At 38.2% G+C, this 72,089-nt stretch overlaps 1 protein-coding gene and 1 pseudogene across 1 annotated transcript; one reads left to right on the top strand and one right to left on the bottom strand.

The window, feature by feature from the left end:
• Positions 1-39,066: 39,066 nt before the first annotated feature.
• Agtr2 (angiotensin II receptor type 2) lies at positions 39,067-43,355 on the bottom strand. The gene is made up of 3 exons (XM_036174971.1): positions 43,196-43,355; positions 42,981-43,040; positions 39,067-41,790 (listed from the first exon to the last, which is right to left on the bottom strand). Exon 3 carries the CDS (start codon positions 41,751-41,753, stop codon positions 40,662-40,664), a length of 1,092 nt encoding a protein of 363 aa, XP_036030864.1. The 5' UTR covers positions 41,754-41,790; positions 42,981-43,040; positions 43,196-43,355; the 3' UTR covers positions 39,067-40,661.
• Positions 43,356-51,129: 7,774 nt separating this feature from the next.
• LOC118574007 lies at positions 51,130-58,450 on the top strand (annotated as a pseudogene).
• The last annotated feature ends 13,639 nt before the right edge of the window (positions 58,451-72,089 follow it).

Here is a 72,089-nt window from a genome sequence, read left to right as displayed (position 1 = left end):
GAGAGAGAGAGGCAGAGACAGAGACAGAGAGACAGAAAATATGGAGATAGTGGCTACATATACAAACCACAATATGCTCAAGTTTGATTCTGCCACCTTCTATTTATTTACTGTCTTTTACTCTTCATGCTGTGTTCATACCATGTCTGAGTGTTGTCTCAAAGAGACTGAGAAATAATTGGAGGTTTTTACTCACTTGCCTGGAAAACATGGATCCAAGAAAGATAAATGAAAAATTACAAATATTACCCCTGGAGAAAGGAACATTTTCACAATGGTATAGGAAGAAGATATCTAGACCCCCTGGTTTTGTCCCTTTACTCTGTTTCTACTTTCCTAGTGCCTTGCATGCTCAACATTCATACAATGCCTGAACAAGAGATCCAGAAATTCTACCTGCCCAGTGGATACACAGTCACTGTGTGCATATATTATAGTTGTGTAGCTAGTTATTCTAGTGGGAATCCTAAACAGTGGGAAGAGGGGCTGTCTCTGACTCTGTTACCTGTTTTTTGGACCCTTTTGTCCTACTGGGGTGCCTCATTCAGTCTTAATAAGAAAGGAGGTACTTAGTCTCACTGCAACTGGATATGCCATGTTTGGTTGAAAACCATGGGAGACCTGCCCTTTTCTGAAGAGAAAGGAGTAAGAGTGGATAAGGTGCAAGTTGGTGAAGGGACTGGAAGGAGAGGAGTAAGAGAGGGGAAACTGTGATTGGGATGGGAATTAATCAATTCATTCATTCATTCACTTTAAAAACTTGAAAGTTGCAATGTGAAAAAAAATACTGCATGCAATATTCAACTGTGTAATACATTCCTTGTCTCTCCAAGAAACATAATTGCATGTAGCAGAGGAAGTACTATAAACAAAATTGCATTTTCTGTTTAATACTCATAATCATGTAAAATATTTTAATTAACTGTAATGTGTATCACAAACGTAGTATGTTAACAAATATACATTGAAAATTATGACCAGTTTGTGTCTATTCTGTCTGCAGTGTGCATTTTAACATGATATCATATACTGTAAGTCTCCAATATACATATGAACTACTGAAGTTATGACCACATAGATCATTCATATACCCAGTAGTGTATTATACAGAAATTAGGTGGCCAGTCGGTATTTCGTTCATCCTTCTTCTACACGTGAGTGGGCACTGGTGTTTTGGAAACTGTCTCTTACTTCTTTATATTGTACTTGTTTATATCCTCTGGGACAGACTAGAAAATATTTGTGACCAGAAATAAATAGAAAGTGTATTATAGATAAAATCATTTCCTTTGAAATAAATACTTTTTCTTTAATGTTTTCTCCAATTGGTAGTAAGGATGGGGGTATGACTCTATAAATATCAGAGCTATAGAATATTATAATTATAGCTTCGAAGTTGTTTAGGTGACTTTTCTTATTCTCCCCTGAAGAATGGCTATTACATTAGTGGTTTTGAACTGGAGTTCTTAGTTTTGTTAAGAGTCGCATGAATGCAAAATGCTATACAGATTAGCTAGGTTTATCTTGAGTAAAACACAGTAAGATCCACAGAGAAACACAACTCTAGGTCCTCAGTAGGGCAGCTATTTAAGGTAATTTCTATTTAAGATACATTACATCAATGGAAGTATAAATTGATTTCATAATTATTGGTCAAAGTTTCTCAAGTATAATTACAATTTTGAAGGTAAAAAGAACTTCTATTTCTAAAGTTACTTTCTATTTTCTGTTTTAGAAACAATTTTAGCAGCAGCCATATGATTTAGGAAAAGGCCATTTTTAGAAGCATGTAGATGGATAAAATATGAATTTTATCATTTATTTAACTCAATTTATTTGCCACAGCTGGAATTTCATGGGCAAAAGCAAACAAGGAAGAAATTCTCTTGGATTTATTTTTCATATTTCAGTTAGTCTGGACTCCTCTTGAGACAGGGAGAATGGGGCTGTAACAGAAAGTATTCCTTTCCTTTCAACATTATCTATGTACTAGTGACTGGGGATTTCAAGTTTAAATGAGGAGACTACAATGGGAGGAAGTAAGAAAAAGAAGAGCAGAAAAACACATTATGATGAAACTCAAATTTTAAAGACATGAACTGTGAACCAATGGCTAAGGAGCCCCCATGGAACTGAACCAGGCCCTCTGGATAAGTGAGACAGTTGATTAGCTTGAACTGTGTGGGATGCCCCCAGCCAGTGGAGCCAGGATCTGTCCTTGATGCATGGGCTGGCTTTTTGTAGCCTGGGGACTATGCTGGGACACTTTGCTCAGCCTTGGTGTAGGGAAGAGACTGGACCTGCCTAGGCTGAGTCTACCAGGATGGGCTGACTCCTCAGGGGAGACCTTGCCTTGGAGGAGGTGGAAATGGGGGGTTGTATTGGGGTGGTGGGATGGGGGTGGAAGGAGGGAGGATGGGAAAACCTGTGGCTCATATGTGAAATTAAGTTAATTATAAAATAAAAAAGAGCGAGATTCCTAGTAAAGTATAAATTTCACCTGAATAATGAACACTCATGTGAGTGAGTTGCCATGCATGATTTGGGGCACATATGTATTTTTATTTACTTTATCTGGTAATCCTAAGATAGAAAAATTCAAAGAGAACAGTAAGAAATGAATAGCAACTTCCTATGCATGGACTAACGTGTTGTTTGTTGGTGGTGATTTATCTATTTTCTTACAAATAGGACCACAAGAACAGAGGAAAGTCATTGAGAAGGTTAAATACAATCCACATGTAATGTGTGTACCAGCCTAGAGGCAATAAAATAAGAACTCCAGAAAGAAAACTGGTGTAACTAAGAAGCCAGTAAAATAGCTCCAGAAATAAAAAATCAAAAAGAGATAGACATCTGAGAACAGATACACACTTTCTTACTATTGTGTCTATATTTGTAATGGTACTGATGTGATGAATTTATCACAAACTGGCAAGGTTAGCCTGCAAGAAGCATTTCCTTAATATGTACATTGTTATTAAGTAAAATCAGAATTGTTGGCATCATTTTGTAGATAAGGGTGGAACAGCTAATCTTTGCTAAGTTAATGTATAAGGTATTGCTATAGTTTGGATAGGTAGTGTCCTCAAAAGGATGCATTAAAACCCTGGTCACCATTTTTATTGTTACTTGGAGGTGGTTTGTTGCGGTTGCTCCCACGCTACCACCACCCATGTCCAAGCAAGTGGCTGTGGATTGAAAACCAGAGACAAAAGACAGAGAGTCATTTGTGCCTGAGGATGTCGAATGCTGTTTATTGAAGAAGGGAGGGAACCTTAAATACAGGCTTATAGCACAATGGAGGAATCCCAGAGGGCAGAAGTTTGCTACTGAATGTTCTACATTCTTGCATCTAACCTGTTTATACCAAATGCAGGATACACAAACAAAGAACCTCCAGTGAGCATTCAGGAGGGTGGAGACCAGCAGGGAATCAGCATAGGGAGGACATCAAGGTCAAGGTCAGACAAGCAGGGCTGCAGTTACCCAACTTGGGAGTTCCAGGGCACTACAGGTCCCCCCTTTTTACTAAAAAATGAGCTTCTGACTTAGGTTGCGTGGGACGTCAGTAGGTTGCCTTACCCATCATGGAGACACTTGCCCAGCCCACACAAGCGCTCTGTCTTAGGTTGGCAACTGCCCCCCAAAAATTACCCATCTCTGAATACTCATTATCATACAGGCTCAACCAAGTGAGCTGTAGAGTTAACTGCTGCCAAAGATCTCAAAGTGGCACTGGGCTTGCAATCTGTGTGACACAGAAAAGACCAACAGAAGTCCTAACCCACCTGTAGCCAGTAGGCTAAAGGCAACTGAGCCATTCCCTTCCTTAGTAAGCCTTACTGCAAATTGGAGACCTTGTAAGATGGTATTGAAAGACCATTGTAAGAGAAATAAGGAGACCCCCCCACCAGCTCTGCTAATTGTAGATTCAGTGGAAAAGTACTGCATTCTGCTCCCACGCCCCATACCAGAAAAGTTAGCCCATCATGCTGTGCTAACAGGATGCTTGCAGGATGACCGCCTGCAGTTGTGCTTGCAAGATAAATTGCTTGAGAAGAATGCTTGCAAAATAACCCCTTGCTAGATGAGCTTGGAATTCGTTTACCTACCCAGACTCTGAGAAAGACTGCGGAGACATCTGGTCTCCAGATGTCTGCACTCTGGATGACCCCGCTCACCTGCCCTGATAGAACCGCCTCTTAAAAGGCCTGCGAGCCTTAGACTCGGGGTCACCAGCTACTTCTCGTGCTGGTGGCCCACGAGCTCGTGCTAATAAAGCTTCTTTTATGACCCGATATCGGAGTGAAGCTCTCTGTTTTGGACGCCGACCCTAACAGTATACCAAAAGCAAATGGAACTTGAGTTTATTGAATTTATAACATTCAAAGCCAATTGAAATGTATATAACTACTGAATTAAATTTATCATGCCCAATAGAATGAAAGAGTAAATAACTATGGTAGCTACTTTTGCTGCCAGGGTCTCCATTGTGCTAGCTGTAGTGAAATGGCAATTCCAGAAACAGTAGCAGCAGTGGCTGCCTCAGCAACAATGGCAATAGCAGTGTCAAATTCTCTTCTGGATTGTGTGAGCATCATCGGTGTCTAACTGCCACAGTCCACTGGCATGGACACAGCTCCAGGAACACGAACCACCAAGGCCCATTTTTCTTGATCCCAGCAGGACTTAAGCTTGCAGCTCTATAAAAGAACAACTAAGAACCACAAAGAAAAATAAAAGACAGACAGAAGACAAGGAGCAGAACTAATGGTCTCATAATGGCTACATTCAGGCTCACAGGTTTTAAGGTATCTTCAAAAGGGGTTAGATGAATTTCAGGAGGCCAATAAATGTTGCACCAAGCCACTCCTGAAAAATAGGTACTACACCAGCATGAAGAGGGTTGCAAAAAATGAAAATGCTTAGCTGGTATGCTACTATAAACAAATGGAAGTCAGTGACCTTCAGGGTTATCCTTAATCTCCACCGTGTTTGGGTGACACGTTCTCAAACATACTTGAAAGAGCAGTTACCATACATTACCTTCTGAAGAATCCAACCACATGGCTACAGTTCTTAGGCTTATGTTAATGCTTGCCAAGGTTGGCTATATTGGGCTCTCAATCCCCATTGGCATCAGAAGGGGAGAGTTTTTCACGAAGGCCCAATAGGTCTCTGCCATGCTGGAATTCAGCAGCAGCCACAGGGTGCACACAGCGCTCAGGAACCCAAAGAGAAACCTCATTGTCCTGAGGAAAGACACAAACAGAACCCTGAGCCCACACCAACACCAGATCGGGTCCCTTCCAAGTGCCAGTAGAAAGATTCTTCCATCGCACCAGAGGGTGATTTGCAACAGGAGCCCTCCAGAGCTTATCTGCAGTGGATATTCCAGCAGAATCCATCAATGAAAAATTTAAAATGTAATGTGGAGAGGAGAGATGAGCCCCTAACTCCCCCCTTTTTACTTTAGCAATATGTTTTAAGGTATGATGGCAGCATCCTACTACAGCCTGTCCTTGACGGTTATAAGGAATACCTGATAGGAAATCACAACATGTCCACACGGTTGGGCTTGCCCAGCAGACCACCTAGTTATTTCCTGTTAAAAATAGCCATTTCAAGGTCAGAACATCTCTTGTGACTAGGGCTCCGTGGCTTTACATGGTTGTGTAAACCGCGCGTGGCCATGTAATCTACATGCATGTGTGAGTAGCCAAATGCGGTCCTGTACGCATGTGCAGCTCACTCTTTAAAAAGCCAGCGCCATGTTGCACAGGTCTCTCCTCTCTCTTCTCTCTCTCCTCCTCTTCTCTCTACTCTCCTCTCTTCTCTCCTCTCCTCTCTCCTCTCTTCTCTTCTCTCTCCTCTCCTCCTCTCTCCTCTCCTCACTCACGTGTGTGCTTCACACAGGCCTGTCACCTCTATCCTCTATTCTCTTTTAATAAAAACTCTTCTGTGGTCTTGTGTTCGGGACGTGTTCCTCACGGGCAGGAGTGCCATAATAACTAACAATACTAGTCTCATTAGCAATAGAAAAATCTTGGCAGAATTTTGAAAATCCCATACTGCTGTAGACAGGACCATTAATCTTTATGCATTTCAGCACTCCCATATATGAAGACAATGATTCTTTACATCCTTAACCTTTTCCCCTGAATGGGCAGAGGCAAAAATTAGAGAGGAATATGTATCAATAGATACATGGATGTACATGATTAGGTAAAAGTCCTTGGGGATTAACTCCCAAATGAGGAACAGGTAAAAATTCAACACAAAGAAGACATGATTTACACACTCATCAGAAAACATCTGTAAATCAAGCAACAGTGCCTGTACCTCCGCCATCTGGGCGGAAGTGCCTTGGACTTTCATTCTTTTCACTATGTTACCAGAAACTACCACAGCAAACCACGTGATGTGCCATCAGTAAATACTACACAGGCCTGAGGAATAGGAATCATCTGTACTATATTGGGAAACATAACAGGATGCAATTTAAAAAACTGACAAACATCATTGGAGGGGTAGTGAGTATCAAACCAACCCTGCATGGAGCATGTCAGTATGGTCCAATCATTAGCTTGCAACCATGCTATTTGAGACTGGGTGTACGGGGTCACCGCAATATCTGGCTCCTTATCAAAAGTTTGAACACTGATCTTGATGCCCTTAAATATAATCTGAGCAACAGCCTGAGGATAAGGAGTAATGGTTTTCACTGGAATAGCTGGGGAATGTATCCATAGAATAGGACCTGTTTGCCAAAACACTCCAGTAGGTGAATGAGAAAAACAAAATATTCATGACCTAAATAAGGATAGGGAAAGGATACCTATACCTTTTCTGGGGTTATCTGTAAATTATCCAGGCTAAGAACCTCTTGTAATTTAGAAAAGGCATCAGAAACAAGTTTTTTATCTTTAACAGCCAATAAATTATCCATATAAATCAATCACAATTAAATGCCAATGTTTAGGAATTGCCCCAGGTGAAGGCAAACCAGGCTGTGTTGCTCCCATGAGAAGCTAGGTTTTATTTACAGCTCTAAGATCCTGTAACAGTCTCCATTTTCCTGACTTCTTGTTAAAGGCCAGTTGGGATCTCAGGATTCTTGTGAAATTTTAGATATATCCAGCACCAGAATCCAATAATCTTGTAATTTCAATCTCATAGTTTTATTTTTAATTTAGGCCGTTTATCATTGATAACTGTTTAACAAAACACCTTTTCTCCTGCACTTCCAAAGCCTCCAGTTCTACATATAGGTGCCATTTTGCATTTAAAATATGAAAGCAATTCTATTGCAATTCTAATTGAGTGATTCTATCACCAGCTTCTATTTCTATGGTCCTTTTCACATATGCCAATTATAAAAGCATTAAATAAAATCTCTAGAGGTAACTTTAGGTAATACTCTTCTAGAGTATTTTTATAAAATCATTGAAAGAGGATCCTTCTTTATAGATCCCAAATAACACATTAATGCAAAAAGCCAATTATTAACAAAGTAGACCAAACAATTTACCTGTATTTTATTTACTGGAGAAATAATTTTGTAACCTCTTTATTAGTAAGAGGTTATTTTTTATGGGTTTATCTTAGCAACATTATTTAAAAGGCTAACAACCCAATCCATTTCAGGTGTTATATTTCTATAGCATTAAACCAATAATTTCTAGAAAGCAACTTAAAGAGCAGAGCCAAATTTTCAGTAATGATCAACAGACCTAATATATAGTTCAAAATTATGAATCCTGTTCCTTTAGCTTATCTACCATGAGAATCAACCATTCATCCAAACATTTATTAAGATAATCAAAAGAACAAAACATTCTTTATGCAATGAATGACTAATATCCCTGGAAATTCAAACAGCATTGACTTAGCATTTCATGTCCTGACTGAAACCTTTTTCAGCAGAAGTTGGGCCCCTTTAAACTTTTAGCGCCTGTCCCTCTCAAGGCCTCTGCTCGCTTGGCACGTGCTTCGGCTTTGACTCCACAGGTGCTTGGGCTCTAGTGCCAGTGCCTGCCTGGGTCGCACTCCACTGTAGCTCTACCTCCCATGGTGTGTACCTGCCTGCCTGGCCATCTCACAGGCCATCACAAGCGCCTTTGTCTGCCACACGCACATGCACTCCCATTTATACTTCCTCTTACTCCCATGAAGGGACTATCTAATAATGAGTTATTCCCACCATAAGGGAAAAAACAGACAACCTAAATATTGAATTATTCCCACTCGGAGGGAAAAATAGACAACAAAACTTGAACCTCTGGGCTTGCTTGCTTGTTCAGCCAGCAGCAGTGATGCCTACCTGCCGACTTCCTGCAATTCAGATGCAGCCGTTCTGCCTGGCAGGCAGAAAGAGCTCAGAGTTGTAGTTATCCTGAAACTTCTACATTGGAAAGGGCCCTTTCTTCCTCCATTGCCACTGGGAAGAGGCTTTTCTCTTTCTTTCATCCTTCCTCTACAGGGCCCCAAAATCTTTAGGCCTAGTTTCAAAAATTTTTCCCCTTTTTACCGGGAAAATCCTTTTTACCTGATTAAAATTTTCTCCCTTTTCTAACGGGAAATTTCCTTTCCTTCCCTCTTCTCTATTGGGAAGATTTCCTTTTTTATTTTAAATCTTTAGCTGTCTTGCCCTTTCTTAACTTCGGTGCCTTCCTGCTTCAGCAGTCCAATTAACTGACTGTGAGCTAGCTGCACCCATTTCAATTCACCCTTCCTTCTCTTTTCTTTTTAAATTGCTGGCGCCAGACTTACCCGGGTGTCCATCAGCTGTTCCCTTCTTTCTCGGATCCTGGTAGAACCTCCATTTGTTGAAGTAGCGCCCACGCTAACACCACCCATTCACCATGTCTGAGCGAGGGGCTGTGGATCAAAAAACAGAGACAAAAGACAGCAAGTCATTCATGCCAGAGGATGTCCAATGCAGTTTATTGAAAAAGGGAGGGAACCCTAAATAGAGGCTTACAGCACAATGGAGGAACCCCAGAGGGCAGAAGTCTGCTACTGCTACTGAAAGTTCTACATTCTTGCATCTAAGCTGTTTACACAAAATGCAGGATACACAAAGAACCTCCAGTGAGCATTCAGGAGGGTGGAGACCAGCAGGGAATCAGCATAGGGAGGACATCAAGGTCAAGGTCAGACAAGCAGGGCTGCAGTTACCCAACTTAGGAGTTCCAGGGCACTACAGTGGTTGAACTTTAAAAATATGGGACCTAGAAAGAGAACATTAGGCACCTGGGGAAATGTCCTTGAAGAAGGCGTTGCAACCCTGGCCCTTTCTAGTCTCTCCTTGTCTCCTGACCACCATAATGTGAACAGGCTCCTGCTGTTCACTCACCACCCACTCCCTCCATGATGTATTATGTTTCCACAAATCCAAAGCAATGAGGCCAGGTGAGCCATGGAATGAAATAACAATCCAAAAGTAACCCCATCCTGATATAAGTAGATTTCTCTCAGGTGCTTATTACAACAGCAACCTTACTAATACAGGTATTTGAGAAGAATTGCATATCTTAGCGAAAGATTTGGATTAAAATCCTAATTCCCTTATCATAAAATATACATTATGAGATGATATTATATTATAAAACAACTTTTAAGGAAATTATATACCTCTTAAATCCTAGATTCCTTGGTAGTCACATTTTATTAGTAATCATGGTGATTATATATGACACTATACATAAAAGTACCTTCCATAAAGCTTAACCCATAATGAATTTCAATGAGTGTTAATCATTCCCAATGCCACTTAAGGGATGAGAGGAATCCCCTCTTTGTATGTAGGCTTTTTGCCTAGATCTAGAACCCCAACTCACAAACAAGCTGGTTAACATGAGAAAAGGAGAAAATATTAAATGTGCATGTACACAGAGACATTTATTGAAAATAAAACCCATTAAAGCATAGAATACTGATTTTTTTTAGGCAAGTAATGCATTTGTGAGGAAATGGAAGGACATATAGATATATGGACTAGGGTAGGAATTCTAGGGATGTTACTAAGAGTTATTGTACTGGGAGGGAAGTGAAAGCCTCTGGTAGGTAAGAGTTCTTTCTGAGTTTGTTTATTCAGGTTTATTGCAGGCCCAATTACCAGTATCTGGTGCTCCAAGGCTATTTTCTGCCCTTGGTGTGTGAAGGACATCCCTCCCAAGAGAGGCTTCATGGGTTTCTGCATGTTAGAAATCACAAATTGCCAAATAGTTTTTCCTGAGCTTGCATTTCCTCAAGTGATTCTGGTTGAAATAAACAATATACTGATCTGACACATCTTGAGATGCCTGCTCTTAACTCCTTCCCTAGCACATCCTCCCTTTCCCCATCAAATGACTGCAATAAAACATAGCAGAGCAACAATGCCCAGCAGAACTGACTATATCATATCACATCTCACATTTGGACAGCCAAGTTCTCGATACCAGGACATGATAAGACACCACACTTATAAATCCCAGCATGAAAAAAAACTCTGCCAAGAAGTATGACAACAGAAACTGGTCCTTGTCGAACAGGCTGTAGGATTTCCAGGTACTTAAAACTAAACTTCTTCTTATACTTAAGGAAATATTATTCATTAAATTGATATCTTGTGGCCACAAGGCTTACTAGTGAAGTTGACTCCTCAGCACTTGGTGAACTCTTTCTACCAAGAGGAAGCCCAGAAGATGGTATAGGAATCAGACTGGGTCCCTGGTATTAGAGATTCTTCTAACTCATGAGTCATTGATAAACCAAGACTGACTCACTCCAGATACTGTTTCAAGTGTTTCCTTACACTAAGTATTAATCACCATATTTCAGGAAAGTGGGGCTCAAAGAATTTTTTTTCCTTTTTTATTTATTGTATTTGTGTTTTACACATCAGCCATGGGTTCCCCTGTTCTCCCCCTCCCACACTCACCCCCACCTTCACCTCAGCCCCTCCCCTCCATTCCCATCTCCTCCAGGGCCAAGACTCCCATGAGGATTCATTTAAACATGGTGGATTCAGTACAAGCAGGTCTAGTCCCCTCCTTCCAGACTGAGCAAAGTGTCCCTATGTAAGCTCAAGGTTCCAAACAGCCAGCTCATGCACTAAGGACAGGTCTGGGTCCCACTGCCTGGGTGCCTCCCAAACAGTTCAAGCTACTCAATTGTATCACTTATCCAGAGGGCCTGATCCAGCTGAGGTCTCCTCAGCTTTTGGTTCACAATTCATGTGTTTCCATTTGTTCGCCTATTTGTCCCTGTGCTTTTCCAATCTTGATCTCAAAGATTCATACTCTTACAGTCCCTCCTCTTTCTTGACAATTGGACTCCTGGAGCTCCACCTGGGACCTGGCTGAGGATCTCTGCATCCACTTCCATCTGTTATGGGATGAGAGTTCTAGCATGACTATTAGGGTGTTTGGCCATCTAATCACCAGACTAGGTCAGATCAGGCTTTCTCTCGACCATTGCCAGCAGTCTACAGAGGATGTATCATTATGGATTTCTGGGGACCTCTCTAGCACTTTGCTTCTTCCTGTTCTCATGTGGTCATCATTTACCATGGTCTGTTATTCCTTGTTCTCCCTTTCTCTTCTTGATCCAGCTGGGATCTCCTGCTCCCCTGAGCTTTCTTTCCCTCAAAACTTGCCCTTTATTACTCCTACTGTCATCCAGGTTGTTCATGTAAATCTCATCCATTTCTCTGTCATTGGGTGATCGCTGTGACTTTCCTAGGGTCCCGTTTTCTAGGTAGCTTCCCTGGAGTTGTGTAGCAGTCTAGTCATCTTTGTTTTACATCTAGTATCCTACTATGAGTGAGTACATACCATGTTTGTCTTTCTGAGTCTGGGTTACCTCACTCAGGATGATTTTTTTCTAGAACCATCCATTTGCCTGCAAACCTCATGATGTCATTGTTTTTCTCTGCTGAGTAGTACTCCATTGTGTATATGTACCATATTTTCTTTATCCATTCTTCCATTGAAGGGCATCTAGGTTGTTTCCAGGTTCTGGCTATTACAAACAATGCTGATATGAACATAGCTGAACAAATGCCCTTGTGGTATATTGAGCATTCCTTGGGCATATGCCCAAGAGTGCTACAGCTGGGTCTTGGGGGAGATGGATTCCCAATTTTCTAAGGAAGTTCCATATTGATTTCCAAAGTGGCCGTGCAAGCTTGCATTCCCACCAGGAGTGGAGGAGAGTTCCCCTTGCTCCACATCCTGTCCAGCATAAGCTGTCTTCTGTGTTTTTGATCTTAGCTACTCTGACAGGTGTAAGGTCATATCACAGAGTTGTTTTGATTTGCATTTCCCAGATAATTAGGGATGTTGAGCAATTCCTTAAATGTCTTTCAGACATTTGAAATTTTTCTGTTGAGAATTCTCTGTTTAGTTCTATAGCCCATTTCTTAATTGGACTGTTGGGCATTTTGATGTCTAATTTCTTGAGTTCTTTATATATTCTGGATATCAGCCCTCTTTCAGATGTGGGGTTGGTGAAGATCTTTTCCCATTCTGTAGGCTGTTGCTTTGTCTTGTTGACCATGTCCTTTGCTCTACAAAAGCTTCTCAGTTTTGACAGGTCCCATTGATTGATTGTTTCTCTCAGTGTCTGTGCTACTGGTGTTATATTTAGAAAGTGATCTCCGGTGCCAATGCATTCAAGACTACTTTCTACTTTCTCTTCTATCAGGTTCAGAGTAACTGGATTTATGTTGAGGTCTTTGATCCACTTGGATCTTTATCAAGTAAGAGAGATATGATATAAATCAACATTGAGTGTCTAGTGCACCCACCATTAATTACTGTCATATATTATTCATGTTATTATACACATGCCATGAAAGCTGCACGATTAGCAGAGGGGGAAGGAAGGGATAGAGGCAGAAGAAGATGGAGGAGGAGAAAGAAAAAGAGTAGGTGGAAGGAAGGAAGGGAGGAAGGGAGGAAGGGAGGAAGGGAGGAAGGAAGGAAGGAAGGAAGGAAGGAAGGAAGGAAGGAAGGGGGAAATATAGTTTTAAATCATGCTCTATTTTTAAAATAAATGGCAAAATTTACACCATTAGTCCAGGTACTAAATCTAGTAGGAATTCAGGACAGAAAGGACTTCTCATAGGAACCTGAGCCTAAAATGTAAAGATTTTGTGCCTGATATTTCAAAAATGGCTTTTCTCTAATAATTTGACTCTCTTAATGATTGATGCAGTTTCTGATTTGACAATCAGATGGAACATCATTGCTGAGATGATTAACTAGCTATAATATAGCATGCTGCCCTCATCCATCCAAACTACGCATTTTCATTTTTCTTCAACATACTGACATATTTTTATGTAACTTGTAATTTAATTGGTTGACTCTGCTTTAATAAACCTTACCCGGGACTTTTTCTTGGCTCATAATCAATATCATCCTCCCAATATTGCTAAAGTTAAAAATCTAGTCAATGTATATCTTTGGTAGCAAGGTCATGTATCATTAATTTTATAAAGTTCTATATTATTTGAAGCACATTTTAAATTTCAATTTCCACTTCATTTAAGAAAGATGGGATTTCTGCACAACACCTTTGCCATACTGAAATGCCAGTTGCTTAACTGCCATCTTGTGGCAAATGACACACACTGTTAAAAAAAAAAAAAGGAAAGAAAGGATTCAGCATTTCATCATATGATTCAAGATTTTCATTTTATCTTACTCTTGAGGGATGATTCTGTATGCTTTTCACAGGTTAGGTGAATGTTATAATTGTAAGAATTTAATATTACAGTATTTTGAGGCAAACGATAAAGAAATGGTTCAGTGTGATTCTCTTCAGGACTAAAGTCTCAGCATAAATTAAAGACCATAAAATGAAGCCTATCTTCACATTTCTCCCCATATGCTCATTTATTATTTCTAAAGTTGGTGAAAGCCATACTGGAGTCTTACTTATCTTTCTACAGAACAGCTTGTCTCTCACTTCTCGTGCACTTCCACTTTCCCTTGGTTATGTTTACTTAGTCCAACCTTAAGATTAGGACTCATGTAGGGTTAACTCTTGCTGGGGACTGTGTAAAGGGAAATTTCCCTTTGAAAATCAAGTATGTTTCCCTGTGTTACCATGCAGCCAGTGAAGGCAGTTGTTGTAAGTGTGCTATGTGCATATTTTGACTATGTGGATCCATATCTCTAATCCTGCTTTTCCCTTTTGCCAGCTGTTAGGACTTCAACAAACCACTTAAGATTTTCATGCCATGTCTCATATGAGTTGAAAATAATGAATTTAAAACATATACTTTGTAGTGTTCATGAGGATACTAAGTAATGTGTAAACAGGACTTTTTGGTGATGCTAAAAAATGAGCTAATATGACTTACTGTTATTCTTTTCTTCTCTGTGAAGTCTGATGTTTGGCTCTTAATGCTCAATTATATTGCCCTTTTCAAAGTGACTTAGCAAATGTTTATTAAGTCCTTAGAATGTGATGAACATCATCCTGGGTTCTGAAATTACAAGAATAAAAACACAGTCTGTTTTGGATATCATGTAGTTCATGCCAAGAAGGAATTAGACAATAAAAAGATACATTTGTGAAAAGCATAATTTTAAAATGTCTAAGGTGTTTTGTGATAGTGTTCCTGGAGAGACATGAACAAATGTCTGTCTTTCACTCCAGATAGGGAAGTGAGGACACATTAAAATAATGATAGTATCAAAGTCCAACTTGGCAAAGCAATGGACTTTATTGGAGTTACTTACAGAAGCAGAAATGACTCAAAGACACTTAGCTATATCACCATGAGTGGGTGACTGCTCACAGAAGCTAGAGACCTGGAGCCCACTGCAGAATTGGCCAACAGTAAAAAGGTTAGAGTGCCACTTCCAGGAAGCTTGACTTGTCTGAAATTGTATCTCTTCAGTCCTTACTGCTTCTGTATGCTTGGGGAGGGGGGGATCTAGTGAATCTGATCTGTTTCACGGACTTCCTTAAGCTAATTTCCAGAGTGTAATGAACTTTCTGCAAGATAAAATCTTTCACCTCCCATTAGAATACCCTGTGTCTTAAGGAGATTCCCCCCAAGAAGAACAATTTATCTCAGATAAAGCAAACAAAAAAAAGAGCCTAGAGGCAGGATTTGAATTCATAAAGGTAGAAGTATTAAAAAAGAGGTAGGAGGGCATGAGATGAGAAACATTAGGAAATAATATGATTAAATGTCTATTTTCTTTTCAATGATCCCATTTTGTTTCATCTTAAGAACTAAAAAAAAAAAAAAGATCCTGTCCAGAGAAGGAATTAAATGTGCAAACAGAAACAAATGAAACTGCTGCAATAAACCTAAAGGAAAATACAATATACTGGTATAACTAACAATGTTTTAGATAGGAACCCGCAAACACTGGCTACAAACATAAATAATGACAACTATGACTACCTCAGACTAAAGTATTTCTACACAGCAAAAGAAGCAACCAAGATGATAAAGTGCACATTCTACAATGAAAGAAAATACTTGCAACTGCTACATCTGACAAAGAATTGAAATTCTGAATGTAAAAGAAAGTTGACAAGATGAGCACCAAGAAAACAATCAGTTTAAAAACAGGTAAAAGAACTAAGAAGACACGACTCAAATGGTAAACAAAACAAACAAACCAACCTTGATTTCTCTATTATTGGGTAAATGCAAATAAAAATCACAATTACCAGAAGTAAAAATGATGGCAAGGATACAGAAATTGTGTATGTGTGTGCCTGTGCATGTGCAAGAGGAAGTGTGTCTGGGTGTACATGTTTACAAGCATAAAAGTTCAATAGGATCCAGATGTACATGTAGTGCATAAGCTTGTATGTCCGAGTATATATAGAAATCAGAGAAAAAACTTAGTTGGCATTCCACCAGTGCCATCTAGTCTGGTTTGCCAATAGTCCCCAACTTGCCCCCAACTCTATGACTACATTCATACATTACCACACTAGGCTTTTTTCACATGGGTTCTGGGACTTGAACACAGGTCTTCATGCTAACAAGAAAACCAGTTTAGCAACTGAAAAACATTAACTTTTGTGTACTTCTGCTGATAAGATAAATTAGTACCACCATTATGAAAAATGATATGGAGATTTCTCAGAAATTTGAAGAAAGAATTACTATATGATCCAGTAATTACACTACTGTGTATTTATCCAAAGGAGATGAAATCTTTATATAAAAGAGATACATGCACACCCAAGTTCAATACAACACTCTTCACAACAGTGATTCAAACCAGATTTCCTTCATCTAAAGAATAACTAAAGAAAATGTGATGTATTTCTATACTGAAATATTATTCAGTCATTAAAAAGATGAAAATCTGTCATTTTCCGCAACATGGATGAAAATGTTGTGTTGAATAAACCAAGCCAGAGACAAGAAGACAAATGTTACATATTCATTCATGAAAACCAATGATACAATATTGTAGAAATAGTGGCTAGTAGAGATGGGGAAGGGTGAAAGGAAGAAGAAATAATGAAATTAGGAAGAAGTGGAAAAGATGATGTGGGGAGGGGATACAAAGGAAGAGAGTTGAGAGTAGATGGGTTTATACTATTTTCAAATTAAAATTATTTTTCCTTTTATTATAATAGATTCTTACTCTGCATCCTCTCCAACATAAGCTGTCTTCAGTGTTTTTTATCTTAGTCTTTCTAACAGATGTAAGGTGGTATCTCAGAGTCGTTTTGATATGCATTTCCCTGAAGACTAAGGACATTGAGCAATTCCTCAAATGTCTTTGGTCATTTGAGATTCTTCTGTTGAGAATTCTCTGTTTAGATATGTACCCTAATTTTTAATTGGATTATTTGGTATTTTGATGTCTAGTTCTTGAATTCTTTATATAGTTTGGAGATCAGCCCTCTGTCAGATGTGGGGTTGGTGAAAATTTTTCCCATTCTGTAGGCTGCTGTTTCATCTTATTGACTGTGTCCTTTGCCTCATAGAAGTTTCTCAGTTGCAGGAGGTCCCATTGATTGAATGTTGCTCTCAGTGTCTGTGCTACTGGTGTTATATTTAGGAAGTGGTTTCCCGTGCCAATGCATTCAAGGCTACTTCCTACTTTCTCTTCTATCAAGTTCAGTGTAACATACCTCCACTGCTGTTAGGAATGCAAACTTGTACAGCCACTCTGGAAATCAGTGTGGCACTTTATCAGAAATTTGGGAATCAACCTACCTCAAGACTCAGCAATACCACTTTGGGGCATATACCCAAAAGATGCTCAGTCATATGAGAGGAACACTTTACTCAACTACATTCATAGCAGCATTATTCATAATAGCCAGAACCTGGAAACAATCTAAATGCCCTTCAACCAAAGAATGGATATAGAAAATGTGGTGCATTTACACAATGGAGTATTATGCAGCGGCAAAAAATAATGACATTATAAAATTTGTACACAAGTGGATGGAACTAGAAAAAAAATCATCCTAAGTGAGATAACCCAGACCCGGAAAGACAAACACAGTATTTACTCACTCATATGTGAGTATTAGATGCAAAGCAAAGGATAACTAGGATACAATCTACAGCCCCAATGAAGCTAGGTAAAGAGGAGGACACTAAGAGGGACATGAATAGAGAGCCCCAGGAAGGGGAAATAGTTAAGATCTCCTGGGTAAACTGGGGGAAAGGTGATAAGGGAGGGGTTGGGGGAGGGGAACATAAAGGATCGGATCGAGATGGCCCACTTGGGGGAAGAAAGGAGAGGGAAAGCAATGAAAGAGATATCTTGACAGAGGAGCCACTATGGGGTAAAGGAGAAACCTGGTGCTAGAGAAATTCCCAAGAACCACAAGGATGACCTCAGCTAAGACTCCTAACAATAGTGGAGAGGGTGCTTGAACTGGCCTTCCCTGTATTCAGATTAGTGACTATCCTAATTGTCATCATAGAACCTTCATCCAAAGAGATCCACAGTCAAGCACTGGGCTGAGCTCCTGGAGTCCAATTGAAGACAGGAAGGAGAGATTATATGAGCGGGGAGGAGGGGCAGTTAATACTATGATGGGAAAAACCACAGAGACAGCTGACCTGAACCAGTGGGACCTCAGGGACCCTGGAATGAAATCTGGAGAACCTGTGTGGGACCAAACTAGGCCTAATGAATGTGAGTGACGGTTGTATGGCTTCATCTGTTTGTGGAGCTCCTGGCAGTGGGACCCGGACTTATCCCAGGTGCATGAACTGACTTTTTGGAGTCCATTGCCTATGGTGGGATGCCTTCCTCAGCTTGGTATGGCAGACTTAGTTGACTATTCAAGGGAGGCCTTCCTCCCTCTGAGGAGTGGATGGGGGGGTGTGGTGGGATGGAGAGGAAATGGGGAGACAGGGGAAGAGGAGAGAGGGGGAATTGGGCTTGGTATGTAAAATTTAAAAAAAATCAATTAAAATATAAAAAATAAAAGATTCTTTTCTCAAATAATATATCTAATTACAGTTTTCCTCCCGATACTACTACCATTTTCTCTCCATCTCCTCTCCTATCCAAATCCACTCCCTTTTTGTCTTTCATTGGAAAAGAACAGACTTCTAAGAGATAATATTAAATATAATACAATAAAAATTATGCATCAAAGTTGGATAAGACAAACAGAAGCAAAAGAGCCCAAGAGGAGGCACAAGAATCAGAAAATATAGGCTGGGCATGGTGGCACATGAAATTATTCCCAGCATTTGAGTTCTAGGCTGGTCTGGTCTACAGAGTGAGTTCTAGGACACTCAGAGCTACACAGAAGCGAAAAAAGAATCAGAGACTCACTCACTCACACATTCATGAATCCCATAAAAACAATGAACTAGAGACCATACATGGAGGACCTGATAAAGACCTGTAAAGGCCCTCCTGTGCATGCTGCTTCAGTCTTGGTGAGTTCATATGAGCTTTGCTCTTGTTGATTTAGAAAGCCTTGTTTTCCTGATGTCCTCTATTCCTTCTGGCTCTTAAACTCTTTCCACCTCCTCTTTCATGGGGTTCCCTGAGCTCTGAGGGGGAGGGATTTGATTTAAGGAGTTTGGTTTAAGGAGTATTTGATTTAGGGCTGAGTATTCTAAGGTGTCTTACTCTCTGCATAATGTCTGACTTTGGGTGTCTATATTTGTTCCCTTCTGCTGTAGGAAGAAGCTTCTTTGATGATGGATGAACAAGACACTGATCTATAAGTATGGCAGAACATTGTTAGGAGTCATTTTATCCCTATATATATTTTTAGACCAGTAGATTTTGCTTTTACCCTAAGTCCCTGAGCTATCTAGTCTCTGATTCTTCATCACCTAAGCAGTGTTGGGTATAGGTTTCATCTTATAGAGTGGGCCTTTAGGTAAAACCAGTTATTGGTTGGTTACTGTCACAAGCTTTGTGCCACCATTGCCCTAGTATAACTTGCAGGAAGGACACCATTGTAGATCAAAGGTTTTGTGGCTGGGTTGGTGATACCGTTCTCTTTTGCTAATATGCAGAGTACCATCCTCTAACAAAGACACTAGAACATAGGAGTGGAGGCTGTGTATAGGCACAAGCTTGACATCTCTGTGTTCAGTGAGTTGTGTAGATTTTGCCTTCAGCAAGATGGCCTTACTGTCACTTTATGGAGAGCAAACTTTTGCCTTGGCAACAGCATGTGTTATTTGGGACTCCTTTGACCAACAACTCAATTACATGTAACCTTATCTGGATACTAGAAGGTGTTTTAGGTGACAATAGATGGAGAGCTGGGACCCAGGTGCACCCACTATTGGACAATTTCATTTAGGTTACCTTCATAGACATATGAAATTTCTGCTGTATTCTTTCCATGCTATCATCCTGAGTAAGGTAACTCAGACTCAGAAATACAAACATGGTATGTAATCACTCATAGGAGGATACTAGATGTAAAACAAAGATGACTAGACTGCTACACAACTCCAGGGAGGCTACCTAGAAAACGGGAACCTAGGAAAGACACAGGAATCACCCAATGACAGAGAAATGGATGAGATCTACAGGAACAACCTGGATGACAGTGGAAGTAATGGAGGACAAGGTTTGAGGGAAAGAAAGCTTAGGAGAACATGGATCCCAGCTGGATCAAGAAGAGAAAGGGAGAACAAGGAATAACAGACCATGATAAATGAAGACCACATGAGATCAGGAAGAAGCAAAGTGCTAGAGAGGTCCCCAGAAATCCACAATGATACATCCTCTGTAGACTACTGGCAATGGTCGAGAGAAAGCCTGATCTGACCTAGTCTGGTGATTAGATGGCCAAACAGACTAACAGTCATGCTAGAACTCTCATCCAATAGCTGATGGAAGTGGAAGCATATATCCTCAGCCAGGACCCAGGTGGAGCCCCAGGAGTCCAATTGTCAAGAAAGAGGAGGGACTGTAAGAGTGTGAATTGTTGAGACCAAGATTGGAAAAGCACAGGGACAAATAGCCAAACGAATGGAAGCACATGAATTATGAACCAAAGGCTGTGGAGCCCTCAGCTGGATCAGGCCCTCTGGATAAGTGAGACAATTGAATAGCTTGAACTGTTTGGGAGGCACCCAGGCAGTGGGACCCGGACCTGTCCTTGGTGCATGAACTGGCTCTTTGGAACCTTGGGCTTACAGAACGACACATGCTCAGCCTGGAAGGAGGGGACTGGACCTGCCTGTACTGAATCCACCAGGTTTAAATGAATCCCCAGGGAAGTCTTGGCCCTGGAGGAGATGGGAATGCAGGGGAGGGGATGGAGGGAAAGGTGGAGGCAGGAGGGGGGAGGAAAGGGGAACCCATGGCTGATGTGTAAGATTAAAACACAAATATAATAAAGAAAAAAAAAAGAAAAGAAAAGATGACAGAGTTATGTATGTACCCTTGAGCTCAATGACATTTCTATGCATAATAAAATTTTGCCTAAAATATTAACAAATCACATACATGAATAAATTGGATTTATTGTTAATATATTCAAATGATGTGTGTTGATAGTCTACTCATCAAATACAGAACATACGTTTATATGAAAATATCACATTGAATCCACTTAATTTGTACATTTAATATGATATCTTAATCTTACCACAAAAGAGATCAGGAGAAATGGCTAGAGTCCTTCACAAATAAGAGCTGTATTCACACCCTAGAGTTCTGTAAGATTACTATTCATAACAAATTCAAAAATTCTCTACCTCACCCCCATTTTTTAACCTAATTTTGTTTTCTATTTTTCTCCAACTGAATAAACATTTTCCAATGAGTTCACCCTTCTACCTGTAAACTTGCAAAATGGCTTCACCTTCATCTTTGACTCTCATCTTGGTTTTCCTTATAAACTTCTGTACCTTGAGCATGTCTTCCTGCACCCTACATGTTCCAAGGTTCTAGATATGCAGATTTTGAGAGTACACTTCCATGGCATTTTCTTTTACTGCCATAGATCCAGAAACTAAAAGATGAAATGAAGAAGGGATCCATGTGTGTGCTCCAGACTGAGAAACAAATAGTTGTGTCAAACGAATAGACCTTGCCAGAAAGAAAGTATGATCTCCAAGGAAGTACAATGACTGCTGCATAGTAGAATCAAGCTGTTGACAAAGTGAGGGATTAAGTAAAGAAGTTTCTTGACAAATGTACACAGTATAACCTCAGAGAGCATAAGAACACAGTAGTCAGAGAATCCAAGTTGGCAGGCAGCACAAGGAAAAGTGTGGTAGCTAAAAACAAGTCTTCAGTAATAGGCATGTAGCTCAAGGTTAGACCAGGCAAGAATAATACAGGGTGGTCATTCCCTCTGATGCTTTACATATCAGTACAGAGTATGTTTAGGGACAATTTAAAGACCTAGTTTTGTGAGCATGGTAATAAGAAGGAAGAAAAAAAACTAGAATCAAGTATCCTTTTCATTAAACCCCTGTATCTTGTGTTTCAATGCTGCTCACTTGTCCTACATCAGAAGAAATGTGAGACCTCAGTTGATAGAGGGTGCAAAGCAAAGATTTCAAATATGAAATTACCCATGGACCTCATACTTCATGCAGAGAGGATTTTAAAAGCACCAAATCATTGATTAATCTCTCTCTTCTACTACTTCTCTCCTTGGAAAAGGTCAGACGTTGTAGATGTAGGCCTATTCTCGAAAAACTCAAGTGACACCAGAAAATGACTTCTCAGAGGCACTAAACACTTCCCATTTGATAATGTCTTTGGTTTCCAGTCATGGAAACTAATGCCTCCATAGAAAAGAAAGAAAAAGGCATGTGTGCACAGGGATTCAAGCAGGTCACTGAACACATTGATGGCCAAACTGCTAACTGTATAATAAAATAGTTCAGAGTAACATCACTGATAAATTGCATTTTTATGTTCCTATCTTCCCCAGCTAAAGAGACTATGGGTATACTAAAACTAATATATAGCATCAAACTAAAAGCAAAGGCAGATGTTAGCTTTCAAAGACCCAAATAAATGTTTATATTTACCTTCTCTCAAAGTTCTGTTGCTTCAGTCAAGCAAGGAAAGCTTGTTAGGACAAGCTTTAGTATTAGTGGAGCTTTACAGTTTAAGATTAAAAGACAAATGTGTGTTTAAATTCCATCAGTCACTGAATTTTTGGACCAAGGGAAATCATTCTGCTTTTAGGAAAATAGAATGCTTCCCTTGATCTTTGGAGAAAAGACCAAAATTTACAGTAAAATGTTAATTTTTTACTACACCTAATCCATAATCACTAAAATATATAGGAGAGAGAGAGAGAGAGAGAGAGAGAGAGAGAGAGAGAGAGAGAGAGAGAAGGAGAAAGAAAGAGAGAGAAAGAATGCATACATCATTGACATCCTCCATTTCCCAAAAATTGGGGACATTTGGCACAGAGACAATGAAAGCACAAAAGTAGGCTTGAAAAGGTAAATGGAAAATGTTTGCCACATGATTGCTGCAGAAATTTGAAAACTCTTTCTTTTGATCCTAGGGTCAATGATTTCAAAGATTCATTGCTTACTAGCTCTTCCATTGAAAAGGCTCATTAAGCGCATAAAAGCTGCTTTCTTGATTTCAGTAATGTAATTCTTTCACACTTGTTCTGAAAACACCAGTAATGGGTAAATTGATGCTGAATGCTTCTAGACAGATGACACATAGCAATGTAAATTCATTCCAACCCATACTCATGAACATTGTTAGGAGATCCTATTACCTGCTCCAATTTCTATTTCCCTGAGGCATTATTCCAAACCTTACCTGCTCTCTTCAGAATACCTAATCATGGCCAACTACACTGCAGGACCCAGTATAAAATCTGAATGCAGGGACCACTCATTTTTAAGGGGATAAATATTGTCTCTTTTCCCGTCTCTGACTCAACTTATCACATTGTTCTTTTCAATTTTTCATCTGTACTTATTCTAGTTGGCAAATAAAAATGATATATTTTCATGGCATATAACATTATATTTTGCTATATACACTGTAAAATGGCTAAGTCAAGATTATTAATACATTAATGGGTTCATATATTTATTGTATGGTTAGAACATTTAGCAATAATCAAGTATATTTCAATAAGTAGAATGACCATGTGGTGTTATAGATCTCTTGAACTTATTCCTCATGTTTAAATGAAAAATGTCTTATTTGACAAACATCTCACTAAAACCCAGCACATCTGGCTCCTGAATGCCATCATTCTGCTTCCCATTTCTTTTTTTAAAATTCCACATACAAAAGAGATCAGGCTACATTTCTCTTCCCATGCCTGCCTTATTTCACTATGCCTAATGTCTTCTAGCTTAATTCACATTGTTGCAAATTAAAGGATTATTCATTTTAAGCCTATATATAATACATTGTATAAATATACACATTTTACTCATCCATGAAACCATTGATAGGCACTGATTTTTGCCATTTTAACTGACTTACTCCTTTTCTTGCTTCTCTGTTGAATTTTTAAATGTTGTCAAAATTAATACTGCATTAAGTATATGCTTTGCAAACATTTTTCCCACTAAGTACTTATCTCTCTGAGACTCTGTAGATGCTCTCCTTTGAAGTATGATACCATCCCCATTGTCAGATGAAAACACGTAGGCATCATTTCTCCCCGTCAATCATGTTAGTCCTATTGTACATAACAAGCCAAAAACAAAAATGCACCTCTCATCTTAAAATGAATAAGAGAGAGCTTATTCTGGAAACAAATTTGAGTGACCATGTTCAAGGAACATAGATTTAAATTACCCAAAATTCCATCTAACAACATGAAAGCAGTTTTATGAAGTTTTTGTACTTTGTCAGAACAAATAAAGTCATAAATCATGGCAAGTTTAAAATACATGGGTTAGGGGTTGGAGATTTAGTTCAGTGGTAGAGTACTTGCTTAGCCAGCTGGAGGCCCTGGGTTCGATCCTCAGCTCCACCAAAATAAATAAATAAACAAACAAACAAACAAACAAACTACATGGGTGAATATCTCAGAGAGGAGGGTACAACAAAATTGGGAAGCTATTCTATAGGCCTCAGGTGTTAGCTGATGATATTCTTAGCTTTGGAGTTGGTAGGAGCTCCGGGTCTGCTAAGTTAGTAGATGTTAGTTCTGATACAGAGATAGGCAATGGATGAGCTCAGATGAGGTAATTAGCCTCAACAACTGCAACATTCCAACCTTTCCAGATCACTGCAGTTCTAATCAATCAGTCTCAGCAGACAAATTTCCATCCAGGAATTTTCAACGATAAGTACAAGGATGAGTCTCAGGTTATCAGGCTTGAGGGCAGGTACCATTCTCATCAGCCTTTAACTAATTTTATATAGTATAAAAAAAGTACAATTCAGTATTTTGCATATATGTATGCATGCATATCCTCTGCAGTATTGGTTGAAGAATGTTCTGCTTCCCTGTTACATATATTTGGGATCCTTGTTGAAGTTCAGTTGTTATGTGTGGGTTTATTTTTAGGTGTTTGTTCTATTACATTGTTCCCTTTTACACCAGCATCATACTGCTTTGAGTACTGTAACTTTGTAATAGGTTTTGAGATAAAGAAATGTGTTCCCTTTAGCTTGGTTCTTGTTTTCTCCAATTCCTTTGGCTATTTAGGGTGACTTGAGATTATATATGATGGTCATTTGAAAGGAAATGTTCCTGGTAGCTCATGTGTTTGGATACTTCATCTCCAATTGGTGGAACTGTTTGGGAAAGATTAATTCTAGGAAGTGTGTCACTGGGTGTGTGTGTGTTGATGTTTCAAAAGACTCCTGTCATTCCCAGTGTTTTCTTTCTGGCTTCTAGTCATGGATCAAGATGTGAGCTTTCAGCTGTTCCTATTGCCATGCCTTTGCTCCACCATAATGAACTTTAAACCTCTGGAAACGTAAGTACAATTAAATACTTTCTTTTATAAGTTGCCTTGGTTGGGGTCTTTTTAGATAGAGAAATAACCAATAGAAAAGTAACCAAGACACATTAATTTTAGGATATTTTCTATTTCTGAAAAGTCAGCAACAAGAGTTTATAGGGAAAGCATTAAATTTAATGACTGTGTTGGTCAATATGAATGAAAACTTTAACAATATTAAGACATCCAATTTATGACAAGATGTATTTCCATTTTGTGTATGAATATTCATCTTTATTAAATTCCTTCAGCTAGTTGTTAGTGTGCTAAATGTTCTTGCTTCTTTGATTCATTTTATTCCTAGGGATTTGCTTTCTTTGTAATGATCTTACAAAAGAAGTTGTTTTCTACATTTCCTGTTTAGATTGATTCTTATTAGCTTCAAGTAACACTACTCATTTTGAATGTTGATTTTAGATCCTCTAAGTTTGAGGCATCTGTTTATTAGTAATAATGTTTTTATGAAGTCTTTAGAGCTTTCAAGATATAAAAGCATGTTATAGTCAAACCAGATAATTTACTCCTTACGTTTCAATTTCTACAGCTTTTATTTCTATTTCTTTGTTGTATAATTATGCTGATTATTATCATTATTTACATCAATATATTGAACGTACCCAAAAGAAGTATCAGTGCCTTGTACATGATCTTTGAAGAAAATTTTTCATTTTTCAGCTATATAGTTTTTACATATGAGTTTTTATGTTTATGTATTTCTTCTGGTGAAGCAGTGTTAACTTTTGTCAAATGTTTTTTCTGCCACCCTTGAGATGTTCATATATTTTCCCTTTATTCTAATAGTTACTCTGCTACATTGATTTATATCCATGGGCTACAAATCATTGCAATCCTGGGTAAAATCTAATCACAAGCTATATTCCTTTTAATGTGCTAGTTACTAACAGCTAATACAATAAGATTGCTAGTCTTAGGCTGAGGACTTTTGGATCAATACTCACCAGGTATATGGATTACTGTTCCTATAGTATCTTTGTCTGGCTTTGATATCAGGGTTAAGGTGGCTTTGTATAATGAGATTGCAAATATTCTCTCCATTTCCATTGTGGTGGTTTAAATGAGAATGGACCCTATAGACTCATATATTTCAATGCTTGGTCCTCATGTGTTGAACTGTTTGGGAAAGATTGGGAGGGGTGGCCTTGTTGAAGGAGGTGCATCACTGGGAGTGGGTTTTGAGGTTTCAGAAGTTCATATCAGACTAGCTTTCCCTTCCTGCTGCCTGCAGATCTGGATGTAAAGCTCTTGGCGGCATGCCTGCCTGCCACTGTGCTTCCTGCTAAGATGGTCATGGACTAATCCTCTGAAACTGTAAGCAAGTCCCCAATTAAATGTTTTCTTTTATAAGAGTGGCCTTAGTCATGGTATTTCCTTACAGCGATAGAACACTATAGTTTATAAAAATTTGGAGGAGGGGTTACAGAGATGTCTCAGTAATTAAGAAGACATACTCTCTTGCAGAGGATCTGAGATTGAATCCTAGGACAAAACCACATGTAACTCCAGCTCTAGAGGGATTCAACACCTTCTTCTGGATTCTTTTACAGTCGTGCCCTTAGGCCAACCTAATCTGGATCATCCATCCATGAAACTCTCTTCCAAGTTATTCTATAACATATAAAGTTGATAATCAAAATTAACCATCAGAATTGCTTATTCTATAACAGCCTTGTACTATTGCACCAGTGGACATATCTTGCTTGACCAACATGTAGTATGACACACAGAGTCTACAATTGAGACCATGATTTCCAAGCAGCCAGCATAGAACCTTCAAACACTACAAGGGCTAGTCATCGAGAAGAAAGTTTCTAACCCAGTTCTTGCAACCTGAGCATATGATAGCTTCAGCAGTAGTCTTACCATCTAATTCTGGTGAGCAACTAACACCTTAAGCAATTGCTTGTGTTTTGGGGGGGGATCATTATGGAATTCCCTGACGAACAACACTAAGGGAGGAGCAAACTTGTAGAACTGGGATTTTCATGTAATAACCTATAGCACCTGGAAGCAGCTTAAATTTAGATTTTTTTTCCTATCTGAGGCTTTCTCTTTCATTTAATACTCAAACATTACCTACACTAACATTTCTCTGAAAACACTATGAATTCTTATACATTTTCATTCTCATGCTTTGTTAAAGTATATAAATATGACATTGACATCTAGGGAAATTTCTGAATAATTTTCTTCTAAGAACAGGGATTTGCAAGGAAATCTACTCTAAAATTAAATGATTGGCCAATCATTTATAAACTATTTTCCCTAATTCCTTTTGATCTTGGATTTGTTTGGAGTTCTGAGGATAAATATGTCTTATAGGTACATCTGCCCACTTCTTGGGAATCACTTGATGTACCATGCCAATGTAATTACATCATTCATCAATTTCTACCTACATTTTACCATCCATCTACTCTTCACTATTCTTTTCTACCAATGTCATGCCTCCTTGATTTCCAGATTACATTGATTTTATGTTCTTGTGCTGTTCTTTGGTTTCATTGGAATATTAGAAAAGCCTAGTAATAGGTATATTCAAGAAACCATCTAGAATTAAAATTTTTGTTGTCTGTCCCATTGTATTGCTCTTATATTGGAATTTCTCTTTTTAGTCGTGACATACTGAAAGAAGTTACATCTTAAACTAATTTCTTTTTAAAATTTTTTTGGTTACTTATTAATTTTGTTAGTTTTCATTGAGATAGGGCTTTTGATTACTTGTGGTGGCCTTGAACCTTCTATGTAACTAAAGCAGGCCTTGAACTTCCAATACTACAACCAACCTCCCCAGTGCTATGTATTATAGGCATGCACAACCATACCCAGATCTATCCTAATTTTTGAGTATCATGTATGATATATTTATTTATAGATGTAATTTTCAGTTCAGTACATTCATAAAATAGATTCTGTACATGGTAGCCAATATATTAGCTGAATAGAATTGAATTAAAAATCATATTGTATACCATATAATGATAATAATTTTCTTAAAACTCATTTCCCATAAATGTGAGTGAGGTTTGTCCATCTGTCTGTCTCTGTACTGTGTGTGTTATGCCATATGAAAATACCCCATGCTGAATACCTGGCAGCATAATTTTTAAAACATTGGCTTATTGTGGATTTATATCTAAATAAAAATATTTTAACATCTTTTACAAAATACCTAAATATAACTTAATCAGCACAAGTGTGAAAATGAAGTTTATTTTTCATTGTAGAAATCGGCAACAGCTGGGTGAAGAATACCTGTTAAAAAGCATTGTCTAGGGTTGGTGAGGTGGCTTAGTAAGTAAAGGTACTTGCGACCAAGCCTGATGACATATCTGCAGGACCCACATGGCAGAAGGAAATAACCAATTCTTGAGGACTGAAAAACACATACTTTTAGAAAATAGAATAACCTGAAGCCTGGATTATAGATATTTGATTTAAAAGCTTTCAATTTGTATGTGTTTTAGCAGCATGTTGGTTCCTAATTTTTTGTTCTAAATGAACATTCATATATCCTTTCCAGTAGACATTATAGCAACTCAAAAAAGAAGTCTTTTTTGCTTGGCAATTTTATATTGCAATAAAGAATGGATGGCAGTTCATTTTGTTCCACATTCTTGCCAGTACCTAATGTTGTCATTGTTTGGGATTTTGCTGTTCTAGTCTGTGTGAAGCAGTACTTCACTTAATTGATTACTTTTATGTGCTCTCTCAATGTCTTTTGGGGTGATGTGTCCAGAACTTTAGCCCATTTTTTTTTTGTAACTTTCACATTAGATGTGGCTTTAAGTGTTTGAGAAGTGTTTATTTGTACCATTTTTTCAGTTGTTAGTGTGATTAGTTAGAGTTTTTGTTGTTCAATGATCTTTTAATTATGATTTTAGTGTGTGTGTGTGTGTGTGTGTGTGTGTGTGTGTGTGTGATGAAGGATGCATGTGCCATAGACCCATGTATTGAAGTCAGAGGACAACTTTGTGGAGTCAGTTCTCTTCTTTCACTTTGGGTTTGGAGATCGAAGTCGTATCAGTAGGCTTATGCTACAAGCCCCTTTACCTAATGAGCCATCTTAACAACTCAGGTTTTGTTTTTTTTTTTTGACTATTCACCACATGTTAGATGACTAGCTGCCAAGCACTTTCTCTTATTTTGTGGTTTGTCTCATTATTTTGTTGAGTGTTTCCATTGTTGTACAGAAGCATTTTAGTTTGAAGTAATCCCATTTTTCAATTTTTGGCTTAATCAATAAAACTTTTATTTCTTACAGAAGTACAAGGTCAAGCTATCAGCAGATTCTGTTTGCTGGCAGCTCACGTGCTGGTTGATAGATACTTTCTTCTTTATGCAATTTTTTAAAAGTAAAATATAATTATATGATCTTGTCCTTCCAACTCTTCCCATGTTACTCCACTCTCCCTCTAAAATTCATGACCTTTATGTCTTTAATTATTATTATGTGTGTGTAATATAACACAAACACACACACACACACGCACACACACACGCACACACACACACACACACACACATATATATATATATCCTAGTGAATCTCCCTGGTGATGTTTTATACTTGTAATATGTTTTTCTGGGATGCTTACCTGATATTGGGCAACCAATTAGGATGCTAGTACCTAGGAAAGACTAATTCTTTCTCTCTTTGAAGTCATTATTTGCATGTAGTTCTTTGTCTAGCAATGGATCCTTGTGAGATTTCTCCCTTCTACATTACCATATCCATTGGTGTGTTCAGGTCTTATTTAGGCAACCATATTGTTGGGGGGAAATTTTTTTTTCTTTATTATTATGTATTTTAAATTTTATACATCAGCCATGGGTTCCCCTGTGCTACCCCCTCCTGCACTCACTCCCACCTTTCCCCCAGCCCCTCCCCTCCATTCCCATGTCCTCCAGGATCAAGGCACCCCTGGGGATTCATTTAAACCTGGTGCATTCAGTTCAGGCAGGTCCTGTCACCTCCTTCCAGACTGAGCAAAGTGTCCCTGTGTAAGCCCAAGGTTTCAAAGAGCCAGCTCATGCACTAAGGACAGATCCTGGTCCCACAGACTGGGTGCCTCCCAAGCAGATCAAGCTATTCAATTATCTCACTTATCCAGAGGGCCTGATCCAGCTGGGGACTCCAGAGCCTTTGGTTCATAATTCATGTGCTTCCATTCGTTTGGCTATTTGTCCCTGTGCTTTTTGCAATCTTGGATTCAACAATTCACGCTCTTGCAGACCCTCCTCTTTCTCGACAGTTGGACACCTGGAGCTCCACCTGGGGCCTGGCTGAGGATCTCTGCATCCACTTCCATCAGTTATTGCACGAGAGTTCCAGCACAACAGTTAGGGTGTTTAGCCATCTGATCACCAGACTAGATCAGATCAGGCTTTCTCTCGACTATTGACAGCCGTCTACAGAGGATGTATCATTGTGGATTTTTGGGGACCTCTCCAGCACTCTGCCTATTCCTGTTCTCATGTGGTCTTCATTTATCATGGTCTGTTATTCCTTGTTTCTCCCTTTCTGTTCTTGATCCAGCTGGGATCTCCTGCTCCCCTAAGCTTTCTTCGCTCAAATCTTGTCCTTCATTACTCCCACTGTCGTCCAGGTTGTTCATGTAGATCTCATCCATTTCTCTGTCATTGGGTAATCCCTGGGTCTTTCCTAGGGTCCCATTTTCTAGGTAGCCTCCCTGGAGTTGTGTAGCAGTCTAGTCATCTTTGTTTTACATCTAGTATCCTCCTATGAGTGAGTACATACCATGTTTGTCCTTCTGAGTCTGGGTTACCTCACTCAGGATGATAGCATGGAAAGAATACTCTAGATCCATCCATTTATCAAGCTTTTAGAAAACTATTCAGAAATGCCTTGTCTATGCCAGCATCTTGAAGTATTTCCTATATGCTTTCATTTGTGTTTTCAAAGTTGTGGGTGTTACATTAAGGCCTTTGAGCCATTTTCAGTTGGCTTTTACACAAATTTCAGTCTCCTACATGTTCCTGCCATGTTTTCCAAGCATCATTTAAATCTGTCCTTGCTCTGGTATGTGATTTGACACCTTTGTTGATACTGTATTGACTGTAGATATATGGGTTTATTTCTGCCTTAATCTCAGTTCCATACTGGGAACCAGACCTCAGTCAGTGGATTTTTCATTTCCTTAGTGTTGACTTTTAGGTACATCTTATAAAAAAAAAAGTATGTTTTTCCAGGATTTTCTTTCTGTCTGTAGCTTTTCTCACTGCCTTGGCAGCATATTCTAGAGGATACTTGTTTTTAAAGCAAAATCAGGACACATCTCTAAGACAAAATATAATACTAACATAGAAGATGTATTCACAGTATATTGAATGAAACATATAGGTATGATGTACATTTGTATGAGTTTATTATATTAATGAACAGATGTGCTTATAGCCATAGATAACACATGTGTAGATGGATAATGTATTATTTAGGGCTCTCCAGAAAAAAATAGTAAAAGGGTTGATATACCTCTGAGAGACGACAGTGAAAATATATTGTTGAACTTTTCAGCTAAACGCAAATTGCTTCTGGTAAGGCTTATTTACAGTGATAGAGGAAAACATTTGCAAAATCATTATCTTCATATCACACACCAAATGAGGTGCTTAATTTTCTCAAACAATGAAACCACATCTGGTATAGTACCACAGTTAGAGTCACCATGTGGCTAAACTTATAATAACCCACTCCTATTCTCCAATATCCATCTGTCTTTGGCACATACACTGAAATAAAACAGTTATGCTGGAATGTGGCAGGAATCAGCACCCTTTCAAACTTCATATTCTTCATGGTGGTGCTAATCTCTGCGTTCACCATAGGAATGCAGTGGCTTCCATGGTCTTTACATCATAACAGCCTTTTTTTCCCATGGATCAGAGAGCCAGTGTGAAGATTCTGCCAGCAGCTGAGTATATCTTCTTGAATTATGCATTCTGTATCCATAACCACAGCATGAGTTCAAGGACTCACCAGTCCACTGTGAGAACTCGACCTCCATAAACTTTAATTTGGATGGTAGATTACACTGAGACTTGAGGGCTTATGAAATTAGTTTCAATTCAGAGCCAGCATCCAATAGTTTCCAAATGATCTGGTTATTTCCCTTTCCTCAATGCAGTTGCCCTGGTAAAAAGCCACAGGTTGCTTCAGAGAAGATTGGAGGAAAGACTAACAGTTTTCAGTTTTGTCAGTCTACTGAGATCATTCCTGGAAGAGACCCATCCTTTCATTCATTCAAGTACCACAACTTAAATGATTCCATTCTAGGTTGATTGGGAGTTGTGAGTGTTTTTAATGCTTCCAGTAAAGCAAGAATTTGGTAAGGTCAGCATAATCATTGCCGTTGATTACCCGAGTCCAGTTCCTTTGACTGTTGCTTTAACTCTGCTCTCTGCTCTAAGTAATCAGGCATGCTCACCTTACTTTTGGCACATGTGTGCTGCCATTTGGTCAGAGTCTTTCTAGGATGTAACTGTTGCCACTGAAATTGGACTAATTGGTTCAGTGACTTCAGTCTCTATTCCAAGGACTAGACTGCCCAGAATAGTGATTACAAGGCTCTCCAAACACAACATTTCATGGCCTTTTTCCCATCATAAAACTCTTACATTCTTTCTGGTTCCTCTTTCACAATATTCCCTGAGTCTTGGGAGTGGTAATAGATTTGTCCTATTGAAAGCCAAACATTTAGTAGTCATTATTAGGACACTGACCATCAATGAGCCTCTATGTAAAATACCACTCATTGCAACATGAAGCATCTTGGACAAAAGCTGAAAGCAGCATCAGTAGGTGGGCATAGACACGAGTAGAAGCAGTTTGATAGCAGTCAGTTCACCCCTCAAGTTTATGAACTGCACAACAATATACTCTTGTTTAGGTTTACATAACTAGCCATGAGTTCTCTCATGTAAAGGAGGCCTCAAATCTAATTAGAAAGTAATTGGTTATCTCTGTAATATTCATACCACTATTTCAACAGAGGGCACATCTCACCTGACAGGTCATTATATAGTTTGTAGAATTCCTGCCTGGGTCAGACTGTTGATAACTTGTCTCCCCCAGCAGCCTGAATAGCACCTTTTGGCACTATGAAAGCTAGCCAAAGGAGGAAACATCCAGCTCAGTTCCAATTTGATTTTTCCACATCCTGTGATCAAAGTATGTGGGGTCTTTAGCAATAGGATATTGACATCAAATTATGGTAGACAAGCAAGAGCAATGACAATGACCTGTACTGTCTTAGGAAACCTCTGTGACCTTCTTTATTAACAGTTCCTAGGGAGATTTCTGACACTTAATACTGGTATTCTCAATTAGTAACTTACAGCTTTTAGGATTCAAGTTATCCATCTATACAGGGTACCTCTGTTCAAACAATTTTTTTCATCATTTTTAATTACTTTATAAGTATTTGGTTTATGCATAGCTTCTTCACATCTTTAGTTTTGGTTATGACTTACCTTTTACTCCCTCTTCTCCCCAGTCCCTGACCTGCTTTTCTAACTTACTTACTGTGAGCCACCTTTCAGCCCACTAACATAACAAACTACTCAATTTTGCTCCTAGGTAAATCAAATCGAATATGAAAAACAAAAATTAAAGTTTTTCAAATGAAAATAAATTCTCCAAGCTGCAGCAATTAATAAAGTGTTTCTGGTTAGTGGGCCACATCACTAGATTTAGCCTAATCCAGTTATATATTCCTTCTACCATTATCTTATACCTTTAATTTCCATTCCCATATGTTTCCAGATTTCTGCTTATGGAAATCACAAAACTCAAGTTATGTAGTTGTCCTGAAGGGAAGTGCCCCTTCTCAGGAATTAAAATTTGTACATACCCTTAAGGTGAGACTTATACATGAGTCTAGAAACAAACAGGGAAAGGGTGGGTCCTGAGGAGACTAAGCATTGTTTTGCATAACATCTGCTGGTGAAGGGCTTTTGCAGTGTCCTTAATCTGTGCAAGGTATGTTTTCTAAAAGATGAGCAGAAAGACGGTATACCACTAGGGAGGGGAATTTGCTATGGCTTGGGAGTAGGGGGCGTACTTTTTCTGAAGATATGGGGGCTTTCTACCAGAAAAGAAGACTCTTAGAATTCCAGTGCCTTATACCCACAGCTTCTTTATGGTCTTCCCACGTATCTCTATTCCAACTGATTTGAGATTACATTATGTCCCAAACAGTGTTCTCCCTCTAGTAGCAGTTCAACTTGAATTGTCATCTGCAATGTCATGACATGAGATGCTGAGTGAGAATTTTGGTAATCTTACCCTTTAAACTATAGGAAACTAGAAACTCTTTCAGGATGCATAGAGATATTTCCAGGCATTTGGCCTTGGAATTCAAATCACTCAACTAATCCCTTTTTTTGTCCACACTCATTATATTCACCATACTCATTAGTCCACCAACAATGTTCAAAATACACATAGTCACTGAGCTCCTTGCTTACAATTTTTTATCATAATTATCCAAAGAATATCATGGACTATTAAACATCTCTATATTTCTGGAAATTGTCATTAGTATCTTTAATGTAATCAGGTCAGAAGGCCAGATTCATAAACCACTGGACCAATCAGAAAAACTAATCCTCCTTTAAATTCTCTTCCTCCAGTATTATATGTATTATATGACTTTAATAACCATAATAAAATAACATAGATAAAACAACTTAAACAACAGAAAATTACTATTACTATTATTATTATTATCATTATCATTATTATTTTCTCACCGTTTTGAAGGCTGGAATCCCAAGGTCTGTGTGCCAGATTGTGGGTGTTTCGCTATTTCCTTACATGACCTTTCCTTGGTGTACGTGGAGAAAAAAAAATGGTAGTGATGGGGAGGAGGTAAAATTTCTCTTATAAGGCTATCAAACTTAGAAGTTTGGGACCCCAAATTATGATTTATTTTATCCTTAGTTACTTTCAGATATCTAAGTACAGTTGTATTGAATGTTAGTGATTCAGCATGAATTTGGGTTGGGGGACTACATAATAGCATATCCCCAAAGGAGAGAAAAAGTATCACTTCAGAGCTGTTATTTACAAACCATTTCAAGCTCTTATGACATCTAAAATTATCATTGTCAAAGTTTTTTCTAGTTGGAATTATCACTCCAGTGTTTTAAGGGAAAGAATCTTGGCTTCAAGGGAGGCTTAGAATTGCTCTGATAGTTTCGGTCTTTTCAGAAAAGGGGAACTATATACATCATTTCCTCTATGCCTTAAAATGTTGGACTTAGGTTAGGTCCAGGGGAGTGTGGGGCTCCTGAAAGGAAGGGAATCGAGAACTAAACCTTCTAAGAAGTGCCAAGCTCTTACTGTGTAGCTTCTGTGTTAAGACGGCCCCTATCATCAAGAAGACACATCACAGAGCTGCAGAGATGGATCAGCAGGAAAGAATACTGGCTACTCTTCCAGGGCACTGGAGTTTGAAATCCAGCACTCTCATGGTGGCTCCAAACTGCCTGGGGTTTCAGTCTCATGGGATCCAACAACATTTTCTGTCCCCTGTGGGCACTCAACATGCAAGTGGTAGACAGGGATCATGAAGGCAGAACACCAAAAATGTTTTTAAAGGGCAACATTAGCCACATTACCCTTATTCTAGGATACTTCTTCGTATTGAGAATAAGTGTAAAATGTAACTCTGATTGCTTAGAGAGGTTTCTTAAAAGGAGAAAACTGGTATTTAGAATGGTATGTCCCTCCTGCTAGAGTTCAGCTATTTGTTACTGGCTGCATGGATGTGCTTAAAGAAATAAACTTTTTAGTCCACATCAATTATGGCATACATCAGTTGTAAATAAGTCTTTATGTTATAGAAGAAAGAAAAGGAAGCCTTTTTCTTTTTCTTACATTCTTTGCAGGTGTCTCATACATTTAAGCTGCTTAAATGGAGAACAGAAGTAGTCTATACCAAAATATAGAGCCATCTAATCTTATGTGGACCTATTGCTAAAGAATGTAGCAGCAGCAGCAGCAGCACATTAATAAAATTATTCATACCTATCACTATATAAAATAATATAAATTTATATTATATAATATATAAATATTATATAGTGCATAAAATTTAATAATAACAGCCAACCAATAAAATTATATTTCCCAACACTTTCTTCATTGAGCAACTGTAATCAGACATGGTCTCATAGATTTCTTAAAGCCCTGATGCTTTAGGACTTTATAAAGGAGAAGAACTAAATGAGGGAAGAATATTGTCTAGTAAAACAGATGGAAGTACAGGGTCAAAATATTTAAAATATTAAGTCACTATTACATAGGGTGATGAATGACATACTAAAAGAAAAAGAAATGTGAATATATGTAATATTTTATCTACAATAATCTTCATAATGTTTTTAGTGGTAATTATCTATGTGACTAATTTTAAGTTGTTAAAATTTTCAAAAAGTACTGACTTTATAATAAGGAATATATGCCAATTAGTTCTCATCTTAGAAAGAATTTTCTCATCCCAGGGGGGAAAAAGAAAAATGTTTCTTTTCAAAGAGGCTAAGCTTTTATATGTCTGTATATACAAGTGAACTTGTCAGTTCAGCTCTGAGGCACTGCTGAGGTTTCAGTGACAACTTAATGAATTTCTGTTGGATGTGTAAATTATCAGTGCTAATACAGTTTATCTGGAAGTCAGCAAAATAACTAAATATGTTTTACTCTTTGTTCCAATCCTTCTGAACTCCAGTACCCCTGTGCATTCATTTATTATGTCAAGTTTGCAGCTCTCCTTTGTTGAGAAGTGAGGCCAACAGATGTTTATTCATGCTCTGATCCCAATGACAAAAAGAGTCAGACTAGAATAGGCTTCCCTTCACATTTGGAAGCAGGATTCAAACAGATTAGAACATTTTTTTAAGGATGCTATTTAGTTGATTTGATTTAGGCCAACACTATGTGGAATTCTCTTTCATAACAAAAAATGTATTTTCTGTAAGTTGCACGAAACATCTCTGATAACCCCAGGTAATCTCATACCAGAGATAAACTTCAGCTCATCATATTTGTTCCTCAAAAGAAATGTTTAAGAATCCTGCCTTATTTTATGTATAACATACTGGTTACTCCATGTGGATCTGTGAGGCCTATGGCACAAGATGGAAGTACTAAAGAACAAGGGAGAGAACCTTATCTAGCTATCTCCTCAATTTTCTTCTTTTTTTAATTTTATAATTAATTTTATTTTACATATCAGTCACGGATTCCCCTATTCTCCCTCCTCCCACCCCCAGCCTTCTCCCCGCCCAGTCCTCCCTCCATTCCCACCTCCTCCAAGGCAAGGACTCCCCTGGGAATTCATCTCGGCCTCTTAGATTTAGTTGAGCTAGATCCAGTTCCCTCCTCCCTACACCAAGGCTGAGCAAAATGTCTCAGCATAGGCCCTAGGTTCTAAAACGCCAGCTCATGCACTAAGGACAGGTCTGGGTCCCACTGCCTGGGGGCCTCCTAAATAGTTCAAGCTAATCAACTGTCTCACTTATCCAGAGGGCCTTATTTTTCTTCTTAAGTGCAAATACATCACCTGCCTAGAAACTCTTGAATCAGTTATGTTTTGATAGCTTGGGACTGATATTGAAGATGTTAAATACTTCTCTGGGGTTGCCCACTTGATCTGTTTTAGATATCAATTAGGGCTGACTTATGTCTCTGTTTCTTATTTGTAACATGAAAATGCCTGAATTATGAGGACAAAATGGGATAATGCATACAAAACAACACTGGCCAGACAAAGTTCACTTCATAGGTAAAATCTTGATAAATGGCCAAATGGGAAGAATACATTTTTCATCTGGTCTCAAAAGCTTACCTGACATTCACATTTTCAAAGAGGAAAGGGGATGTTTGCATCCATAAATATACCTTCTGTCATAATTCATATATTCTTGCATTATCTCTTTGGTTGACATTTCTTATTCTCAGAAAAAAAATGAAAATGCACATTGGGGTTTACTACTGGCCTCCTATGGAAGCAGAAGCCAGTTTGTTGTTGTTGTTACTATTATTTTATTTCATTCATGTAAGTGTTCTGCCTGCATGTATGTCTGTGTACCATGTGCATGACTGGTGCCCATGGAGGCCAGAAGAGAGTACCAGATCCCCTGGAACTGGAGTTACAGACCCTTGTGAGCTGCCATGTGGGTGCTGATGCTTGAACCTGGATCCTCTGGAAGAGAAGCCAGTATTCTTAACATCTGAGCCATCTCCTCAGCCCCAGAAACCAGTCTATAAAAATCCCAAAAAGGATTAAAGTACCAGGTAGGGGGAGGATATATGATAAGATTGTGGTAGAGAAAATAACATGGGCTGAATGTTGATAAGACATAGTCTATATGCTAAAGGCCACATTGCACTGCTGGGCCTGACAGCTTGCTTGGTTGACACCACACTTGTCATTGGAACCCCCAGGAGGTATCAGAATTCATTTCCAACATCCCCTTCCCATATGCCTGTTTGGTATTGACCTGAATGAGTAATGATAAAAGCTAAAACTGAGAAGTATGAATGAGGATTTGCTGGAGGATACTGACTAAGAGAAAATAAGAGTCTACACCTGGAGACAGTTAAAAAATAATAAGCACACATGGTCTCCCAATAATGATTTTATTTTTATAGGATGTTGTGTAAAATTACTTAAAACACAAAGTCATAACTGAATATACATTGAGCTATTTGGTTTTTTTTCAAAGGAATATGATTATATGAAATCAGGGTTTTTCCAGGAAAGGATATGAGAGGATTATTCAACCTAAAAGCTTGGAATCTGACAGAAATGTGAAGTGCCCGTAACTTTAAATCTACCTCATACGACAGTATTAGTCAAGAAACATGAAATAATATGGAGCAGCCAGAGAATAAAATTCAAAACTTCTGAATTAATATTCATTCTCAAATTTGAGTAAACTTCAGGTAACTCAGTTTCAGGTAATAAATTCCTATAATAAGAGATGTACTCATGTTGAGAATGAGCTCTGTGGATCTGTACTTGATTTCAATTGCCTTTACAGACTATTTATTATACATTCTGGAACTGTGCCCAGAGATGCAGGTTCAAACTACTCCATGAGGGGTGGGGGGCTTTGTTCTGACAAGTTTCTTGTAGGACACCAAACTTGCCATGTGCTGGGTCTCTTTGCCATCAAGAAGGCATCAAAATTCCATTCTAACATAACCTTTTCCCATGCCAGGTTTCAATGTATTATAAAGTTAAAGAATTAAAGAATCCTCTCATTTTCAGGGTCAAAGAGATATTTTGGGACACAGCCCAGAACAAAAGCATGAATAATTAAACTCAAGTCACCATTGAATATATCAAAGCACCACAATTCAAAAGGTTAAAAATGTAAAAAGTGACCTTTACATAGTGTAATAATACACAGTGTTTTGTTGAATTCAAAAATCATCAGAAGAGAATAGAATGCCTAAAAAAAATAGTCAAAATGGATTAAAAGTTTTCAAAGGATATATTCAGTTTAGTAGGTAATAAGTATTTTCTCATTGCAGTTGCTTTACTAAGTGGTGTACTTCCTAAATCTGCAAGAATAAGCTAAACCACATACATGTAATTTAATATACATTCTTAGACCTACTCAGTGTGTAGCTGTATAGTAAGTACAAAGCTATACTCAAGTGAAATGGAAAAGAAACACAACTTGCAGTTTTTTTAAAGGGGAAACCATACAACAAGAGATGGAATAACCCACTACAAACCTAAGGAATATACAGAAAAGTATATTATGCTAAACTTAGTGCTTATCTCTCATGCTATATTGTATGGTGAACAATGTAAGAAGTTACAATTGGCCCTTGTTCAAGGGGAAAGAAATAAATCTGATGAAAATGGACATAAAACTCCACTAAGAAATGCCAGCATTTTCCAGGGAGAAATCTGAAACTCCAAATCACCACTCATATTTTGTTATTGATTATAGTTGAGATAGCTCCCCCAATTACTTCTAGATTATAGATTTAGCTCACCCATGATAATCTTGTGCCAAAGGACCAGAAAAATAAGGCACAATCACTGAAAGTTGGTGGAGTATAAAAATTTACAGTTATACTTGATCTGTTCTGGGGGAGTAAGTAAAGATTAGATAAGGCAAAGAAGTTGATGCCACTTAAACATGATTTGTGTGGGCCTCCAAACCAATAGCTAAGCTAATTACATGCATCCCATTAACCAATTTAAGACACAAAAGTGTCCATTTCTCTAAGAGAACTGCTTTTGCGGCAAGACATAGTCTCTCTCTTGCCCTGGAGCCAAGTAATGGGAACCCTGAACACACTGCGCAGCTTCTGTTGGAAGCGGTTTCCAACAAAACAATACAAAAAGGGATTAACACAGCTGTTGGTGAATCCCAGGAGGATGGCAAAAGGAAGTGCCAGGTCAATGACTGCTATAACTTCACAGCTATTAATGATACCCATCCAGGCCAGAGCATCCAGGAAGGTCAGAACGTGGAAGGGAAGCCAGCAAATGATGAACGCCAACACAACAGCAGCTGCCATCTTCAAGACTTGGTCACGGGTTATTCTGTTCTTCCCATAGCTATTAGTCTTCAGCAGGTGCTTTCTGATTCCAAAGTAACATGTTGCTATGAATATTAAAGGAATAATAAAACCAAGAATATTTTTCATTAAGGCAATCCCTGCAGACCACTGGGCATATTTCTCAGGTGGGAAAGCCATAACACAAGCATTCACGCCTAAGTATTCAATGGTTCTGACATCTCGGAAATAAAATGTTGGCAATGAGGACAGACAGGCCATACACCACACAAGGGGTACTACATAAGATGCTTGCCAGGGATTCCTTCTTTGAGACAGAAAAGGGTAGATAACCGATTGGTACCTGTCAACACTCATGCAGGTAATGAAAAAAATGCTGGCAAACATATTCAGGGTCAGAAAAGACCCAAACACCTTGCACATTACAGGTCCAAAGAGCCAGTCATATCTGTAAGAGTAATAGGATGCCCAGAGAGGAAGGGTAGCCAAAAGGAGTAGGTCAGCCACAGCCAGATTGAAGATGTAAATGCTGGAAACCTTTTTAGGGCCCTTTTGACAACAAAACAGTGAGACTACAACAATATTAACAGCAAACCCAATGACAAAAATAAGGTAATAGAGAACAGGAATTGCTTCCAAATGCTTATCTGATGGTTTGTGCGAGCAGTTAAAGGCGGACTCATTGGTGCCAGATATGTTGAGACTATCAAAAGGAAGGCTGCTGGTGATGTTTTTGTTGGTGGCGGCAAAACTGAAGTTGTCCTTCATATTGAATTGTCAGCGACTCCTAATTCTTATGCCTTATCTGGAAAAGAAAAATAGAACACTTAATGCACATCTAAAGACTGAGGGATATTGAATCATAAGCATTTTGAAAATTTGTTAAAGGCCAAAATAATATAAGCAGTTGTAGAAAACACTATAAAATAGCATCATGTCTGACAAGTAGGAATGACTACTACCTCTTAAGGGGAAAAAAAAAAAAAAAACATTTCCTCAGTAGTACTAGACTGAAAACTCTGAACAAAACTCTTTGTCTTTCTCTCCTCTCATGCCTTTGAAAAGTTGAGAGACGAATTAACCGCTTAAAAGTTAGTCAAGGTTAGGAATTGTGTGAGACAAATAAGAAGAAGCCCAAAGACAACAAAAAAAGGAGGCATATTTTTTCCATTGGTGTGCTTTCTAGAAATCTCACTACTGTCCACTGCTTATTACTTCAGTGAAGTAACTTATTATATACAAATTGTTACAGCTATGGAAAATATGGGTAACACAAGCCATAGTAAAAAATAGGTTAAGTGTACAGAGAACTGAAAGAATATACAGAAAAAGTATGTTGGGATAGAAAGTCAGGGTCAGTGTTTGCTAATTGAAAAGACTCTATTTACTTTCCCCTTGCTTTCACAATAACAAGAAGAACTCATGGATATGTATGTATTTTCTAAAGCCTTTACCTCAAAATTTTAACAGTGAATGCTGGTTTTCAATACAGATATTTAAATCTGATCTATTTCATAAAAAACAAATCCATTTTCACTTTAATTAAAAGATAAATAAAACAAAATAACCAAACCTGAGTCAGGGTCAAACAGATATAGTTTTGGTTGCTCAATTGAATCAGAATTGAACATCAGTGACTAATTATAATATAGTCTTGTCAATTTTTCTTTGCCATCTTTTCAGGTAACAGAACTAAATAATCATTACTTTTCAGCATTAATGATAGTGTTCAGGTGTGAGGGGTGTTTTTTTTTTTTCTTTGAACTAGCCATATTACTTTGAAACAAAAGAAAACTAAATATAAACACACAAAGAGAAAAAATATTACAGCAGATATTTTCAAAGTCCATACAAGCAAATACTCAATTGAGAATGTTAGCACTAGGGAACGTCCTAAGAAACCTCAAACTGGCATTTTTGTCAAAACACCCAATCTTTTGTATGACCTTCCAAATTAACATGAAAGAATCACAAAGAAATCCACTAAAGACTTACTAGTTGCCAGTGTTTAAAGCACTTATCATAAATCAGTTTCCTTAGCTCCCACACGCACTCCTGTAAAAGAAATAGCAGTTAAAGAATTAAGGCGTTCTGCAAACTGCAGTGTTAAAATACAGAAAAAAGAAAACGTTTGTCCACACACATCAACAGTTTTTAATGCTGTATGTTCTCCTTCCCAACTCAAGCATGTATAAATTGTTCTGGCTTACCTTACAAATGCAGGCTGGAGAAAGCTTTCAGTTCTGTGCTCCTTCCATCCCCAGCCTCCGAGATGCAACTGCACCAGACCTCTGGTTTCTCTCTTATATATTCACTCCGTTCACTGGGGAGCCTTCAACCTACATAATTCTGAGGCTGACTTACGAACACTTGCCAGCTTTCCAGAGGGTTTTTTTTTCTGGCTGCAAAACATTAATCTGAAATTCTCATGTCTCCAATCATAACAGCTCATTCAAATAAATCTCAAAGAAAAAAAAAATGAAGTTTCCACAAATGTGTTAGAGAATTTTAAACTCAGTGGCTTACTTTAGGAGAAGAATATAATTTTATCCAAAAAAAAATTTTCTTGTTCATAGCATTCTAAAACAGGTTAAGGAGTAAGGAGACTAGAGAGTTTATTCCAGCAGGAGTCTTTGTTCACAACCATCTTTTACAGCCTTCAGTACATTTTGAAATTTTTACCCCTGTTTATTAAAGAATGGTAGCAATTTTACCTAGAGGTCTACAACTTTTCGTTTTCTACCTTACTTTGAAACACTTTGGTTGCCCTGGTAATGGAAGGTTGGGGTTAGGAAAGGTAAAATTTTCTTGTGACAATAAAAGGTTTTGACATTTAGTGCCTGCTTTCACGTGACTGGGTCTCAACCATAGCTCAAATATGCAGCAATAATGTAAAAAAAAGTTGTTCTGATTGTTTCCCAGTTTTGTAGAAGGATGATCACATTCACACAATCCAGCAGCAGTGAGAGTGAGAAAACAAATACAGCCCAGAAAGATCATGCCAGAAGACAGTAAAGCCTTTGTGCCTAATACTGTGCTATAAAGAGGCGTCATAGCACACTGTAAGGAATGGCCTCTGAGGTCCAATCACTTGGCTTTATAAGCCAAGTTCTACCACATTTTAATTCCTTTCCTTCTTCATCTACCTGCTGTCTCATCTGAGAAATGGGGATGATATTAATTATTCATGTCATGAAGATACTAAGATTAAATGAATTATATTTAGAGTACTTAAAATGATGCCCAGCACACAGCAGATGCCCTTATACAGTATTAATATTATTGCCTCTTTATAAATCAGGAAACACAGGGTGACAGAGTTTAATTCTCTGAGATCCCAATGGCTATTATGAGGACATGTGAATTTCCACAAAAACAAACTCATGTCATAACTCATATTTTTTAATTTCTATACATTGCTAGCTCCTTTCACTGAGCAAAGAGGATACATGCAGAATTTATTGACAGTCTTCTTGTTGACAGCTAAAAAGCTAGTACAAAAACACCCAAAAGGAAGAAAGTTTGAAGGATTGCTATGCAAGAGAAAGTGTTCTTCTTAAATGTATTAGCAAAATGGAGACCAGGGAAGAAAAATGTATAATCAGGAAATTTTCTGAAGTTAGTGCAGATAACAAGGTAAAACTCAACACTACAAACGGCTGTGCAATTTCAATGATCCTATGGGTCCTACAGTACAGTAGTCAGCATTATTGCCTCTCAAGTTGTGAGCAGAGAAAAATATCCTTGTCATTAGTACACAACAAGGAAAGAGAAGTGATCATAGGTAACAAGTGACAAAATGTCACAAGAAGCAGCAGACAACTTGTGACATCTGTCTCTCCATCGATAATAAAGGAATCCCTACAACACATTACCATATTGAACAGGTAAGAGTTGCTTAGCATAGCCTGAAAAAATAGTAAGCTCCGAACGCTCGAAGGCACCATTATGTAGTGCTTCTTTTGATTTAATGGGTTTGGATATTGGCAAAATGCACACACACACACACACACACACACACACACACACACACACACCAATTTGTTAAATCTCAAAATATGTCTGACTTATGTTCTGGACAGATTCAGGTAGAAGCTCTGTTCAAATAATGGAAACCTGATGTCTGGGAACAAAAGACTAGGCACATATGTTTATCGGCAGGAGAGTTGAAAGGAGAATGAATTTCATTCTTTGTTTAAGTCTGGTTTCTGCCTTCATTTCAAATGTTTGTTTTTGCCACATACAGGGAATTTTCCAGGCCAGAGCCTCTGAGTGGTCACAATGGGTCAGATTCCCACCCTGCTCCAGTTAGAGCCCCCCTCCCACCCTCATGCTGCCTTGCAAAGAAATGAGCTATAAACTTTAGAGAAAGGGAAATAATCTGCAGGCTGGCCTCCAGGAGACCTAGCCTTGAACACTCCCTAGAAGCTGGGGACCTTGTCTAGAGCTTTCATTCTTCATTAAAATAAGTTCTGACGTAAATAAACTTTAAAGAGGCATACACTTCCCAGAAGATTCAAAACACCTTTGCCTTGTTTCTTCACAATTTTAGAGAAAAAATTCCCACAAGCCAAAGAAAAAATATCACTGCAAGGAATTAAGGGGGGGATTTAAAAAGGAATAGCAATAATACTGATACCATTCAAAGCAAAAATAAAAAATACAGCACATTCTTGATTCAGCAATGAACTCCCAGTAAAGCGAACAATGTAAATACACTTGAGAGTCAAATAAATGTCAGTCATGGGAAGCAATACAACATAAGAAAAAAAAACACACTCTTTGGGGGCTGGATAATTTTTTTCCACTTGAAGATTGACTTTAAAAGCTTTGGGTCATTTGAATAAATTATGTAGCTCTTAAGAACAAATGAATCTGGGTTAGCAGATTTAACAATAGTAAATCACATTTTTTTTCTGAGAACCTGTTCTTTCCCTTAAGATTACTTAACCACAATTTTTAAAGAACTCAAGGTTTTTGTCTTAAGATTTATTTATTTATTTTTACCTTATGTGTGTGAGTGCTTTGCCTGCATGTATGTTAAGTGCACCATGTGCCTGCAGTGCCTGCAGAGGCCAGAAGAGGGCATCAGATCCCGTAGAACCAGAGTTACACATGCTTATGAGCTTCATGTGCATAATGGGAACCAAACCTGGATCATCTGCAAGAGTATCAATCAAGTGCTCTTAATTGTTAAGCTATCTCTCTAGCCCCTAGATCAGAATGTGTGTGTGTGTGTGTCTCTGTGTGTGTGTGTGTGTGTGTGTGTGTGTGTGTGTGTGTGTGTGTGCGCGCTCTTGAGAGTTTTTCTCCGATGATGAAGGATACAAAGTTCATGAAAACAAATCAGTTTCTCCTCTCTACACTTCTCCCCACACAGAGCATGCTTCCAAAGAAAAAATGAACATACAAATGTAAAATTGTACTGAGATATGTGCTTGGATTAGAGGTACTGTTTTGTGTTTCAGAACTACTTCCCCTATCCCAGACATCTCTGAGTTCCTATCCAGACTAATGTCCCTTCTACTTCTCCCAAATGTAACATACATTCTCATTCATACACAGACACCCAGCAACACACTTCATACCAGTCTTCCTTCAACTCATTTATCCATAGGCAAGCTCTTCTCTAACTGCCACTTTTCCGGATCTGAGGGTCCCTGAAGGCAAGGAGTTAACATAGTGCCTGTAATCAAGATGTCCTTCCTCATGTATTATCTTTATGCTTCTATTTGGTTTCCAATACAAAGAGAATAGGGATATTAGAATGAAACAGAAGATCCTCTACTCAGAGCTAGTAGTTAAATTGTCCATTTTGTAAAATACAGCCTAAAAATGAGAGTAAACTGACCAATGTGAGTTATTTATTATTTGTTCTGAATTGACTATCTGCCCAGGCCTCATACAAGGATTGATTGACAGGGTATTAAAGCACTTAATAAGGTGGAGTCTACGTGGTAAACTGAATGAATAACTGACGTAATGTATCCCTGAGATCAGTCGTTTCCAGCTGAATCTGGTGTCAAAATCAGGAGAAGGAAAAACTCTATTCATTTTTTCTTCAAAGACACCTGCAGGCCTAAACGTTAGATTGCAATCAGGGTCTCACAGAAGCTACCCAGTTCCATCAAATGAAACTTCAGATGCTATATAATTGTACTGGGGACAAAGTAAACCAATTAAAACTGTCTATCTTCTTTGCTTACATTAGCTGAGTTGATGTTTTCCATAATCCATTTTAGGATAGGACTAAATTGATTAGCTTGACTACAGTATCCAAAATGGCCAGTCAATTAAGTTATCCAAACCAACCCATTGTTTTGACAATATTTAGACAGAACTGTTAAGTAATGGGGAGGATTACATTTTGTCAGATATGATCTCTCAAAGTGTAGTCGATCACAAATCATTACACTTAATTTGGTGCTTGGGACTGAGGTCTAGAAATTAACTTTCTCAATGTACTGAGACCCTTGGTTTGTCCAATAGCAATAAAAGTCTCACAAAACTGATGTGCTACTTTACAGCTAATTTATTATTTTACAACTGAGATATCCCACTGTCCAGTGACCCTAAGGTGAGTCTGCCAGCCAAGAATAAGCAAATGAATCATATCTCAATTTTAGAACCAGCATGTGCTTTATTGAATCTAAGAGTTTAACAGAATAGTTTGCATATTTAACACTGAGATTATGCAGTCTGAGCTACAGATACAGGCATTCTATGATGAATAGAGTCATACTTCATCCCCGACACACACCCCTAAATGAAACAGCTAGCCATGGTAACACAAACCTATTATCTCAGCATGCAGGAGGCTGAAGCAGGAGGATCTCAAGTTCAAAGCCTATCTGAGCTACAGTAAAGGACTCTGAAGCCCCCTTTCCATCTTGATATCAAGAAGTGAGGGAAATCTTATGTCTGATTTGCTTTCTGTTGCTGTGATAAATACTATGACCAAAACCAACTTGTAGATAAAAAGTTTTATTTCATCTTACACTTTATAGTTCTTCATCAACAGAAGCCAAGGCAGGTACTTGGAGAGAGGAACCAAAGAAAGGACCATGGAGGAATGCTGCTTACTGCCTTGCTTCCTGTGGTTTGCTCAGTTGCTTTACTTATAGAGGCCAGGCCGAACTGCCAAGGAATGGCATCATCCACAGTGGACCAGACCCTCTCACATAAATTAGGGATTGAGTAATGAATGCCCCATAGTTATGCCCACAGACAAGCTGATCTGGGCAATTCTTCAGACTGAGGTTCTCTCTTGTAGATGATTCTAGGTTTCAGTTAAGTTACAGCTGAACTCAACTTGAAAATCTGGTTTGATGACTACAAAATCGCTCCAGTCAATCTGATAACTAGAGAGCTCTGGGAAATTTCATATCAAACAGCATCCTATGAGTAACAATGATGAGCACCTAACAATGATGATCACCCCAAGGAATTTTCTCAGTCAGTTTGGCTCTTTCAACTCTGTTGGGCAGCCATCTCGTTATGTTCATACATTACTTTACATAGTGTTGTTATTTATTGATGAAGTCTATTGATATAGGCAAGTTTGTGCTCTAAGCTAGCTACAAGTCATTCAAGTGCTACTCTGATGAAGAAGAGATAGGAGAGAGCAATCCCTCACCAAAGAGAGAGGGAAAGTAGCAAAATAATATTCTCTAAGGTCACATAAAATATTTACTAAAAAAACAAGGATGGTTACTGGCTTTAAGGAGTTTGTTTGATCCCACCTCTCCTTTAGACCATTCAAGAGAAAGTGTTTTCGTTAGGAGAACACATGATAATTTAGAATTAGATGGCAAACCAAGCTGACAAAAGTTTCTAGGTGGATCCTAGGATTTTTACTTCAAGGAAATGAGAATAGGAGGCTTATCATTGGGAATTGTATTTATGTGAGAGAAATATGGATTCATTAAAATTTGCAAAATCTATAACAAAAAGCAGAATTTATATTACATATAATATGCAACTTATCCACAGATAAAATAGCCCATATTTGGATATCTACAAATCCATGGCATTACTTATAATGATCTTGTTACATGTTGCTACATATTAAAAACCCCTACTTTATACTGCTTTTATTGTATACTATGTAATTAAAATTATTCTCTTCACCTTTTATTTATTTTTTAACTTGAAGCATGACTTGCATTTTATATCTTCACTTTTTAAAAATTTCTAATTCACAGGGGCTAGCAATCTGTCTCAGTGGATGAAGGCACTTGCTTCTTAGTCTGATGACCTGAGTTTGATCTTCAGAATCCATGCAGTAGAAGGAAGGAATTGACTCAATAATTCTTTAACCTCTGCATGTTCTCTCACCTCCACATGTGTGTATCTCCTTACTTCCCCTCAACACACACACACACACACACACACACACACACACACACACACACACCAAACAAACAAACAAACAAATAAATAAATACAATAAATAAATAAATGTAATAAAAATTCAACTTAAAGAGTACAATTCAGAGTCCCACCTTTCTGTGGAATCTGTATCCTCACTCTGCCCACAGGTGCATAAGCGAAAGAATCCTTGGGATTCAGGGTACAGAATCACTAGCTATGGGATGGATGATAAAGAAGAAAGCCACTACATCTTACAGCTCAAGGAAATCTGAGACACCATGAGGAGTAGCTGTGTGGACCTAGAGGAACTAATCTGAAATAAGCTTCTCCTAGAAAAGCAGTTGCTGCTGCTCCTAGAGAGTATTTGTTTTGGGTTTTTTTTTAATTAAGAAAAATTTTTTATTCATTTTACATACCAAAGATCCCCCTCTTCCCTCCTCCTGCCCCTCTAGCCTTCTCCCAACCCACTCCCATTCCCTCCTACAAGAAGGTAAGGCCTCCCATGGGGATGTATATTTAGTAGAGGCAGGTCCAAGCCCCTCCCCCTTCCTCAAGACTACACAAAGTGTCCCATCATAGAAGTGGTCTCCAAAAAAACCTGCTCATTCACCAGGGATGGATTCTGATCGTACCGCCAGTGGGCCCCTTAAGCAGATCAAGCTACACAACTGTCTTGCTATGCAGAGGGCCTAGTCCAGTCCCATGCAGGCTCCACATCTGTTGGTCTAAAGTTCATGAGTTCCCAGTAGTTTGGTTTGGTTGTCTCTGTAGGTTTTCCCATCATGGTCTTGATGCAACTTGCTCATAGATCTCTCTTTTCTCTCTTTCGACTTGACTCCTTGAGCTTGACTTGGTGTTTGTGGATCACTGCACCTGGAGGCTATTTGTAATGATCACTTCATGAGGCCTAATTGTGAGAACTATAGGGAGAATACTATGGCTATATTGTCATCCAGGCTAGAGCTGTCTCCTCAAGGTAAAGGGTTACTTTCAAACCAGCTGATTCCAATGTTGTCTCACCAATGTGAGTGACTCTGGGCAGGAAAGCCATAAAAATGGATCTAGACTTTATGACTCTGCCACTGCAAACAAAATAAAAACTGTGCCAGAACATCAAGTCAATGGCAAACTAAAGTAACTGATCTAGTATTCTGCCTCTCCAGAAAGTTCAGAGAGCCTCAAGATAGATGAAGAAGTCAAGACTACTAAAGAACTTCCTAATGAATTATTTGAAGCACAAAGATAGCTGTGGTGCTGGTAGTTTTGGGATAAAACAAAATCAAACAAATTGGAGTAGGAAAAAAACAGAAGGAAAAGAGCCTATGAAAAGACTCAAGAAACAGACACAGATCCAAAGATACATGTATTCTCACATTCAGGAATCCTGTAAAACACAAAACCAGAAGCATTAACATGTAGTCAAAACCTGTGAGGTAAAAATATAAATATATATTATGTTATATATTATACATAATAAAAATAAGCCCTGACATGACATTATGAGTCAGGGACCCTCCAAAGATGCCATTGAGTCCATTTTCTGTTTGACATCTACTCCTGCGCATATAGCCTACCCTTAAAAGTAGTTTGTTTCCATGATGATACTCCCTTGGAGGGAACTAAATTTTCATTTGCAAATGGTTATCAATCAGAGATTGTGTCTGGGTTAGGGATGGAAGCATGTGTCCTGGTCTCCTTTCAGCTCTAGGACTACATCGGGTGAAGACACATGTAGGCCATGTGCGTGCAGCCTTAATCTCTATTCGTTCATATGCGCTTTGCTCAAGTTGATTTAGAGGGCTTATTTCCTTGCTGTCCTCCATTCCATATGACTCTGACAGTGTTTGCACTTCTTCTTCAGCAGGCTTTTCTGAGCCCTGTGGGTGAGGTGAGACATCCATTTAGGACTGAGTGTTCAAGGTCTGTCTCACTCTGTGCATGTTGTCTAGCTGTGGGTCTCTGTATTGTTTCTCATGTGCTGCAGAAGGAAGGTTTTTTTCTTTTTTTATATTTTTATTTTATAATTAATTTAATTTTACATATCAGCCACAGATTCCCCTGTCCTCCCTCCTCCCACCCCCCAGCCTTCTCCCCCTATCCACCCCCCATTCCCACCTCCTCCAGGGCAAGGTCTCCCCTGGGGAGTCAGCCCAGCCTGGCAGATTCTTTTTTCTTTTGAGGGAGAGAGAGCAAGAACATGAAGTTGAATGGTACCAAAGTGAGGAGGATTTGGGAAATGGGAAAGAACATGATAAAAAATATATTGTAAGAAAAAACACATCACCAGAAACTGAACTACCACAAATGGCATGCTAGAGAATGGGCAGGGCCAAACAAGACAAGGACTAGAGAAAGTTCCACTTCAGAGTGCAGGAGGAACAGCCATCCTGTCTCTTTGCTCCAGGTTCTTTATTTCTTTTCCACAAGTGGTTCTGGGACCAAGTGGAAGTCATCCATCTTGACAAAGACAGTTCATCTGAGTTAGTGAGAATCTTGCAAAAGCTGAGATGTTAGTACCCGGAATGAGAGGGAAAAAGGTTACTTAAAAATCTAGGAGAGGGAATTAAAATGCACAATTTGGTGGGTTTTAGTATTCAAGACTTGTACAGTATAATTCCAGAACATTTTTGTCACTTCTAGAAGAAAGTTGATACCCATTCACAGTCATTCTTATTTCTCCCTCCCTTAGTTCTATTCCCCCTTTTTTTGAACTTTAAGTAGTGAGCTATAACCTGTAGATTCCAAAGGACATTATCTAATGGAAAAGAAAACAAATTGATACAAAAGAATGATCTTTAAGACACAATGTGTTATTACTGTTTTCAGCTTGGCTTTATCTATTTTTAGTGCCATGAGTCTGTGACCTCACAAATTGCAGTAAAATAAACTACTAATTAAGTTAATATTTGCTACTATTAGCATGAATACTACTCCCTCTAATGATGTATTTCTGTTATTTAGTAAACTCCCAGTCAGGTTTCTTTGGCATGAATGCAAAAAGTAAATATCATGTAAATTATCTCGAGAGTTGGTTGCATCTGAAGATTCCCCTGAGTTTTGTAAAGAGAGGCCACTTCTCATTTACATAAACATGAAATCCTCAGGGAAATTTCCAGGGATTGCTGATGCTGAAGAATGTGAATAAAATATAGAGGAGGGCACTAAGCACCAAGTTCAGAACTTGATAGATTTCATGCTACTTTGTAGCAATCCTAAGAGATACCTGTCATCTCTATCTTCTGGTAAGGAGAAATGAAATGATTGAAACAGAAGGAGGTTTCTTAAAGTTTCCCAGGGCTAGAGAGATGGTCCAGTGATAAAGAGCACTGGCTGCCCTTTCAGAGGTCCTGGGTTCAATTCCCAGCACCCACATGGCAATTCACAACCATCTGTAACTCCAGTCCTAGGATGCCATCTTCTGGCCTCTGTGGCCACTTCATGCACATGGTACACAGACAATTCAGGCAAACACTCACACATATGAAATAAAAATAAATAAATAAAAATCTCAAAAAAAGTTGCCCAAGGTTGCTTAGCTCAGAAACCTGTAACTGGCCAAAATGCCAAGAATATATGATGGTAGAGTACTCAGCCTCAAATGGGCCATCTGTATCACATCTCCCAAATTGAGCATTGTAGAAAAAACAGAACAAATATAAGAACCAGAGGATAGGTGTAAGATTAATTGCCATATGGTCTTATTAATAAAAATACCCAGAGCCAGATATTGTGGTGAAAACTGAGAGATCAGGGGAACAGAACAAGCCACAGCCAACCTCACCTTACCAACTCCTCAGCCTCCTGAGAGAGCTACTTCTTGTATACGCATGCCTATATACTGTTTTGTGCCCTGCCATCTTACTTCCTCTCTCTGCCCAGCCTCATCACTTCCTCTTTCCACCCAGCTCTATCACTTTCTGTCTATTTGTTCAGACATCCAGACTTCTATGGTTAACTAGCACTGGGATTAAAACTGTGTGCCACCACATATGGCTCTGTTCCCAGTATGGCCTTGAACTCACAGAGATCCGGATGGATTTCTGCCTCATGAATGATAGGATTAAAGGCAATCCCACTGACTGACCTCTATGTTTAATATAGTGGCTTGCTTTTTTCCCTCTGATTCCCAGATAAGCTTTATTGGGGTGCACAAATAAAATATCACCACAACACAGGATGAGGATATGTTCAGCCAAATGAGATCTTCTGGACATGACACAGTTGTTAAACTCATGAACTCACTGAAGCTGTGGTTATCTGCATAGCACACACAAGATAGTGGAGGGACACTATGTTGTGTCAACCTTCCCTAAGGGACTATTGGTAGTTAACAGTTGATGGGAAATGAGGGTGACATTTTCTTAAGTTGTTCTTACTCCAATAAATAACATCTAACCAAGTTAGAAGGAACTCTAAACTCAGTAAGTCACACACAAAAAGGATGTATGCATGTAGGAGATGAACTTATTGGGAAGAATGGTTCCAGCAGGAGAGGGGAGGGGCTAAGAGAGGGAAGATGGTAGGGATGTAAAAGTGGCTAAAATTATTACATACATGTGTGAAACTGCCAAGCGGACAGCAAATTCTAAAAAGGAGGCTCAAACCCTCTTGTAAATCACAAGGCAATGAGAAAGATTGGTTACCCTGATTGATGCAAGAGATATTTCTAAGCATTCTGGGACTCTCAGGGTAAAAAAAATCAATCAAACAATGTTGTGAAATATGAGTAGATTATCTCAGCAAAGGGGAGTAATTTGTAAGTGCAGTATATTAAAAGCAAATGTCAGCAAGGCATGGTGGTGCAAGCCTTTGATCCCAGCACTTGGAAGGCAGAGATGGGTGGATCCATTTGAGTTGATATAATTAATACATGCATACTCACTTATGTCATATTCCAAATCTTTCTTTAAAAATATGGGACTGAATATATGGTTCAGAAGTTAAGGATGCTTGCTGCTACTGCAGAAGACGTTGCTTACTGAAGAACCTATAATGGTAACCAGGAACCATCTGTAATTTCAGTTTCAGGGAATCTGATGCCCTCTTCTGGCCTCTGCAAGTACCAGCCACATAAGCAGTTTACCAAGATCCCACATGTAAAGTTTTTTCAATCTATGTATGTATCCGTATATGTATTGTGTGAGTATAACTATATATAAACAATGGAAGAAAATGAACCAATGGATAGAATAAGCATCTATCTCTGAATAAGTTCATTATTTTAGAGTTTCACTTTCTTTTTTCCCTTCTAAAAAGATTCTTTGACGATTTCATACATGTATTTAATGCAGTTTGCCCATTTTCAAGCCCCATTCCCCTCTCTCCTTTCCTTCCCACTCCTGATGAACTCATTCGTATAAAGTAAATCTTGTGACTAGCTAATTGCTTGGTCAATAAATTAGCTATCACTATTCTGTTTGTGTTCATGTTAAAACACGGGAAATGGAGGTAAAAAATGGTCTCTCTCTGTCTCTCTCTCTGTCTCAGAAGCATGCTTTTTTTGCGAGGGGGGTGGTGTTGAGACAGGGTTGTGTAGCTTTGCACCTTTTCCTGGAACTCACTTGGTAGCCCAGGCTGGCCTCGAACTCACAGAGATCTTCCTGGCTCTGCCTCCCAGTGCTGGGATTAAAGGCGTGCACCACCACCGCCCAGCTGGAAGCATGCTTTATTAAGAGAAATATTTAGCTTCATGAAAGAAAAGCATGGAGACCCAAACATTGAAGGAATTACCCACTTTGCCAGGCATCTGAGCCAAATACAGTCATTACTGGAAAGGCCTTCATTGTGCCCATGTGGGATGCTGTTGACATTATCCACATCTTTGAAGCCTTAGGTTTGTTCAAGCATGTGTTCTTTCAACAATCATATTCTCAAGACCTACCACGTACTAGGTCTTGAATCAAGTGTTGACAAAGTAGAGATAAAATTTTTTCCTTTAATATCCATGAGCTTAGAGGGTAAATTTATTTCAAAGAACAAAATTTTCACAACAATTTCCTTCTCATTTTGGAGTTGTAAATATGAGAAAGTCTTAGGAGTGTTATTAGGACAAGGAAGCTAATGGACAGGAAACAATACAAGATTCGCCTCTAGAGAGTTTTCTACTAGTAAAGGAGACTGAAAGCAGAGTTCTTCTGAATTGACAGCAGACTGTGGGCTATCGAGTTCTCTCTCTCTCAATCTCTCTCTCTTTGTCTCCCACTCTCCCTCTCTCCCACTTGCCTATTGTTGCCCTTCCTCTCCTGCTCTCTGTTTTATCTTTCAACAAGCCATTTTTACATTTGTCCTTGTTACTGTTTTTGTAGATTGTATGAGACAGAATGAACTATCAAATGCATTTTCCACGTAAGACATATTCAAAGTGCTGGTATACCATGGTCATCATAGGTCTCAAGGACCAAGGACCAGACAGCTCAAATGATTAGATAACCAGGACATGGATCATGTGGACAGATCAAGGTAATAATGTGGCCAGTTGTCATAAAGGTAGCCTAGAGGGAAGAGTGAGGAATATAAGGGTATTCTGGTTTATAGAACCTTAAAGCTTATTACTATTATAAATGGAGTTATGGAGCCAACTGCTTATGTGTTTACAAATTATAAATAAAAAGAATAAAGTGTGTTTTGAAATATGCTAAAGTCATCTTAAAAGAAATTGAATGCATCTATCTGTTTTCACCCACTTTATTTAGTTATACACCGTAGTGATTTAAAACATAGACCTTATCTAACTTATAGTTAATATTGCCGTAATGAAATGTTGTGACCAAAAGCAATTTGAGAAGGAAAGTATTTATTTGTCTCACATATCCCGAATCACACTGCATTGAGGGAAGCCAAGGCAGGAACTCACTGGAGAGGAACCTGGGAACAGGAACTGAAGCAGGGGACACAGAGAAACATTGGTTACTGGCTTGTTCATCATGACTTGCTCAACCTCAATCACTAATTAAGAATAAGCCCTACAGGCTTGCCAATGGAACACAAAAGAAAGAACAGGGAAAAACCCAAGTATCAACAACCAACTAATTTTTCAACAAAGGTGTTAAGAACATACGTTAGAAAAATAAAAGAAAAAGAGAAAAACACACATTGAAGAAAGAATGGACTGGACATAAGGAAAATAAAGTTAGATCCCTACTTGTCATCAAACAAATTAAAATTGAAATAAACACCTAAATGCAAGAACTTAAATCGTGAAACTACTATATGCTTCAGGACATGTGTATAGTCAAAACAGCTCTGGAAATGACCCCAAAAGCATAGTAAACAATAGCAGAAATGGAAAAATAAGATTACATAAGACTAAAAGGCTTCTGAACTGCAAAGAAAACAACTGAGTAGACAACACACAGAATTAGAGAAAAAATTTGCAAATTATACATCTGACAAGAGATATATGTCCATAATACATAAGGAAGTCTCAGATTTCAATATTAAAAAAATCAAAATGGACAATAGCCCAAAATAGACATTATTCAAAAGAAGACTTGGATAAATGGCCAACAGACATATTAAAAAATACCACCATCATTCATCAGGAAAAGAGAAATTAAAAACAAGATGAGCGTACCTCACCACTTTGGTAAGAAATAAAGATAAGTATTAACAAGGATGTGGAACCCTCACACACTGTTGGTAGGAACATAATTTTGTACAAACTATTGTGGAAAACTATGGATGATCCTATAAAAATTAGTAATTTCACTACTGGGTGTATATCCAAAGGAAGTAAAATCAGAATGTTAAAGAGACCTCTGCACTGGAGTATTCATTCAACACTATCCACAATAATTAAGAAATGGAAACAAAGTAAGTACCCATCAACTGATAAATGGATACATAAAATGTGCTACATATATACCATGAAACACTTTTTCAGCCAGAAAAAGGATTTAATGTCTCATTTGCAATTACATGGGTGAACTAGAGATAATTATATTAAATGAAATTAACCAGATGCAGGAGGACAAGGATCACATGGCCTCATTAATGTGAGAATTTAAAAAGGTTGATTTCACAGATGTTCAGAGTAGAATGATAGATACCAGAATCTCGGGAGAGTGAGAACGTGGGAAAAGACTGATAAGTGGGTACTAAGCTACATATAGATTGTGAGGTAAGTTCTGGTTTGCTATTACACTATGGGGTAACCATAGATAACAATAATTACTTTGCACTTTAAAAAACCTGTGAGAAAGACCTTTATAAGGAAATGATAAATGTTTGAGAAGATGGCTATATGTTCCACCTGATTTAAACATGGCACAATGTATATAGGTCATCCTGCTGATAACATACACACACACACACACACACACACACACACACACACACACACTCACACACACATACAATGTTTGCATGTATCACTTAAGATTAAAAAGTCCTTTGAGATGCTACTTTATTGTGTAGCCATTCACTGCAAGCTATAGCTAACTGTACCATGTTTTTTTGACATGCTGCCAGTATGGAACTTTAGGTTGCATCTCCCTTAAGCTATTTGCAGGCAAAGATCCAAAGACAACAGAAACTTTTGTGCTCTGAGCTCTAGGGAGAGAGGGTTTGGTTACAGGCTTCTTCCTTTCACAGAATTGTTTCGGGATTCTTGTGTGAGTGTGATAACCTCACACTCCACAAAGGCACTGGTGGTGAGTCCATCTTCAGGGAAATATTTAAGGATAAGAACTTCAACCTGAGACATAAAGGGCCTGCTCTCTTGTCCAGAGCAAACTCAAAAGGGGTCTCGGTTTTTCATCTGCACTGTTAACACTGAGTGCTTAGAGAACAAGCCTGTGGTCTTTGGAAAGATAAGACATGGTATGAGCACTGTTAACGCTGTAGAAAGCTTAGGGTCCAGCAATGGCAAGACCAGTAAGAAGATTGACATTGCTGACTGTATGCTGCTTGGAGACATTTCATCTGCTATCTTAACCATCATGGCACTGCTTCTGTTGCCTAGGAGACCACCTCTTCAACCCCCATCTGCTAGTATTGCCTCTAATCTCTCAATACTGTTCTTTAGGTTGCATGTTTTCCTTATTCACTTTCAAGTCCAGGTGGATTTCAGAGGGTTCCCTGATCATGAATGAAAACTAAATTTTAAAAGAAAATTTAAAAATAGGTCCAGGAGACAAACAAATTAGGTTTGATCCTTGTTCCACAATTTGTTAAATGGCAAGTTATTTAATTTACTAATCTTCAGTTTCCTTGGCAGAGTTATTACAAAGATTATGTGAGGTGATACATACAAAGAAATTAGCACAATACCTGAAATAACATATAGTCAATCAATAATTACATTTTAATTAAATCACTCAAAAACAAGTAAAACAAATGAACAAATAATACACTACATTATTCTGTGTCATCGACTTATACCAAATATATGTGTAGTGCACATTTAATTTTATGTGCATGAATGTGTTGCCTGAATGTGTGTGATGTGTAACATGTGCATGGCCGGTGCTGTGGAGGCCAGAAGAGGGCCACAGAAGCCCCTGGAACTGGAGATAGAATAGTTATAAGCTACCATTTAGGTGCTGGGAATGGAACTCAAGTCCTCTGAAAGAGCAACAAGTGCTCTAAATTACTGTACCATATCCCCAGCCCAAGATAATGTATAGTTTGACACAATATATTGGAAGCATAAATAAAATATTTTCTGGGGACGAAGTGGTCCATGCTCTAACTCCTACTAAGTTAAAATAATAAGAATAAAAGTGTTCTCTCACAGATCATTGTGAGCATCTTGTAAAAATACATTCATAAGTACTGAGAGCTGGCACTGAGTACATGGTGGCATTGATGCATACTGCTGCTATCATAGATACCATTGTAGTTCTTATCTGAAAGTGCCTAAGCTGTCATTCTAATCAAATTCTGTGAGAACAAAGACACAAGCTAAACTGTGGCTCAGAGCACTATAATTCAAACTTGAAATCCTTGCAGCATATCGCTCCAGGGTATAGGGGGGAATATATGGGTATTTTTGAAGCACTCAATTTTCTCTTTCTTTCCAAACATGTTACACCCAAAAGTCATCCATGGCTATGGAACTTGAGCCACACTTTCATTAGGGTTGTCACATGACCAAGCTCATGAGGCCACATCTTCAATCCCCCCAGAGCCTCAGTCCTCCCCAGGAAGATGATCAAATTCAGATTTCTCCTGAAAGGTGGAATCAAACTTTCAGCACTGTTCCTTACAGGGGACTTCTTCCAGTGAAAACATCCAGTGTGGGCTGTCACCCCCATTCCACTTTTCTCAAGGGACAAAGGTATGTTTTGGGAAATAACAAAATAGCACATGCGCAAACAAACAAAACAAAGTAGAACAACACTGGCCAAATAAAAACCTTTGAGTGATTTGGAATGAAAGAAACAGACCACACATATATACAATATACACACAATATTCATCATAAATAAACATATAAAGTGATATCTTGGCAATCTCATGTCTATAAGGTCATGGTGGGTGCTCTTTTCTTAGCACAGCTTACAGAATCCTACATTATATCAATAATCTGAGAACCACTGTCACCGCTGGTCAACATACCATTACAACCACCTCAATATTTAGTAATACTTTGGTATGCATTCAACTTGCCCAGCACCTTCTGCCCTCAAGACTTTTATAAATGCTCTCCCCAGAAGATGGAAAATTCTTTCTTCAAACAACTACGACTTACCCCCTTACTTCTTTTAGATATCTACTCAAATTTCATCTTATTAAAGAGGAATTCTCATGAATCCCTAACTGATATTCTACTTTTTCTTTCTCCATAGCCTTATGACTACTTGAGGTATATAGATAGATAGATAATGTGCATATATATGAATAAACTAAAACATGTATAATCATACTTTAGTTACCGATTTTCATACAATAGAGTAAACTCTACTAATGAAAAGGTCTTATTATTTAGTATGCAGATCTAGAGCGAAGCTAAATAGACTCAGTGGGTTATATATGTGTGTGTACATATATAATATGTATGTGTGTATACACATGTAGCAATAATGAAGAGATTGTGAATTTTGGGGTGCCATAGTTAGGGTTTTGTTTGTGAAGAGACACCATGACCACAGCAACTCTTACAAACTAAAACATATAATTGGGTCTGGCTTACAGTTCAGAGGTTTAGTCCATTATCATTATGGTAGGAAGCATGGTGGTGTGCAGGCAGACATGGTGCCAGAGAAATATCTGAGAGTTCCACATCTTGACCCTCAGGCAACAGGTAGTTAAGAGTACTGGCTGCTCTTGCACAGAAGCCAAGTTTGGTTCCAGCTGTAACTCTAGTTCTAGGGGAATCTGATGCTCTCTTCTTCATTCTGTGGTGCACATGCATTCATGCTAATAAAACAATGATATATTTAAAATAAATATTAAAAAATTAACCAGAAAATGAACAATGTTTAATTTGACATTACAAATTCAACAAAATAGGATTTCTGAAAATCTAAGAATGAGTATAAACGTTTCGATATTTCATTAAAATAGTATAAAAAAATTGATTGTACTGAGTAACCAAAAAATAATAGTAAACCAAATTGGACCACTAATTCAAAATTTGTAAGAAAAGACATCCTAGATAAATCAAACTAAAATATTAATAAAAAACATTAAGCAAACACCTTCCTAAGTATAAAGGAAAAAATTTTATTAATCAAAAAATCTTAAAAGTTTTTTTAATTCTGCATGGCAATGAAATACTGTTAATAAGTTAAAGGAAAATAACAGGCTGGCTATTCATGGTGGAGCAGGCTTTTCATCCCAACACTCAGGAGACATAGGCAGGAGGATCTCTGTTTGAGGTACAGAGTGAGTTCCAGGAAAGCCAGGGATACATAGAGAGACCCTTTTCATAAGGAGAGAGAGGGGCGAGGATAAAATAAAATAATAGTTTGGGAAAATGAATGTAGGTAATGCATATGACAAAGTTAGTTTTCTCCAAGAACAATTACGGATGAAAATGCTACAATGAAATCTACTGCTTTGTAAACATGTTTTAAAACCTAGTAAATAATTTGAAAATACAAATAGTAAAAATAAGTTCTTAATACAAAAAGCTTCTAAAATCAATAATAACAATAATAAATATGGAGGAAATGTTAACAGTATTAAAACAAAATGTGGTGATATGATAAGAAAAATCAAAGAAAAGGAACATTTTAAGTGTCAATAAACATAAAATGATCAGATTCACTATTTATTGACAAACACGTCAAAATTATAATGAGATACCATTTGTCAGTCACCACACTGATAAAGATCTTTTAAATGTTTAATAATATAGTTCATTGGTAAGAATATTTGGAAATGGACATTCAAAGATGTTGGTGAAAAGGTAAATTAAGAAAAATCAGTTTTATTAAGGAAGCTTTGATGGGAGGTTATGGTGCATGCCTTTAACCCCAGCACTTGAAAGGCAGAAGCAGGTGGATCTCAGTGAGTTCAAGGCCAGCCTGGTCTATAAAGTGAGTCCCAGGACAGCCAAGGCTACACAAGGAAAACCTGTCTCAAAAAAAAAACCACTCTAATTTACAATAAAAGAAGCTTTAGCAATGATTTCTACAACCTTTGCTCCAATCATTTATCTACCAAGGTCCCTCAATAAATATTTAAATATACACTTTACTTTTGGAAGAGAAAGAAGGAAAAGAATCATATTGAAACACAGCATAAAATTCTTTGTTATGAAAAACCATGTTTTCATACCCTAACCTAGGGTTTTATCACACAGCCTAACTTAGAAAGGACCATAGAAACAATAGCACCCCTATAATTATCTAGCCCCATTATCAAAAGATGGACAAAATTGAGAAGCACTTATGTAAGTTACAAAGGGGCAAATGCTCCATAAAATATTAAGACCTGATTATAGAACTACATCATATTTCAGCAGCTCCACATTTTGTCAGCATCACGTTAAAAGTCTATTAGCACAGTTCCTTTTCTGCAGTATATTATGCCTACCTTTCACAACCAAAGGGTGTGACAAACAGTAGATAATTAATTGAAGAGGGATGTAAGCATCAGAAATAAATTCAGGTATGGCAGTTAGGTTGGCATGATCTGACTCAGAATTTGTATAGTGGTTAGTATGGTAAGGACTTGGGGCACAGGCAACATGCAACAGATGGTCAAAGTAAACATAACAGAATTTCTGAGAATCAAAAAAGTTAGAGAGACAAAAATCACCATAATAGACAGGCAGAAAGACAGAGAGGATGGAGGGAGAGGACAGAGACAGAGACAGAGACAGAGACAGAAAGGAGAGCCAGAGTCTTTTATGGTTTATAGAAGACTGGACACAGCTGAGGAAAGACTCTTTGAGTTTGAGGGTACCATCGTAGGAATGTCAAAGATGGAGAAGTAATGACAAATAGCCCAAGAGCAAAAGAGCAAACACCAAAGAGGGAAAAGGAAAGAGACAGGCTGGCAAGATGAGATGGCTCAGCAGTTAAGAGCATTTGCTGCTACCACTAAGGAGCCAAGTTTGGCTATCAGCACCCACATCAGTTATCTCACAACTGCCTGTAGCTCCAGATTCAGGAAATTCCAATCTCCTCTTCTGGCTTCCATGCTCACTGTATACCATGTGGCATCCTTGCATGGACACACAAACATGCATATAAATAAATAACAAAATAAGTATTTTTTAAGAGAAAGAAACAGAAATACAGGAAACAACATGGTACAAGAATTTCCCTAAATTAATGTCAGATCCACAAGGCTCATAGAACATTAAATAGGATACTGTCTCCAAACAGTACCATGACTACATTGTACAGACTTCAAAACATAAAATGAGAAAAAAGGCAAACTCTTTGAAGATACAGTAGAAACAAAATCAGCATGCCTACAGAGGAGTTAAGATGAGAATTCTCTCGTTTAATCCCAGCAATGAAGGAAGAAGCAGGAGGTCTGTGACAGTGAACAAAAAGCAATTTTGTAAACAGCTCAGAAACCATGTAACAATACAAAAGTTGCTGAAGAATGGAGACAAAAAAAAGTTAGTCTACAATTCTGTACGCTGAAAAACCATCTTGAAAAACAAATGAGGAGGCTGAGGAAATGGTTCAGTTGGTAAACTGCTTGTTACACAAGCAACCTGAGTGTGGAACCCCAGGATCCACATAAAAGCTGGAGATGTAGACACACTTGCTTATAATCCCAGCCCTGGGGAGGCAGAGGCAGGAATATCCCTAAGGTTTGCTGTCAAGCCTGTCTAGCCAATCGGCAAGCTCCAGGTTCAGTAAAGTGTGCTGTCTCAAATACTAAGGTGGAGAACAATTAAGAGAGACACCCAACATTAATCTCCACCCTCCATATGCACATCTATCCACACACTTGCACCTCCACACACTCTCAAAAGCAAAGGCAATAGAAAGATTCCTGCATTTGTACAAAAGAGGAAGGAATCTTCTGGCACAAGGTCTGCATGCAAGAAATGTTGGAGTGTTTCAGACAGAAAGGAAATGATAGTTATACCTACAGAAAGAAAGCACAGGTTTTGGGAAAGTGAAGGTGAAATGGTTACGTTTTATGATGAACAGATTCAAGATTTTGTAAAATAATAAAACCTATTTTTTGTGTTGTTTAGATATGCTTACATGTTAAGTGAAATGAATAACAATAGTGATGGGAGAGGAATTTTGATGTTTTGTTATTACAGAAATCCTGCATTACTCAAAAGTGGTACAGTGTTCCATATAGCCAAAATAGCCAAAAATAATGATGTGTGAATGTAATTCCAGCATTTGGGAGTCTGAAGTGGGTGGATCATGAGACCCTGTTTCAAAATAAAAGTGGACCTGTGAGAGGTACACTTGTATCTTGCTAATTCTGGAGCAATTCCTAAAAAACATTTTCTAGCTTTTTTTTTTTTTTTTTTTGAGACAGGGTTTCTCTGTAGCTTTGGAGCCTGTCCTAGACTATCTCTGTAGAACAAGCTGGCCTTGAACTCACTGAGATCCATCTGCCTCTGCCTCCTGAGTGCTGGGATTACAGGCATGTGCCACCACGGCCCAGCCATTTTCTAGCTTTTTATTTGTTTTAAATGACTAATAATGCTAAGAAAGGTGAGCAAATGGCAATTGTATAAAATAGCAAAAACTACAAAGTCAGGAAAGAGTAGAAGATAAATAGGAATAAATAGGGAAAGAGGACAAAGAATATTTTTAAGTAGCAATATGGTACTTATTCATCTAACTATATCCGTATTCATGTATCATAACACACTCATTTAAGCACATAATTCAATAGTTTAGATATATCACATTAATTTATATTTTATTTTGTATATTTGTTATTATGGTGTGTGTGATGCGCAATGAGCATATGTGGCTGCAACATGTGTGAACTGTTTTTTTTTCTGTCTTGATATGGGAGTCAAAAGCAGGTCATCATCAGGTCCTGTCAGGACACAGCTACCTTTACTTGCTTAGACACCTCATGGGCCTCACATTAATTTTTAAATTTTTATAAAATACAAGTAAAATGAACATTACTGTCTAAAGTAACGCATCATGCTGAAAAATCCATGTATTACACTACAAAGTCTTCATACAGAAACACCTCCCAAAGAGTTAGTACCTCTCTGAAAGAAACTTGGAGCAATAACCAACTCTAAGGAATAGAAGAAAAATGCAAAAGAAAATAAGTTTCTAAAGATTGTTTTTCAGGATCATTGTAATGATCTGTCATGTTGAAACATAAGACATTGCATGAAAACAGAAATAATTAGTTTTTTGTCATGTTTAAGACATGGCATCCTTTTATCGTTCCCTCCTTTTAACATTAATACCTGGAATCACTAGTGCCAGGATACTCATTCTGATGAAACTATCAAAATCCTCAAGACTGCACTCCAGTGTGACTACTAATCCTCAGTAACTCCCAATGGACAACATAATTGCAATTATGTAAAGAGTTCCACGTAGAGAAAATGCATTACAATTAAGGGACTGTCTGTGTGCAAGATTTTCCAAGCAACTTGGCCAGTACTCTAAACAATGTACCTTTCAAATGGCACTTTCCCAAGAAAGGAAATTAAAACAAAGATGAACAAAAATGTGAGCTCTGCACTATGTTACTGTAATTTTTGATTGTGTGTTTAGAATATACACACATCCCTGACAGATTAAGGACAAGAAAAACAGCATTGAAGGACTTACATACTTCTCCATATGTGGAATATTCCAAACTATGTATCATTTCAACATATTCTGGCAGGTTATCTAACAAAACTGCAACGTTTTTAAAGCAGTCAGACTGCCAGGTCTCACAGTGTGGGATCCAGATGTGGAAGGTATTTGGAAGCGTCTGTTTTCTTCTAGGCAAATCCAGGATATGTCCATATAGAAGAATTCCAGCTTCCCAGATCCTAAAGTATACATTAGTAACTGTGACAGTTATGTATTGTTGGTGGCTATGGAGCAAGAACGATCCTATCTCCCACTTGACCTGGGCCAAAATTTTCTCAGGAGAAATATAAGTCAAAAGGCCATGGAATTTCTTTATAAAAACTATTGGTGGTTAAACTTTTGCAGTCTCCAAAATGCACACTACACACACACACACACACACACACACACACACACACACACACAGAGAGAGAGAGAGAGAGAGAGAGAGAGTTGATTGCTCTAACCTCATTTTCCCCTTAGCAGAAGGAGAGACTGAATACTCAGATTTCATGGCGAGAAGTAAAAATTTTCTTAAAATGCTTTTACTCTACGCTCCTGATGTTATACTGCAAGGAAACACCCCAAGGGATAAGTCGCCAAAAAGTATGAGCTAACACAAGTTATTCCCTTACTTTGGGCTTCAGTTTCTTCACGAATAAAATGAAATAAATTCAGGAGAAACTTCTTGGATCCTGTCTCATTTGAGCATGGTTAAATAAGAAGAATCATAGAAATATATTTTTACAAAAGGGATAGAGATATTGAAGACCCATTAACAACTAATGTGCCTTAAAGACTTCTTGGGCCCTCTTGCATTTGTTAAGGATTCTTTCAGCCCTGAGATTCTCTTGGTTTGGTAAATTAACAAATACATCAGGGTTTTTTTTTATAACACAGAGAAAGAGCAGTTCAGTGGGTAAACATTTCAGTCCTTCCATTATGCTACAAAATTTGAAAGGAAAACTAGGACATTTAGATTTACAGTCAGTGCTGGGCATTGAAACCATCTGCTAACAGGAATGTCTCTACACATTCCTAAGAAATAGAGATTTAGTATGAAGAGAGCCAAAAATTTCTAGCTCTGTCTTATATGAATCAAATATGACTTAATTACTTTGGCTTCCTTTAGAATGGATCAATTCCTCCTGAACAAGTTACATCTATACCTGGAAAACAATATAAAGTAAGACATACAACACATTGTTAGAAAGCATCAAAATTTACAAATCATACTCATTATGATAAGCAATAAAAAGGACTTAAAGGAAGAAAGATGAGGCTCAGATTTCACATCTATCATTTATTAGTTGTATTATTTTGAATCAAGTGTCTGACCCATTCATTTCAAGTTTTTCCTTAATTCAATCAAGATTCTCATTCTTAATGCTAAGGTTTCTGGAATGCTGAAAGTAGTCAAGATAAAGTAGCCATCCTAAAAATTAGTCTTTATTTGCCATTTTTGAGATTTTCCAATCCAGTCAGCTGGAGGATGTTTTGTGTATCTCTTCTGATTAACTATAGCCTGAAGTCTAATCCCTTCTGGGCAGTACATGGCCCAGATTGACACTCAGGGAGAAATCCACAAATGTCCATTACACCACTTCTTCCATCTGAGAGGAATGTATGCTATTTTATTTGCAATCAAAATGATGATTCTTGGCCTGAAAGCAATATAAAATTTCATCATTCCGAACACAAACAATTATGAAAGGAACCCAAGAATGGACATGGCATTGATCCTAATGACTCAAGAGATCAGCTGCGCCAATAGAAACCAGATCTGATGCCTAGAACCAAATTAAAATTTACGGACTGTGTGTGAGAGAACAGCTGCCTTCCCTTCAGCATCAACTTCTGTTGTGGCAAAAGAGGTATTTATAGACATGGATGCTACAGTTTGACTTGGAACTAGATCCATGTGTTTAGAAAGTTGAGAAAAGGTGAGTGTGAATCCTAAGTATCAGAAGTATACACTTTGTCCCATCTTAAAAAAATCTTTCCTATCTCAAAGACTCTCAGGACAACTTCTAAAACTCAGTGGAAGAGGCTGAGGTTTATTTTAAGAAATGAGCATAAAGATAATTACAGAATTTTGAAGTTAATGCAACACAGAAATCATTTGTGTATCTCTTCTGATACACAGCCTGCCTTTTCCCTCTGTGACACTTTTATTGCTTTATAAAGGGAATGCTGAAGGGCTGCAGGGGCCATGCTGGTGCACAGAAGGAAGGACAGGACCTACAATTGAGAGCAGTGTGCTTGATTTGTCACTAGACATTTGTAAGTCATGAGGCTCTGAGTGATCAATAACTGTTACATACAGATTACAGTTGGAGAACTACTAGTATATGAGAATCTATTGGTTTCATAGTTGTACAAAAGCATTTTAATATATTATATAACACTTAGAAAGCTACTGTGAAATAGGAAATAGTAAAAATGAGGTAGAATAAAAATATAGACATAAAATTTACAAATTTAGGTAATGTGAAATTATTCTTTCAGAGCCACTGGGAAACTGATTTTATGATCTTCTCTAAACAAATAAAATTCTTTTTTTTCCTTACTTGCTGCCTCCTCCCCTTCCTCCTCCTCCTCTTCCTCTCTTTGAAACAGAATGTCTTATATACCAGGCTGGCTAAGGATGATTTCAAGCTCTTGATCATTCCGCCTCCACCTCCCAAATGCTGGTATCACAGTGTATTTTTCATTGTACCTGGCTTATAATTCTTGATGTTCAACATGGTTCTATTATTATAGCATCTCTACTTCTTATGTTACTTCTCTTTCTTACTCATTTTCTTGCCTTCTAAGAACATGGAATTCCTATGACTTGATTCTTAAAATCTTTGTTTCCTAACCTCATTCATTTAACAGATTCCACCTTTCTTTCTTTCTTTCTTTCTTTCTTTCTTTCTTTCTTTCTTTTTTTTTTTTTTTTTTGGTTTTTCGAGACAGGGTTTCTCTGTGTAGCTTTGCGCCTTTTCTGGAGCTCATGTGGTAGCCCAGGTTGGCCTCGAACTCACAGAGATCCGCCTGGCTCTGCCTCCCGAGTGCTGGGATTAAAGGCCTGTGCCACCAACGCCCAGCCTCCACCTTTCTTTAAATAGCCCACTGGTCACTCAAAAGTCATTCATTAAAAAAAAATACATTTAGCTCTAGCCATTTCTTTTTATTTCAAAAAAAAAAAAAAAGTTTAGCTTTCAATTAATTAACATGGAGTCCAGGAACAAAAACATAACAGAGAAGAAACTGCCCATTTGCTCCATTACAAACACAACTTTCCTAGCATTTTTTTTCTTTTTCTCTGTTTAGGGATTTTGTTTGATTTGCTTTTTGTTTCTTTTGAGCAAGTGTCTTGCAGTGTAGCTCACAATTACCTGGAACTCACTATTAGTCCAAGAACTCACAACCCTCTTGCCTCAGCCTCCTGCTGGGATTACAAGTCTACTGCCATTCTTGGCTCAGTTTTCTTTTCTTAGTCATCCTTAGAATCCAAATGTACAATCTGACCACTTCATTTAACTTGTATGATTTGGGGGCTGGAGAAATGGTGCCTCAGTTAAGAGCACCGGCTCCTTTTCCAGAGTACTGGGATTTGATTCTTAGCACCACATGGTGGCTCACAACCTTTTATAACACCAGTTCCAGAGCATCCTACACCCACTTCTGGCCTCTGCTGGCACTGCTTACATGCAGACAGAACACTCATACAGATTAAAAAAAATCTTTCAAAGAACAGGGGGTTTTTTAAAATGAAGTCAAATCCATCTATTTGTTATTATTGTTTATGTTAATTGCCATGCCTAAAAATAGTATGAGTCTTCTTATTTTGTTTTGTTTGTGTGTTGGGTTTTTGGGGCTTTTTGTTTGTTTTGTTTTTCGTTTGTTTTTGTTTGTTTGTTTTCTAGACAGGGTTTCTCTGTGTAGCTTTGCGCCTTTTCCCTGGAACTCACTTAGTAGCCCAGGCTGGCATCAAACTCACAGAGATCCACCTGGCTCTGCCTCCTGAGTGCTGGGATTAAAGGCATGCGCCACCACCGCCCAGCCTTATTTTGTATTTTTAAGGCTGTCTTACTGTTCTGGCCTCTTTCAATACCATGTGCATTTTAGAACCAGCTTGCTAGATTTTATAAACAAGTCAGCTGGATGGCTGGGAAGTAAAAATATATAAATAGCAACATTGTCTACTATGTACAAGGCCTTGGTAAATCCCCAGAGGCAGGAAAAAATAATATAAGTACTGCCAGGTGTGGTTGTGGTGATGCTTTGTTTGTGCTTTAACAGATAAAGCTTGCCTGAAGATCAGAGAGTGGAACTAGCTACTAGATAATCATAGAGGCCGGGTAGTGATGGCACACACCTTTAATCCCAGCACTTGGGAAGAGGAAACAGGAAGATCAGGAGTTCAAGGCCACCCTGGGCTACACAAGATTGATCCAGTCTAAAAGAGAAACAGAGCCAGGCAGTGGTGGAACACACCACTAGGAAGGTGGAGATGGGAAGTGATATGGCTGGGTGGAGAGAGGATTATAAAGCAGGGAGAGACAGGAGCTCAGCTCCCTTTCAGACTGAGGATTCAGTAGAGGTAAGAAATCTCTGTAGCGGCTGGCTCCTTTACCGATCTTTCAGCACTTACCCTGCTATCCAACTCCAGGTTTTTATTGTTAAGACCAATTAGGATTTGTGCAACATATGGTGACACAAACCTAGACCCTGGAAGGTGGAGGCAGAAGGATCAGGAGTTGGCTACACAAGACCAATGCCAACCTAGCCTACATGAGATGTTGTTTCCAAAATAATGAAGAGTAGAAAATAAAATAAAACAGATCTTAATTGGGATTAAGAATCATTAGTATGTTTTTAATGTGATTTCATTGTTATATTGTTCCTTTCTGTGGTAGGTGATTGTAATCTTCTCATAATAGTATAATTTGAAGGGAAAAGTTTCATTGCTCTTGTCAGTATGATGAAATTACTGTTAGTTTTGTGGCACATGCATGCAATCCCAGCACTTGAAAGGAGGAGGCAGAGTGATTGGGATTCAAACACAGCCTCGACTAGATAATGAGTCCAAGCTTAGCTTGAGATATACAACATTCTCTCTCAAAAATAAAAAAAGCAAACAAATTGCTGTTGGAGGATAATGTACTGTACCCAGTCCCAGATATTTTTTTTTTTTTTTATAATCTGTCCAAGAATTGTTGCTCAGACAGAGAATAAAAAAGTTGTGTATTATTGGGAAGTTACTTTGAAAACTGCATATATAAAAGGCCAAAACACTTGATACAGTTGTGAACTTCTGCTTCATCCTAATCAGTGTTTCCTAGAGAGTGGCCCCACACCAACCGAGAGTATCCCTTGGGAAATTGTCAGAGACAGGATTTCCTGCTCCCAGCCTCAATAAAGCAGAGCTCTAGGCATGGTGCCTGGATATAGCAAATCCTTGATTGATTGAAAGTCAAAGACTAAACTCAATATTCTCTAGACATGTGCATAAACTAAGGCACAGCTAGGTCATTGGGCACATCTTCTGAGCTGATATTAGAACTCCGTCATTTATTTATTTATTTATTTATTTATTTATTTATTTATTTATCTATCTATCTATCTATCTATCTGTTTATTTACTTGTTTGTTTGTTTGTTTTTGACTAGTGCTGTTTTTTCCCTAGATACTTGCTTGACTCCTTAAATCATGAATCAGGGAATAGTTTCTTTTGAAGGCTAGAGAATGGAGTCTAAGTCTGCAGGATGAAGTAAAGGTGGAGTCCCCAGCTTCAGCATCCTGCAGCTGTACTACCTCAGGCTTTGTGATCACTGTCAGATGAAGGTATGGACCCAGGTGTTAAGTTGAGACTTGAATGCAATAATAAAATTAACTGTAGATTTTGGTAATTTGAGGCTGTAAAAGTACTGTAGTTTTTCTATTCTTTTGTTGTTGTTGTTGTTTTTCGAGACAGGGTTTCTCTGTAGCTTTGGAGTCTGTCCTGGATGTCACTCTGTAGACCAGGCTGGCCTGAACTCACAGAGATCTGCCTGGCTCTGCCTCCCGAGTGCTGGGATTAAAGGCGTGCGCCGCCACCACCTGGTGTTTTTCTATTCTTTAATGTTCATTGTAACTGATTTTCAATTTTCTCTAAGTTGATGCAATTTGTGTTCTTTATTAAACATTGTTTATTAAGTACCAGCACTTGAAAACTAGGTTTAGGAGAAATTGAATATTTTTATTACATCTATGTCTTATTTTGTATGGGAGAGGATATGTGCATGTAAGGGTACACAAGGAAAGGTCAGTACATAACTTTCCTTTCAGCTGGATCCAAATGTGGAATCCAAATCAGCTCATCAGACTTTGTCACAGGCACCTTCATCTATTGAAGCATCCTTTTGGCCTGCAAACTTTATGATATTTATTAATAGTTATTTTGTCGACTATTTACATTTCAAAAATCTTCCCATATTTCTTACTGGATGTTATCTAAATATTCCTTTTGTATTTTTATTTATTTATCTATTTGTTTATTGTATTT

The sequence above is a fragment of the Onychomys torridus genome, chromosome X (genome assembly GCF_903995425.1).
Source record: "Onychomys torridus chromosome X, mOncTor1.1, whole genome shotgun sequence".
Lineage (NCBI taxonomy): Eukaryota > Metazoa > Chordata > Mammalia > Rodentia > Cricetidae > Onychomys > Onychomys torridus.
This window is presented reverse-complemented; position numbering and strand designations above follow the sequence as displayed.

Excerpts from the sequence above, each read along its gene's own strand:
- Agtr2 (XM_036174971.1), bottom strand. The coding sequence starts at position 41,753 with ATGAAGGACAACTTCAGTTTTGCCGCCACCAACAAAAACATCACCAGC.